Consider the following 60,948-nt stretch of genomic DNA (forward strand, 5'->3'; position numbering starts at 1 on the left):
GCTGTGGAGATGTTGAAAGGTCCCAGGGGAGGAGAGGGTGTGATGACAGGGTCTAAGCTGGTTTTGCTGCAGACTTCTTCTGTCACCAAGAGAGCCCCAAAGGCAGGAGCTGTGCCGTCCACTCATAGAGGGCAGGGCCCTCCGCCTCCTACAATTCATGACCTGCCAGGGCTGCTCCTGCCCTTGCCAACCCCAACTGACAGAGGGGCTTCCAGGGCACCTTGGGGGCCAAACTGGTCCAGCCTGTCGCCAAGTGGTGAGCCCTCTGACTGGGCCCGGGCGTTGCCTGCATCACCTCACTTGCTCCTCTGAAGCATCTGCCTCGCAGGCCCAATACCAAGAAAAGCAGCCCGGGCGGGGTGGGGGCGGGCAGTCAGTGCGTGGAGGGGAGGGGAGCCATTAGGGAGCTGAGCTGCTGCAGGACTAGCGGATCCTAATCGATGGGCTCATGTTATATTTATCAGCTATAGTGCTTAGGCGCTGCCCTGAGCAGGACTAATGGCCTCCCCGTTGGAGACGCCATTACAGGAAGTGTGGGGGGAGGGGCGGGGTGCTGGGAGGAGGTGGGGACCTGGAAAGGCCTACTGCCCCTGCCACCGCCCCCCAGCCCCTGCCACGGGCCGCTGTCCCGCAAGCCGCAGTCCCGGGACGTGCTCCAGACGCCTCCTGTCTTCTCACTGAATGGGAGGACTCACCCCGAATCCTCATCAGATGTCACCCTCTGCCTCCCCTCCTGGGCAGTCTAGTCTTGCACCTTCTCCGCTCTCCTTGGGTGAAGCCACACCCTTTCCACCCGCCACTGTCTGAATGACAACCGTGTGAGCCAACCAAGTGGCTCGGCCTTTCCTGGGGCAGACCCCCAGTGGTTGCCATGGTGATCTTTCAGGGTGGTGGGTGGAGGGGGGGGTCTGAATACTTCCTGTAACAGCCTTAATTGCTCATTTATTTAGGGCAATTAGTCCCCGGCGACCTTCCATTCCTTGACCCCAGCAATGACTATTCTCAGCTTACACAACATTCCACCAAATGGGGTGGGGCCTGGTCCAGAATTAATGGGGAGGGAGGCAGGCCGCCCCCGAAGTCTGTGAAGCTCCCAAAGTCTGAGGATCCATATTTAGAGGTTGACCTGGTCAGGCTGTTGGGTGTCCTGTCACTGGCCCCTGCTCCCAGCATGCTCTGGGCGCTCTCTGGCTGTCCATTCAGCCCTGCGGTGGACACACCCCTCCACTCTCCCAACGTTGGTGGCCTCCGGATAGCTGACTGCCCACCAATGGCACCACTGTCTTCCTCGTCAGCCGCATCATGGTTGGCTCCTGCAGAGCTCTGCCCCCACCCTACTCCCCACAGACCCTGCCCCCATAGCTGAAGCTCTCAGGGGGCCCTTCCTGTCCTGCCATGTCCCACCATGTCTCATCAGGGGACCACAAGGCCCCCTCACCCTGTGCCTCAGATCTGCGCTCCTACACCTTGCTGCTTAGAACTGCTTAGTCCAGACAACTAGAATTTTGGCTCCAGAAGAATCTCATTGTTCAGATGGAGGAAACTGAGGCCCAGAGAGAGGAAAACAAGGTTCCTGGGTGAGTTAGAGGCAAAGCCAGGAGCAAGTACCTTGATTCCCAGCCTAGGACTCAGTGACACCACAATGACACCTCCTCCAAACTCTATGTAGGCCACCCCTCTGGTCTGCCCCTCCTGTCCCTCTTACCCACCTTCAGTCCATTCTGCCTATAATGCCTCCTGAAAGGCCTCCCGTCTCAGCTCTTTCAAAACTCTGGTTTAAACTCTGGCTTGTTGCTCTTCCAGGCCATAGACACTTTCCTTGCCTTCTCCATCCCCAGTTTTTCCTGTTCTTTGTGCCCCAGATTCTCCTTCTATGGTGGGGTTGTTGGGGCTGGGTGAGTCCCTACGACTGTACCTGTGGGGACTTTCAGTTCCACCCCCCTTTCCCAAGGCCCCTTGGTCGAAAGTGGAAGCAAGCTTCTGGGACCTCTGGGATCAGACCCCTTAGTTTTTCCTTTTGGGTTTGGAGCCGTCTTTTTAGGCCAAGCTGCATAGAGCCTGGAGATCCTTGTAAGGAAGGGATGCCCTCTAAGCTGGGGACTTTGTCTCAGCCCCCTTCCCTGAGTGTACCCATCTCAAACCTTCCTCACCTCCCTCCGTGTCACACTCCTTCCTGGGCCCCAGGAGAAGCCCTTCGGGGGTGTGTGTGCCTGGACTCAGCCTTGGTGTCTCCCTGGCTCTGGGACAAAGAGAGCCATGTTGGGGGTGACCTCACCCTTTGGGCATTCTCCTTCCTGATGGACAAAGGTCCTAATTGTTCTCCAGCTTGGAAGCAGGAGGTGGGAGGATGACACTCCAGTTCTCAGACCCTCTTTAGAGACCCTGCGCTTCTGGCCAGGCAGCCTCAGTGTGAGGGTGGGTGGGCCGGCCCAGGGAGGCAGGCCCCACCGAGGGAGGCTGACCCAGTGTGGACGCAGAGGAAAAGCTTGGAAGATCCGTTAAGTCCTTCCTAGGGTCTAACCTCAGTCTTGGGACGCTGAAACCCTGCTCTGAGGTTAGAAGCAGATGCTCTCTGCTTTCCTTTTCTCTAGCCGCAACATCTGTTTGGAGGGAGGGTGGGGGAGAGGAGTACTTGTCTTCTCTGCCCTAGGAAAGCGGTGGTTTTCAAGTTTTGTTGCCAATAGTATTGGGAGCTTTCAGTGAAATCTTCTTAGAAGTCTGATCAGTACAGTAGATGAAAGGCGGAAGCTGCTTTGGTGGAGGTGGTGGGAATGGTGGGGTGGGAGCAGAGACTTCCTCAAGCCCCTTTCCCCATCCCTCACCCCCCCCCCACGGCATCACCTAAAGGGGGGGTTCCACAAAGCATAGTTTGAAAATCACTGCTTTAGACTGTTTTGCTTCTTGGTGTCCCCCAAGCATCCAGGGACCAGTCCCCTGTAGGTGCTTAAAATCTTGTTGATAAATGAATGAATGTCTCTGTCCCCTCATTTATGTGCTATGAAGCTTTGTGCTCTGTTCTCTTAAGGGCTGGGGCTTGGCCTTCTCCTACTTCCCCTCTGCTCTAGACAATCAGGATCCTGGGTTGCTCATCCCCAGTTCAGGGGCTCCCTCTCAATTATGCCAGATCCATCCAATGTCCCCTGGTGGGAAGGGCCACAGCAAAGGACATCAGTGGTGTGTGCTGAAGAACAAGCAGAGCGGAGGGATGTGTATAGGGATGGGCTGGACGTTGGTTATTTCATGTACTCTGCCAACAGCCCAGGCACAGACTGAGTCCCCAAGGCAGAGCCTGGAGCGGCACAGAGCAATGAGGACTCCTCCACCCACTCCCACTTTCTCCTACCTGAGTCAGGGACCTCTGAGTCTAGCCCTAGTTCTACCAGCTAGTGCCACCCATGGACCCGTGGGTAGGTCACTTCCCTTCTCTGGGCCTTTGCTTCCTCTCCTGGAGCCTGATGGAATGAGACTCAGGAGACACCCAGGCTCCCACATTCTGCGCTGTGCTCCCAGGGTTGGCAGGGGCTGAAGGGGGAAGCTACAGAGGAAGGAAGAGACATGACCCCTGCCCAGGAAAAGGTTCATTAGGAAGTTTTGGAAGAGGAGGATTGGCTCTTGGTTTAGGTTTTCTCCCGGGGTTAGGCAAAGCTTCGGTCCTCTCTGGCCCCCTGCTCCTTCGTTCTTTGTTACCTTGCCCATCAATGTTCCACACTCCTACTTCTCCCTGAAAAGGAGCCTTCACTACAACTCACTCATTTTTTTCTCATCCATTTCTCCCTGTGCTTTCATGATCCCCCTCTTCCAGGAAGCCCTCCCTGATCTTCACTTTGGGTCACTCCCCTCTGGCCTGGGTGTGGAGCTCCCTGAGCTGACTTCTGCCAAGGTCCTCCTCAAGTGCTGTCATTGTGCTTTCACTTAGAAGCTCCTTGAGGACAGGGGCACAGTCTTTTCATCCCAGAATGACCACTGTCTGGCTCATGGCAGGGCCTTGTGCAAGGGAGCCACTCAGAGGAAAGCACTCAGTTTGGGACTAGGGGAGGCTGACCTTGTGTGCACTTGGCCAAGCAACCACCCCAGGCCATCAAATTCATCCCCAGGCACATGTGCATCTAGACAGCTGGGTGCAGACACACACGCCCGCCAGCCAGCACCCTCTCTCATACTGAGCCCCTACATGGGGTGGGATGGAATGTGGGGGAGGCGGGGGAGGGGACTGCCCTCCAGATGTTGTTGGAAATCCAACACGTCCCCTCTTCCCCTCCTTCTCCCACTTCCTGCTCCATTTCCCCTAAATATTTACTGATTTTTATTTACATTCTTTGCCCAAGGTGCCCAGCCCCTGTCAGGTCCCATTTGCTTGCCCCTGTTCCCTCCTGCCAGCTCCCCTCCTCCTCCCTCACATCTGGAGCCAGGAGTTGTGTGTGGTTGGCAACAACCTCCTGGAGGCCCATAGGGTGCTGGGAGCAGTGAAGCCAGTAGGCTGGTAGTTCTGGGCAGGGCTGAGGGGGCGGGGGGGGGCGCCTCCGGGGCAAGGCAGCTCACCCACACACTCCTGCCTGCCCCCAATCTGGGAACACTTTAGCCACCCCCCTTGTTTCACAGGGACTTCTGGAAGGGACTGATGGATGCCAGATGCCAGGAGCACCATCACCCAGAGAGGACTCGAGAGGGAAGGAGGAGGGCAAGCTGGGACACACTTGACAGCAAGTGGGACAGTCCTGTTCCTGGCACGCTGGGTGTCTACTCATGAGCTGGCTACCGCTCCCCCTAATTCTCTTTACTCCACCCCTCAATCTTCTTTCAGATGGCCAAGAAGCCTGAAAAAATGATTTTCCACTCCATTCCCAGCCCCACTTACATCCTCTACTTCTCTCGGTCAGTTATTCGGCCAATATTTATTGAGCACCTACTATGTGCCAGGCACTGTCCCTGGTGCTGGTGATATATCAGTAAACCAAGACAAATTATCCTTGCCCTGTGGAGCTTGCTTTCTTATGAGAGACAATAAGTACATTTTGGAGTATGTTAGAAGAGTGTAAGAACTATGGTGAGGGGGGGAAGCAAGGTAAAGGAAATGGGGAGTGCCAAGGGTGGGGCTGCGATTTTAAATAATATCATCAGGGGAGGTTCCATGGAGAAAGTGACACTTCAGTAAGTCCTTGCAGGAGGTGTGGGGATGAGCTGTGGGACTGTGTAAGGAAAATAGTTCCAGGAGGAGGGACCAGCCTAAGGAACATGTGCTTGAGGACCGGGGAGGAGGCCAGTGTGGCTGAACAGGATGGGTGGAGAGCAGGAGGTGAGGGCAGGGAGGAGGGTCTTTGGTTTTTCTCTGAGTGAGCTGGGGAACCTCTGAGTGAGCTGGGGAACCTCTGGAAAATTTTGAGCAGAGTGATGTGACCAAAGATATTAATGCAACAGGGTGATTCCTGCCTCCCTCCACCTTGGTCACACCACCTTTCTTTGCCTGCTGCCTCCTGCTTCTCAGCTACCCTCCCAGCTGCTTGTGCCTTCTGTGAAGCTCCTCTACTCCAGGAAGTCCTCCAGGATTGCTCAGAGGAGCCTGCCTGGTTCTGTCTGGACAGTATATACCCTTTGCTTTCTTTCTTCCCTTCCCCTGGGAGAGATGCTATAAAGAGGGAGATTGTATGCCCTGTGGGGCAACCGAAGGACCAGAGAGGATGAATCACTTTCCCAGGGTGTCTCCCAAATGGCCAACACCCTGCCTTCCACAAGCCTTTCTCCTGTCACCTGAGTTTTTCCTGGGTGCTCGGTTTCCCTTCCTCTGAGTCTTCCTCCTTCCCACCAGGTCTCCCATTTCAAGTAATGACTGAAGCCTCCCCCTTCTCTGTTTTGAGGTGGGCCTGGGGAGGTCCATTTCAAAGGTAAAGATGTACAAGCACAGGGCCCTCAAGACCAAGAATTAGACCACCGAGTGGGAGCAGGAGTCGCGGGGACTGTGCTGGGAGTCAGTACTCTAATTGGTACCCTTCTCCACACCCAGTCCCCGGAGGACTGCTCTGTTGTAGCTGACTCTGTTTTCAAACAGCGACTAATTGCTGGCCAAGCAGAGAGAGGGAGATGTCCTCATGCAGTAGGGCATGGCATGGTGGCTTCCCCATTAGTCCCTAGGAGTTAACCCAAGGACTCTGAGGTCCTGGTCCTGGCTTGGTTAAGGCCTCACAGGGTGACTTTCCCCCATGTGCATCACTCATTTAAGCTTCATTCATTCAAGCAGCAAGTATTTATTGAGAGTCTACTATGTGCCAGGCACTGTGCTAGCCATGGGGATACAGAGAGAGCAAAGCCAACTTGGACCCTGCCCTCATGGAGCCTGTAATCTAGTGGTGGGTAAACATCGATTAAATAGTCACACAAATTAATGCCCTAGTCAGTTTGGCTCAGTGGTTAGAGCGTCAGCCCAGGAATTGAAGGGTCCCGGGTTTGACTGTGGCCAAGGGCACGTACGTTGGTCTCAGGCTTGATCCCTGGCCCCAGTCCGGGCACATGGGGAAGCAACCAAACCTATGTGTCTCTCTCACATCGATGTTTCTCCCTCTCTCCCTCTCTCTCTCTCCCACTTTCTCTGAAAAGCAATGGAAAAAATATCCTCAGGTGAAAATTAAAAAAAAAAAAAAGTCACACAAATGCAGTCAGAATGGCAACCATCGTCAGTGCAAAGGAAAGGTAGAACATGATGCTCTGAGAGTATATATTCAGCACCTCACCAGCCAGGGAAGCCAAGGGGCTTCCTTAAGGAGGTGGTGCTCAAGCTGAAACCTGAGGAGATGGAAGAACAGTCTTGGCAGAGAAAATAACACATGCAAAGGCCCTGTGGCAGGAGGGAGCATGTACAAGGGGCTACGAGAAGGCGGATGTAGCTGGAGTGCAAAGACAAGGGGAATGAGTAGAGCGAGAGGTGGGCAGAGATTTTTAGGGTCTTCTAGGTCATTTTTAAAACCTTGATCTAAGAGCAGAGGCGGCCACTTAAGCATTTCGGGGTTGTGTTGGGGGTGTGACGTGATCATCTCAGGTTGGCTGTGGATTGGGGGGGTGGGTAACAAGAGAGGAGGTGGGAAACCTGTTAGGAGGTGATGGCAGTGGTCCAGGTGAAAGCTGATGCTGGCTTGAACTAGGACTTGGCACGGGATTAGTAAGGGGAGGAGGGTGGTGTCAAGGATGACTCCTGCATTCCTGCCTGTAGGGTTTCCCACCTGTAAAGAAGAAAAAAGCGGCTCTACTTGCTCCTGGCAATAAGTTCATGGAGACAAAAGTTCTCCTCCTGGAGAGGGCACTGGGGTGAACTGTGAGGATAGCGTAAGTATGCTCCCCAACCAGGTAGCTGCGCCTTGGATCTACCCCAAAGCCTCAGGCTAGCAGTACCCCCACAGATCTCGGGAAGTATGAATAGGCCCCTAAAACTGCAGAGAGTGTGGCTTAGATCAGACTGCGTGCTGCCAACAGAGCTAGAGGAGTGACGGTAAGAAGCAGAGGCAGGGGATGAGGAGGACGGGATCCAGGTGGAGGGCCATGTGCCGCGAGCCCGGGAGAGAGGCTGTAAACGCTGTGGAAGCCAGATCTGGTGGAGGTGAGGGGTGGGCTCTGAAGCTGGTGCTGGCCTGGCAGGCAGGAGAGCCCAGGTGGAGGGAGCTTCAAAGGAGGATCCATACCCTGTACCTGCAGAGGGGATGCTTTCCAGAAACCTCTGCAGTCTCATGGGCATTGGCCCACATTCTGGAGCCCCCGTGTGATAAAGGAGAGTGAGCATGCCCAGGACACAGAGGGTGTAGGTATAGCAGCTGGGCAGACACGCAGGGAATATTCTGGGGAGGTGGAGATGATCTGAGAAGTGTTTCTGGAGAAGGAGGAGGGGGAGGGAGCATTCAGAAGGGGTTAGGGAACTGCTGGATTTGTCAGTCTGCTGGCCCAGCTGGGATGTGCTCATTTAAGCTGACAGCGAGTTGGGTGTTGGGTGATATTTCCCACCCCTGCCACCCCCATGCAGCACCTCCCGCCAGAATCCCATCTTGCCATAAGTTTCTAGGCTCTCAGTAAACTGATGGTGGTTCACCACGCTGCCCCTCATTACTCTTTCCTCTCCTCCCACTCCAGTTGTGAGCCCCATTGGCTTTGGAAGATCTACATGCTTGGCTCCTGCTCCCCCCCCCCCCAACCCCAGGCTGACCCCACAGTGAGCACCTGCTTGGCCGGTGGTGCAGGGTCTGCTGGGCCTTTGGCTCACTCACTGGCATTTGGGAAAGAACTGAATCATCCTGGTCTTCCCTGAGCATGGCTCCACTCAAAGGAGGCCCCTGGGAGAGACCACTCTTGGTCTGCAAGGTGTGGAAGTTCAAGAGCAGGAAGGATTTCCTGAGCTGCAAAGGGGGACAGCTGAGAGGCTGGAGTTGGAGGAGGCAGCTCATGTGCATCCTGTCCTGTGGAAGGGCCATGGATGAGAGATGGGCAGGGGGAGGATCAGGGCCTCAGGGAGGCCTAGGGACCACAATGACCTACAGGCAAACAAAGGCTGTGAGCTCTGTGCAGCCAGAGTGAACATCTGCACCACACTGTGCACACAGCACCTGGCCCAGGGCAGGCCTTCAGCGAATTCCTGCGGAGAGGAGAGAGATTTTGGTTTCCAGCTCAGTTTTCCACTTGGTTTTCCTGAACTTCTAGTTTCCTGTCTACAAAATGGAGTAGTAACCTCTGTAATTCCTATCTTTTCAGACTGTCCTGGAGAACAAATGAGAGAATGACGGTAGAAGTGCTTTGTAAACACAATACACAGGGCCCAAGCCCGGTGCAGTACCTGGCCCACAGTGGGGGCTCAGTATTGAATAAATGAGTGAATGATTCAATCCCTGCCAGACTGTGATCTCCATGCAGGCAGAGACCGGGCTTGTTTTGTGTGTATGCATGTTTTTTGTCTTCGGTATTGTTTCTCCAGTGCCTGGCATATTGTAGATGCCTGATAAATATTTGGATTGAATAAAATAAATGAATGGTGAGACTTAATCATTCCCTTGGGAACTTCTAGAACTTTGGAGACGATGAGACTTAAACTATAGGGAAATGAACCCATTTGGCTTTGGAGGCATCAAGATCTCGCTTTGAATCCTGACTCCACCAACAAGCCTGAAAGCAGCTGCTATTTCCCCAATTTACAAAGAGATTGAGTGAATTAACCAAAGCCTCACAGCTCCTAGTAAGCGATGGGATCAGGATGGGAACACAGGATTCCACCCTCGAGACCTATGCTTTCCTACCATAGAAAGCTCCTGCTGTCATTGATCCATTGGGACAGGGCCTCCTACTTGACCATCTACTTGAAAAGCTGGAATAATTTGGGGGGGGGAGAAGATCTCATAATTGCATTTCATGGCAATAACTCTCTAGTTGTTGAGGGTTGCTGGGTCCAATGAGAGGTCAAGATTTATTCAGGATATGCGAGGTCCAGAAACACACACACTTGCCCAGGACATTCATGTTCAAGAAGAGAGCTGTTGATAGAATCTCCTGACCCGCAGTCTATCTTATCCACCCACGGCCACACCTCCCCTTTGGTACCCTGGGCCAGTGCTGCTCCCTGAGTGTTCCCACAGACCCACAACATCTCAGGCAGGACTTGTCATGACACAGCTGTCCTTCCTCTCCCCAAATGGACTCCAGGCTTCACAGTTCAGTCCACTTCTCCCCAAAATATGTCCCATGGGGCTGTTTATGGGTATTTTTTGCAAAAATGATTGTGTGTGATGGAATAAGTTTAGAAAAGCTGTGTCAAACATGCTAACCTGGCTCTTCGCTAACCTTGTAGGACTTCTCAGAGCCTTTATTATGCTCAAGTAGAATGTGAATCTCCAAGCGGTGGAAAACTCCAGTAAAGGGCATTTTCCAAACTTATTTGGCCCCCAAACCATTTCTTCAAGGAACATCTCTTGGGACTGATATGCCCCAGGGCACACTTTGGGCGTTATTGTTGTAGCTATGGAGAGTCCCTGAGGCATTTAAGCCAAGCGAGAGGATCTAATCGGTGTTTAAGAAGACTGGTGGGTGGACTGGAGAAGCCAAGACAGAGGCAGAGGAAGCACTTAGGAGGCTGAATGGACAGTTGCGAAAGGGGAGCAGAGCCCCCTGCTAGCCAGGCACCGTGCCAACCCCGATCTCTGTCCTCAGTGAGCTTGCAGTCAGGAGGGAGGCGGAGGCCCCACCAGGAACTCTCCTCCGAGGCAGGAGATGCTAAGTGATGTAAATTCAACCCATCTCCGATCCAAGAAGACTCCTGATGACTTACTCAACTGGCAGCCTGTGGCTTTGGTTGGCTTCCTCTCCTTTCTCTTTTCAAGAATCAATAAATTATTTGAGATTAAGTCAGGTGGCGCTTTGTTGTTCTTTCACCCTCGTTGATGGGGTTGACCCCCAAAAGTAACATGGGGTCAGCCTGCCACCTCACTGGGGCATTGCAACTCACATCACGAGACACGGTTCTAAGTGGCCATGCCTAGTTGAATTTTAATCTACTGTGCTGTCACAGGTTCAGTCTCTTGTCACCGAGGACAGCTTAGATTCGACCAGCCTGGGGGACAGGAAGCAGTAGTACCAGCACCCTCCCCTCTGCCGGCCTCGGCCCTGCCCCACACCCACCCTGTGGCTCTAGGTCATGTCTTTGCCTCTTCTCTTGGGCAGAACAGAGGGCTCTGGGGGTTCTCTGTCCCCACACAGACCTGAGTCCTTGTCAGATGCCTTCAGCTGGCAAAGCCAAAGGGTAAAAGAGGGCACTGCTTCCTACTCAAAGATATTTCAGGGAAAAGTTTGCTAATTTAACTGGGAGGTAAAGTATTTTCCTATAGAACAACATGGACACATTGCACAGAAAATACAAAATTGGCTACAAGTTCAGAAACAAAAGCGGAGAATCCATTGTGGGGCAGCCACTGAAGGAAGAGCTGAGGGCGCAAAGCCGAGGCCTCTACTGAGGGCCTGGAGGGGCCGCACCGAGGAGTTGAGAGGGAAAGCAGGTGTGTGTTGGGGGCAGCCAGGAGTGTGGGGACATGGAGAGATTAAGGACAAAACTGTATTGAATGAGGCCTGTGGGAGGTGGGGGCGAGGAAGATGCACCTCCCGCTCCTTCCGTCTGCACCCCCACCTCAGCCCTGGCCCCAACCAGCTCTTCTTTCAGAGCGTTGACTGAGGCTTGGAGCAGGAGAGGCAGATGTTTCCAGATGAGGCCAGATGCTGAGACGTGGGGAGGGGGCTGGCCCTTCGGGCTTGGAGGGATGGGAGATAATGGGAGGACAGGAAATGAGTGAGGAAGGAGTGTGATCTCTAGCCAGGGCCTTTATAGACAGGTTCTTGGCTAATTCTCACAGCAACTGGGGAGGCAGGCGTGGGGCCCATTTTCACAGATGAGTCGACTGAGACTCGGCACTGCCATCTCAGCTTCTGAAATCGCCCACCTTCCTGCCTCACCTCCCTACCGCCTCTTCCACACTCCAGATGGACAAACCACCCATACCTTCCCTGTGGGCCCCTCTTCCCTCACCTCGTTGCACCATAGACCCTTCCTCCTTTTCCTTGGCCTTGCTCCTCTGGCCTTTCCTCGCCTCCTCCTCCAGGAAGCCTGCCCAAGTCTCTCACTCAGCTGTCTTGCTGTCTTCAATCTGTCTTCAAGCGGCCCCCATCAGACTGGGAGCCCCCTGTGAGCTCAGACTGCTCCTCCCATGAGATCACCTAACTACTGCTCACTTACAGCCCTGTGGAGGAGGGCCAGGTTGGTCCCCATGACAGGCGCCTGGCATGGGAAAAAGTACAAAGGCAGCCGCCCAGGGCCCAGATGAGGTGTGAGTCTTGGCTGCATCCCCAGCCCTGTAAAGAAAGATGTTAACAACCTCTTAGGGAGCTGGCGAGGGGCGATCAAAGGGGTGGGCTGGGGGCTCACTGCCGAGAGCATGGCTCCTTCCAGGTTCAGGGTCAACACTAGCACCTCCTCTCTGGCCCACCAAATGGAGTACTGTTTCATCCTGGGAGGCTGCTGATTAAAGGAGAGTGGTTTATTGCAGCTCCCTACTCCTCCTTCATTCCCTATCCCCACCAGAGGTCTCCCCTTGGTCTCCACCATCGCCACCAGGGCTCTCCTGTTCCCCTCCCCCAGGACACCCAGTGGCTGTTCTTTTCCTGCTGTGGAGTGAGAGAGGATTGGGGGGGTATCAGCTGGGAAATGAGGAGTGGGGAAGGGTGAGAGGTCCGGACTGTCCTACAACAAGCTGTGCTCCCTTTGCCTAATTGCAAAAATCAAAATCAATCAGCTCTGCCAACTGACTGATTCAGAACCAGGATCTTGGAGAGGCTGGAGGGCCTGCCTGGAATTGGAGGCAGGGAAGTAGAGGGGCGCTTTGAAGAGGAACCCAGGAAAGCGGGCCCGGGAGAACGTAGGGCCTGCGGGAGATACCTGGGTGGGTCAGAGAGTAAACATGTGGGGGCAGGGGCTGAGGCTGGCAGGACCGCTGGTGGGACCACATACTGTGCCAGGTCCATGGCCCTCAGAGATGGTCAAGAACTACCATTATTTTACAGATGAGGAAACAGAGACAAATAGGGACTTGCTCAAGGTCACACAACCACAAGTCAGTGGCAGAGTCAGGATTAGAACCCAGATCTAGATTCAGGGTGGGTGGGAAGGGAGTGCAACAATGAGGTCCTCTTAGTTTGCATACAATTACTATTTTTGTTGCATCCCAAATTCTCTTTGCCCACCTCCCCCCCCAAAAAAATTCTAATAGCAGGCTGCTTCCTTTGCCCTGCTCCTTCCCTGAGCTCCAGCCCTCCAGGACCTTGTTCTGTCTATAGATCCCCGGGACTAGCCCTGGGAGAGGATCAGAAAGGATGCCAAACCCCATCCCATTCATTCCCTGGCAGTCTCCAGCCCTAGACTTTCCTCTGGCTCCTGCCTCCGGCCAGACCATTGATTTTCACAATTAACTGAATCGCTAGAGCTAGAGCCATCAGGGTGTGCCCGCCCTGGTCCCTCATTCCCCTAGGAGCCATCTCCCAGACAGCTGCTTGTCTGCCCTGAACAGCTTACCCCCAAGATATAACTCTTGCTTCTCATTTACATAAAATGCCAATTGTCCAGGGCCCTCCACAGGCTGTGGAATCATAAATCAATAGATTCATACATCAGAACTAGAAGGACTTTAAAAGTGTCATCTGCCCTCCAGCCTCACCCCCAATTAACATGAGGACACCGAGGCCAGAGAAGAGAAGTGACTTGTTCAAGATCTCGCACTTCAGTTCAGAACGTGAAGTCCCTGACTCCAGTCTGTGTTTTCTGGTCCATGTGGTTGGGCAGACCAGGCACTTGCAGCTCCAGGGATCACACAGACCATGGCCAACTCCCAGGATTGCCTTCCAGCACGACTCCTTTAACTGAATGGTTTCAACTTGGGAGCAAGGCCAAAGAAAGGAAGTTGGAGAAAAGAGAAAAGAGGAGAGAGAGGGCAGTCCACCCATCTATCAAACCCTTATTGAACATCTCTGACGTGCCAGCCTCTGTCAGGGAAGCCGAGTTCAGTAAGCCGTGGCCCCTGCCTCTCAGCAAGGGGGGTGGGCAGTCACTCACCAACTGCACTACTGTGGAAGTGCTGGGCCAGCAGTTCGAGCAGAGTGCTGTGGGAGCACAGAAGAGGGGGCAGTGCATCCTTCCTGGGCAGGGCTGGGGAAGTTTCGCTGAGGAGGTGACATTTAACTGATCTTAGAAGGAGGAGTACAAGTTGACCAGGCAGAGATGGGAAAAGGCACATTTCTGGCCGAGGTACAGCAGGATTGGTGGCTAAGAGGATTGAATGCACACCTTGGTACCTGCTGGGCAAGGTGAGCAATCCCATGTGGCCAATAGCTTTCTGGGTGTTAAGAGGAAGGTGGCTGGAGGTGGGTTGAGAAAGACATGCTGGGACCATCTGTGAAGGCCCTTTGATGCTTTATCTTGAACGTGATGGGAAGCCAAGTGGAAGTGAAGAATTAGATTGTATTTGAGGAAGCAAGCTCTGGCAGCAACATGGAAGAAGGAATTGAGCCCGGCCGGGCGTGGCTCAGCGGTTGAGCTTCGACCTGGGATCCAGGAGATCAGGGTTTGATTCCCAGTCAGGGCACATGCCCGGTTGCGGGCTTGATCAATGACTCTCTCATCATTGATGTTTCTATCTCTCTCTCCCTCTCCTTTCCTCTTTCTGAAATCAATAAAGATATATTTAAAAAAAGAAAAAAAAAGAAAAAAAAAAAGAAGGAATTGAGTGGGGGGGATCCTGGAGACCCACTGGGAGAGTCCTGGAATCATCCAGGTGAAAGGTCGCGGGGCCTGAGCAGGACCACTGCCACACAGCTGGGGAAGGAGGGGTCCAATGAGCGGCCCATTTCACAGATGAACTGCACCAGATTCCACACTCGAGTATCTGGTTGGATGTGGAGGAAGAAAGGCAAGAGGGGGACTATCCCCATGTTGCTGGCTTGGGCAGCCAGCTGCTAAAGGTACCTTTTGCAGGAAAGAGGAATGAGCTGGGCTGGAGGGAGGGTGAGCTCAGATTTCAGCACATTGAGTTAGCCGCCCCTATAGGACAACTAGGCATTTGGATAAACGAGGCTAAGTTCAGGACAGACTCAGTCATGGACTCAGAGATTACCTGCTCAGGCACTGAAGTCAGCCAGACCTGGGCTCAAATTTCATTCCCCTGTTCTTGCTCCGGGACCTTGGACGAGGCCCTTACCCTCTCCAAACCTAATAATCTCACCTATAAAATGGATAAAGTAAGAGTGAGGATCAACTGCTAAAGGATAATGCTCACCCTGGCCAGTGTGGTTCAATGGTTAGACCGTCAGTTCAAGGACCGAAGGGCTCAGGGAGGTGGCTCTAGGCACCAGTGAGGATGACAGGTGTGGCCGCCTGTTACCTGGCTGAGCTGGGTCTCTGACAAGCCCCTTGTGGGCTTGGTCTTCCTTCCTGTTGGAGGAGGGCCAGGTTTGGATGGTAGGAGCTGACTTGGGTTATTCCTGAAGCTGGGTCCAGGGCCCTCCGTCCCTGGAAGATGGAGGAAAGGGCCAGGCCAAGAGGTCACCTATGAGGTCTTTTCTCAGGTTAAACCGGTCGGGCAGGGTAGGGTGGGGAGGCTGCCTCAGGGGCCTCCAAGTCCCTCAACCATGCAAATGCAAGCAAATGACTTGACTGTCATCCTGTCCACTCTAGACCCTGCGGCGGGAGGGTCTTCTTAGCAGTTCTGAGGTGGGGGGCTCTGGGGAAGAGAACACCTTCAGTCCGGAGGGAGGAAGGACCCCCCCCACCCTACCTCCATCCCTGGCCAGGACCCCCCTTGGGTAGGGGGAGGTGCAAGCCCGCGGACTAATGGGCTCATGATTCATCTCTGGGCTCTTGTCTGCGCTAATTGGCTCTGCCGGCTGCTTGATTCATGGCAGGGAGCCGGGCTCTGGGGGACCCCCATGTCCTTCCCCCGCCTCCCACCCAGGATCGCTTCATGAGGCTTTTAGATCTAGGATCCGTTCCAAGGGACTACTGCTCAGCATCCATCACTACTGACAGACTGGGGCTCCAGGGAGGGGGCAGGGACGCTGCACCGAGCTGCCATCTGATGCTTCCAACCCCAGCCTAGCCACGGAGGGGCAGCCGAAGGCAGTGGGAGCCTTAGGTCTTAGGGAGCAACACAGGGGGCATCTAAGTATGTGTGAGCGGTGAGGGGTGTTTTCTAGAAGAAAGGGAACAGGATGCAGTTGGAAATGGAAAGAGCACTGGGGACAGGAGGAAAGGCTCGGGCAAAAGCTTGGGAGCAAATGAGGGTCTGGCTCTAAGGGAACAGGGACTTGTGAGAGATGAGGCTGGCGAGTGACTCAGAGCAGAGATCTGTAGCATAGTACTCTGAAGTTTTGTCTTAAGTTGCGCAGAACAAGCCAAAAGAGACCTGAGGCTTTGTTTGAGAAATTGCTGTGTAACCTTTGGTAAGATACTTAACTGGTCTGAGCTTCCACTTCTCAGGACCTTTAGAAGACAATCACCCCCTCGGCATAGACACTCTTGGGGACCTTCTTCTTCCACTGTCTTAGTCCAGACATCCAAGATTCCTAGGAGTCTGTCATTCATTACACTCCACAATGTCAAAAGTGTTCATCGTTAGCTATATGCTCAGGTACCAGGATTGATGAGGGCTCCCTTTCCTGGGCAGGGACACTCCCCACCTCTTCCTGCTCTAGAGCATCTCACGACACAGAGAGATTTTCAAACTCTCCAAGGCCCTAAGAGTCTGGACACCACATCTGGGCTGAGGCAGTGTATGAGACACCCCCCCAAGCTGGATGGAGGGCAGCTGTCCACCCTGCCTCTCAGAAACAGGGCAGAGGCTGGTCAGGGCAGGACTGGGGGCTGGAAAGGGCCTGGCTGGAGCTCCAGAAATGCCTCCTATGGGAACCCATGAATGAGCAACTGTCCTGCAGCCTCTGCCGAGGAAAGCCTGGGCTTGTGGCAGGGGATGAATGGAGGATGGTTCTCTGGGAGGCACCGCCAGCTGCGCCTGCTCCGGCCAAGAGCCCCGGCGCCGTCTCCGCTCCTCCCTTTGACCCTCAGCCACATCCAGTTGTCAGCAGGGCTTTCATTCTAAACCAAACCTACGTTGGGCTCTTCTCTCTGTTTCCACTGCCTCCAGTGGCTGTCGGTCGGATACTCTGAGAGCCTGGGTCTTGCCTCCCTTCCCGGCCTGCACTCTGGCACCTATAATTCATTCTCCAGACGGCGGCCGGCTCTTTTAAAAATATAAATCAGAACTTGTCACTCCCCTATCAAAACCTTCTCAGGGCTTTCCATCACATTTAGCAGAAAACTCAACCTCCTTGCCTTACCTTTCAAGACCCCTGACTACCTCTCTGACCCCACCTCCAGCCAGTCTTGCCCCACTCACTCTGGCCTTACTCTGGCTCAAAGATCTACCAAGCCTCAGGGCCTTTGCACCAGCTGCTTCAGGGCTTTGCACCTGCTGTTCCTTCTGTCCAGAATGCTCCCCCCCGCCCCCCGCAGTTCTACATATGGCTGGCTCCTTCTTGGCCTTCAGGTGTCAGCTCAAATGTCACCTCCTCAAAGAGGCCCTCCCTGACCACTCCATCTGTTGCAGCCCCCAGGGCACTCTCTAAGTATAATACCAATCTATTTTATTGTCTTCAAACAATAAACTACCTGGTAAATTCTCATTTATTTGTTTAAAAATTGGCCCTCCCCCTTGAGCCTTGCCTGCACTGGCTGTTTTCAGGGGTGTCTGGGCCTCTCCCAGAATTCTGGAGGTTGAATAAAGGACTCAAAAGGCAAGCCTGGCTCCCAGCTTTTCTTAATGGAACGTTTTTCTTCTTTTTGTGTGAAATGTTTGTTTCTCCATGTCCTTCCCCACAGTTGGATGCTGACCCAGTCCAGCCTCTTCACAGCCACCTTCTTTGTCCCTATGACCACCTCCCCAAAGCAGGAAGCTTAGGGTCTGAGCTGTGGCAGTGGGAAGGGGTCACTAAAGTGTGGTTTTCCACACCTCCCTACCTCCAGGTCTCCGTGGCTTTGTAATGAAACAGGTGGCCTCTGGGTTCATGCACCTGATGGGAGGGACATCCCAGCAGGGTCCAGGGGTCTGGCACCCTCCACACCACCATACCCTCCCCTGCCCCCAGGGAGGAGGAGTGAAGGGAGGCTGTGTCAGGGGAGAGGATCTCCCTCCCGGCTGGGGGGGGGTGGCCACACGCCGCAGGGCCACTGTCCACTAGGCCAGGAATCCTTCTAATCTAGTATCCGTCCACACTGCCACAATTTGAGTTCTCAAGTGATCTCAGTGACCCTAATCTTCCCATAGGATTTATTTCCCTCTCCCGACTCCTCTAGAGAGGAAACTGGGGGTCGGGTCAGGAGAGAGGAGGCCAAGTTCATGTTCTCTGTGCTTAGGGGCCAGGACCAACAGGGAGAGTCTCTGATCTGCAACTAACAATTAGCCAAACTGGAGAAAAAATCCCCATTTTCCAGATGGAAAAACGGAGGCCTGGAGGGTTGGTTCCACCTGTCTAAAGCCAGGTTGCACCTGCTGTTCCTTCCTGTCTCCTCCCCCAGGGCACCCTACACAGCCTCTCCCCAGCCCCAAGAGGATTCCCTGAGATTTCTGAGCATCCTCTGCTGCTTCTCTTCTCCTTCCTCCCCTCAGGAAGGTTGGGCTTCCAGAAGGAATGTGGTGACCTTTGACCCTGATGGTGGCCACTGTCAGCTCTGCCCAATGCCCATATCTGAGGGAGGCTGCTTGCCTTCTGTAGCCTACTCAGTGGGCACCTTGTTCCTTCTCTGAACCTCAGTTTCTTCATTTGCACAGGGAAGGGTCCTTTCCAGCTCTGCAGCTTTTTGTTCTGTGAGGTCCATCTAGCTGGGGATCTGGGGGAGGGGGTCAACACGCAGCCAAGGGGATGAAGAGTGTCCATAAAGGGGAGCAGGTGGAGACTTGAGTGCGGTTCTGAGACCTGTCACCTTGGCCTCTCTCTCACCTTCTTCATTGTATTTCTTCACGAACCTTCTTCTTCCCTGGGCCAAAGCTGCTAATCGGGAAAAAGGAAACTGGGGAGAGGGCAATGGAGGGAAACAGCAGAAGGAATGGGAGGATCTCCCTCCTGGGACCTCCCCATCCCTCTCTAGCCATCTCTCCTCACCCATGATCAGCTGAGGAAGGAGGGCTTCCCACTCTGGGGGCTACCACTTATTGGGAGACACAGGCCCTTAGCGTTTAATGGGGGAGGCACAGCCCCTGCACTCAGGCCCTTTTGAAAGCAGAGGACTCCCTGGCCTAAGGCAGCTTTTCCCCAAAGTCTGTGACATCAAGATATGAAGAACTGATGTTGCTCCACCACCAGGAGAGACTTGGCAGCCGCCCCAGCTCCTGGGGGCTCAGAGAGGGTGAGACAGGGGTCTGAGACCACCCTGTGAGTGAGCCACTAAGACTGTGGGAGGTGGGATAAGCCCACTCTTGGGGGAACTGACAAAGGGGCAAGAACCCCAACAGGTTGAATTTCTGAAAAATGCGCCTGGATCAGGCATATTTTCCCAGCCATCCTGAGTGTGGTTTTAAATGGAAAACACAGCCCATGAGGGCAGAAGCATGTTTAGATGAAGAGAGCCCCTCCCTCCCCCACCCGCCTAGAAGCTTGCTTTCTGCTGAGGCAAACATGTGATTATATTTATTTCTCAGGCCTGGGAGGCCTGAATGTCACCCCTCCCCTCAGCTGGGGGCACACAGACCTAGCCTTCGCCACCAGCGCGTTCATCTCCCAGGAGCTTTGTGGGGGTACTGGGAGGTAGGGAGGGGTGGAAAGTGACTGGGCTCAGACGGGGGAAATCAGGGTTCAAGCCTCTGCTTTGGGTGACTGGAGTAACACTAGGTGAGCCTCAGTTTTCTCAATCCATGAAATGAAAGTGATCACACCTTGTGTGGTAGATGGTTTCCAATGTGGTGTCCCTGAACCTCACCTCCTGGTTTTCATGTTCTGAGTCCCCTCCCACTTGAACAGGGCCGAGGTATGTATACGATAGAATATTGCAGAAATGACAGAGTGTGACTTTTAAGGTTAGGTCATAAAAGACAAGTGGCTTCCTCCTTGTTCTCTCCTAGATCACTTGCTTGAGGGGAAACCAGCTGCCATGTTGTAAGGACACTCAAGCAGCCCTATGGAGAGGCCCACGTGCTGAGGCCTCCAGCCAATAGCCAGCACAGCATCAGGTGAGTGCACCATCATGGAAACAGCTCCTGCACCTCCAGTAAACCCTTCAGATGACTGCAGCCCCAAGTTGACATCTGACTGTGACCTCTCAAGAGACCTCTAGCCAGCTAAGCTGTTCTCAAATTCCTAACCCACAGAAACTACATGAGATAACAAATGGTTGAAACTGTTTCAGACCTCTACAATTTAGAATAATTTATGTGCAGCAATCAATATATGATAAATATATCCCAGCAGTCCTTTATCCTCTGGCTTGGGCCACACCAGCAGCTGCTCTCCTCATCTATCAGCCTTGAGTCCCTCTATCCCACTTTTGCCACCCCTTCAATGCTGGACCCAGCCTTCTTCAGTGTTAGTGTTTCCCAAACTTGCCTGAGCTTAACCACCTGGGACTCTTGTTAAAAAACACTTAGTCCCCCTGGCCTAGAGGATCTAAGTTATCTCAGCAAGCCTTATGACCCAGAAAATCTCAAAAACTCTTACCTATGTAGAAACTTTTTATTTAGCTCCTAGCACAGAGTAGTTTTTAGTCTATTCAATCCCTACTCCTCTGAGGTGGTCAGTGCTAGAAAGCTGGGAAGCTGGGATTTGAACCCAGCTCCCTCCCACTCTGAAGCCCATTTTAAAGCCCATTCTTAACCACTTCCCCATGCTGTCTTCCATGTGGAGCCACCACTGCCCACTGCAGTCTGGGGTCCCTCAGGACTGCCTTCAGACCCTTCTCTCACTGTTATTCCAGCTCATCCCACTTTTCTGCAATTCGATCCAATACTCAGTTCTGGTACCTCCCTGCCTTGTGCCGGGTGAGTTCTCTCTGTCTCCCAACCCCTGCCTTCACTGAATTTCATACCAGCTTTCCCCTCCTTTGTATCCCAACCAAATTCTCTGGCCCCCTCTGCCAGGAAGCCTGCCTGAGCTGCCTCCTTCATTCTCCCCCGTTTCTCTGTTCCTGGGTCTAAGCTGGGTGCATCTATCTGGACACCCCACTCACCTCCACCTGCCCGGTCTAAAGGCCTCACAAGGGTCAGAGACTCTGCACAGTGCTTACTCTGTTCAGATGCAGTATCTTGATTTCTCTGAGCTCCAGGTTCCTCATTCCTACACTGGGCACCTAAAACCTGCCTCCATGGGTTGTGATGAAGGTTAGATGAGAGCGTGACTTAGAAAAGCACCTTCGTAAAGTGCTGTGTAAATGTGAGGGGTTAGCAGGTATGAGCTTTTCCAATGCTGCCTCTGCCCACCCCACACACTCTCACTCCCTTGCTGCAGTCCAGGGGTGTCATTCATTCTCCCCAAACTTTATTAGTGCTGCTTCACGCCCTGGCAGGCTCTTCCCTTTCCTCTATGGCTGGCTGGCTTCTATCCACCCTTCTCAGCCCAGCTCAAGTCACCGCCTCATGAAGCCCTTCCCTGGCAGATTCGCCGCCTTCCATTCATCTGTGGGTGCCTTTACCATCCTTGTCACTGTGCTTGTGTCTGCTTATATATCTATCCCCCCTTGTGGACCAGCTTACTCACCTCTGTATACATGCATGTAGCAGGCACTCAATAAATGCACAACAGCTTTGCGTTCCCTGCTACACATTCCAGTCCTACTTAATAGCATTTGCTGATTTTCCTTGCTATCCGCAAACACTTTCTCTCCCAAATAAGCCTTTAGGACTCACTCCTCCTCTCCCCCCCAAAAAAAAAAAAAAAAAAAAAAAAATCTCGATTAATTACCTGCCCTCTGCAAAAAGAACCAAAATGAGGCGTGACTGTGGTCTGGCGCTCAGCCTCTCCCTAGGGCCCGAGAGAGACACAAAGGCATGAGGAGGGGTGCAGGCGGGGAGGGGACTCTAGCACCCCACCCCCAACCAAGAGGAATTGGCTTTGGCTCCACTGTTGTGGGGATGGGTAGGGGGGGTCAAGGTTTGGTTTCCTGGCATTTCATTTATGCCTTGGAAGTTGACTTGGACTGTCAGGGGATCAGGGAAGGGGAGCCAGGCTGGTGGCAGGGGGTGTCTCCATGAGCAGGCCCTGCCATCCCATTGGCTTCCTCCCTGCGTTGAGGGCAAGATCAAACATCAAATACGGCCCAGCTGGTGCCTGGGCTAATGGAGCTGGGCAAGCATCTTCCAGATGTGTGCAGCTGTTTTCTCCCAGAGCCTTGGGCTAGGAGACCCATGTCAGCTGCTCTGCGGGTCCCAGATCCCCAGGTTTCAGGGCTGAGGCTGGTCTCCCCTTCTCCCACCCGTGACCACAGTTCTCTGCTGATGGAGGCTCCTCTTCCTTCCCCCATCTCCCCTATAAGGATTCTTCTAATATACTACCTACTGGGAAGTCCTTCTTGCTGTACAGCCCGCATCCTTCCTACTCTAAGGAGTATCTCCTGGGACTGGAGGAAGGTAGAGGAGAAACTCAGGCAGAGAGGCAGGAAAGAGAAAAGCTCGGGATGATTCGACAGGGGGAAATGTGGGGAGATAATGAAATACGTGAAGCTCAAGTTAATTTGAAAATGGGAGCGCTCCACTTCCAGGCACTCAGCCGTCAGAGAGGATATCAGCCTCTTAGCCGCCCGAGTCCCTCTTCCCAAATGCTATAAGCTTCTAATCAGGATGCAATACAATTGAATTTATTACAAACTTAATTGTTTACAGAAATTTACCCAGCTGCAGACATGGACTGGAAGGAATGACCTAGTGGGAAAGCTGGAGAAAGAGATGGGAAGGGAAACAACAGAGAGATGGGGAGAAAAGAAGGAGGGAAACCAGGGAAAGACAGAGGAGGGGGCGCAGCAAAGAAGAGAGCGAGGAGGGCGGAGTCTGGAGGAGCAAGTTAGTCATGGGAGAGGGGAGAGAGCGACTCGTGGGTGTCTCCATCGGCTCCTGGAGACACCCAGCCTCAGAGGGAGGGGCTGCGAAGACACCTCACCCAGGTCCAGGTGGCAGCCAGGTGCAACAGGTGGGCAGGGCTCAGGAAGGGCGGAATTTCAGGACAGGTGCAGAGACAGAGATGCTTGTGGTGCAAATGTGTGGGATGCTTCTGCAGGATGGCTCTTTGGATTGATCAGAGCAGTGGGCTGGCTCCTTTGGCAGAGCCCTAGCTGGATCTAGAACCCTGCAGGCCCCCTCTGCTCCACGTCACACTGTCCTCCCTGGCTGTCCACTGCCTCCCCCCAGCGCACATAAACATACAGAGACATGCACTCTTTCACATTCACTCAACAAACATGAGCAAGTAGCAGGCGTCAGGCACTGGGGAGTCACCAATACAGTGCCATCTTCGAAGCCATAATCTATGACAATAGGAGGAACTGCGGAGCCTGGTGTGTTGTAGGCAGCTAATGACTATTTTTTGGATGAATCATCTGAACATATTGCTGGGGAGCAGAGTGGAGAACAGGGCTCACTGTGGGAGCTGGCCAGGTAGGACAGAGGGGCAGCTTTTGGGTAGAGCTCAGGCGACTCTGAGCTCCTCGAAGGCAGGGGCTGTGTCCTACTCATCCTTGGATTCCACCACCCAGCTCCTGGCACAGAGAGGGAGTGCAGAAAGTGCAGTAAGTGTTTGGTAAAGGAATGATGCATTTGCCAGGAGCATTTGGATTGTCAGTCTGGAACACCATCTCAACTGGCTCAAGCAAAAAAGAGTTTATGGTTCAACACGACTGAAATTTCCTGGAGTAGGGTTAGAGTCAAGGTCCAGTCAAATCTAGGTGCAGGTGTTAAATGTTGCCACTGAGCACCTCATGATTCTGTTTTCTTCTTGTGTTGGTTTTAATCTCAGCCAGACTCTTCCCAAGGGATGGTAAGGAGGCCTCAATATTCTAGCTCAGCACCCCAGCATGAAGAAAGCACTTCCCTCCCGGTACACTCAAAGAAAGCCCAAAGCTGACTCTCATTGGGTGGATTTAGTGATAGGCCCATCCTCGAACCAATCACATGGCTAAGAGTATTGTATACACTAATTCGCTAGGCTTTGGTCACATGACCATTCCTGGAGCGGGCAGAGGGGTAAATGAAGGTAGAGTGAAAGTAAGCTTCTCCCGGTGAAAGAGTTGGGAAGAGGAAGCTTCACATGAGCTAAAAAGGACAAGTGATGCTGGGCAATAGATATCTATGACAAATGAATGTATGGATGATTGGACAGATGAACTGGGCCTTGAAGGGTGAATAGGAGTTCACCAGGTAGAGGAAAAGAGATGGTCACCTTATATGTATTTGTACACACACAGAGCCTGATTTCACATTCTGTTTTATATTTGTTCCTGGCTGCCCATCCATGTCTGTCCCCATCTGTGTGTCTGGATCCTCCCGAAAACCCCAGAGGGCAGGGACAATGTCTGCCACACTTCATCTGGGCACAGCACAGGCTTATCCATTTAGACACTTAATCAAGGCCGTTTAGGCCCTTCAGCCGCCTTTCCCTGCAAGCAGGGTGCTCTCTCCCTCTTCTAGCAGATCTGTGCTAGGCCAGGCCACTGGCCAGTCCTGGAGGAGGGGGTGGGAGCAGTGAGGAGCCAGAGACATGAGAAGGAGGTGACCGGAGCCCCCTGCCTACATTCCCTTCTGTTCATCTGGGAATTCCTCCCTAACTTACCTTTTATTTTTTATTTTTTGGCTAGTAGTTACTGTTTTAGATTTTTGTATTTTTTAAAATTTATCTTTATTGTTGAAAGTATTACAGATGTCCTCTTTTTCCCCCATTGACTCCTTCTGCCCCACCCTCCTTCCCTGCCTTTTTTTAAGGCATCAGAAAGTTCTTAAAAAGTCATTTGTGAATTGTAAACATAATAATCCAACATTAAAGGAGGGTTTTTAAAGAGGAAAAAATATACAGTTGCTCCCTTCTGGTCCTTGAGCACATGGCATACTGAATTTAGATAGTTTCAATTCTGCTTCTTTCTACTTACTACTCTCCCTGTGCTGCCCCTTGCTTCCTAAGTATGGATTTTAAAGCCTGCATGCAGTTCAGAGGGGCACTCCTGCTTTACATCCTAATCCTCTACAGGTGGTGTTGGGGCTGCTGTTGGCTCCTCTGCTCCTTCATTCTTTTCCTCCTCTATCCATGCATTTATTCACCCATGGGCCCGCTCAGCAGGAGGGCACCCAGATAGATAACAGACACAATCACCCCCCTCCCCAAGGGGCTGAGCACACCTACGGAGAGAGAAGGCAAACGCTGACCATGCCACAGTGTCCTGGGGGTGGGGTGGTAACAGTGTGCCTGAGGTTCAAAAGGGTCAAAATGGAGGGCTTCCTGGAGGAGGTGATTCCTGTGCCAAGTTGTGAATGATAAGTAGGAGGGAGAGAGTTCCAAAAGGGAACGTAGTGGGAGGTGAGGCTGGAGATACAGACTGGGATGATGAGCGTCACTGGCTTAAGTTTTCCCTTTGGCGGAGTTCTTGACTCTCCCCCACTACCATGTCTGCATTTGTTTGTCTGAGCACTCCTGCAGCTCATTCATTCTTGCCTGCCTCCCTCAGTGCAGGCACAGGACTGGGTGCCATGGATCCTACGGGGACCTTCTGTGGGGCAGTCAGCAGCCCTCTCTCTCACACTCCGGGGCTATATGCTACACGCAGGGAAGGGGAGAGATAGGGCACCCAGGGAAGGAGTGGTGAGAGGGGAGTGATTTTTGATTTAGGAAGAAAGACAGCACCCTGCCCCCTGAGATCCAGAGTTGGGCTGAGATTGGGGGGGTCACAGAATAAGCCTCCCCCAAAGTTTGGGTGACTCTGTACCCCCATTGCTGGTCCACTGGAGGTGGGGCGTCTAGGGAGGACTGTGACGGGAGAGAGACCTCAAAAGGCAGAGGAAGGAGAAAAGCCATGGGGAAATTACACGTTTCCGAAGCCGCCTGGGCCTTGGTAATGAGAACCAGAGAAGGGGCTAATGGAGATCAGATTGCCTGGGGGCTGGCTCCCAGCAGCCCCCTCCCCAACTCAATGAAAGCAGAGGCCCAGGGACAGGATGTAGGTGCAAAAGGGCCACCCTCCCCACCTAGTCTGTCCCTTAATCTCAGCTGGAGGAGGAGAACCAGGTGCACGGTAACAGGAGGCTGGGAGGCTGCCAGAGGTGGTGAGAGAATGAATCAGCCCCTAGGCCGTGAGTTCCACAGGCAGCCACTCAGTCAGTCAGTCAACAACCGGCCCCATGCATGGGACCCTCCGCCCATGACAGGCCAGGGGGGTTGCTCAGAGGAAGAAGAACCTGGGCTGCCCCCCAACCCCAGCTTCAGGGAACTCCCAGCCTGATGGGAGAGACGCAGTTCAGGAAGCTCCCAGTACAGGGCTGAGGCCACAGCCCCGGCCTAGGGGACCCCAGTCTGGTAAGCAGGGTGGTTCCCCTTCCTGGGAGAGAAGGTGTGTCCACCTGGGGGTGCTCACAACAAGGGGTTAGATAAGGAAGATAAAACTAGCATTACTACCAGGACTAGTACTTCTACTAGTACTGCTAGCAATAATAACAGCCTCAAACTGAGCACTCATTCTGTTCCAGACCCCGAGGTGAGGTTTTCATATGCACTTAACCTCATTTAATCTTCATGACAACCTTAGGAGTGTGAAAGGGCTGAGACAACCATCCAGAGTTCAGAGCAAGAATCACCTGCCGAAGGTCATGGCACTCGAGGGATCCCACCCAGCACCGGCCTCCCAGGCCTCCGCTCCAGCTGGCCCTGTGATCAGGACTCCAAGGGGCCAAGGCCCACTGAGTTAGAGCCACATCTCTCCCCTCTTCTGTCCATCTCTAGGTCTGTCTCTAAGTCTCTGCTTTCCTCTCCCCCCTCATTCCTTCCCTCGAGCTCAGCCAGTCTTTCTCCTCTCTGTGCCTCTGTTTCTGTCTTTCTTCCCTTCCTGTATCTCCCTTCCCTGTTCTCCTCTGACTCAATCTCTGTCCCCCCCTCCCCTGTCCTCCACCCACGTCCAGCAGGGCACTTGGTCCACAAAGACAATGAGCAGATCCCATGGGAGGCCTGCTCCCTCTTGGCCTGGGTCCCTTCCCCTAAGGGCAGGGAGCCAGGAGCAGGGCCTGCCTGCCTGCTGGGGGCTGCTGGGGCACTTGGGTGGGGCACACAGGCCACATGATTTCTCAAAGGATGTCAACAGCTCTGGGAGAGGAGACACAGGGGGATCTCGACCTGAGGCAGCTGGACACGAGGCAGGATGGCCCTGGGGCAGCTGCCTGGGTCTCTGGCAAGGGTCACGGTACAAAGTGGGGATGCAAATTGCCCTCCCACTCCTTCTCCCTGCCACGCTTTTCCCTCCCGGCCCTTTTCCTTTCTTACCTATCTTCCTCCTCCCCCCTCTTTCTCACCGCTGGCCTCTTCCTTCCCCCTTCCCTCCCCCCCCCCACACTCATCCACGGCTTGCCTCTTCCCTTTCTCTCTCTCCTCCCCCCTTCCCATCCCTCCTCCCTCACTATCGATCAACCTCCCCAGCTCTAGCCAACACAGAGGCCTTGGATGGTGCTCACAGTCTTGCTTTAAATTTATTGCCCAGTAAAGGGGGAGGCAGATGGACGTCTCCACCCCCCACCCCCACCCTCTACGTCTCCTCATTCCAACAAAAGCCAATGGAGACCCGAATGTCGTCCATCAAATGCACCCATATGGGGTTATTTATAGGCTGCCTTCTTCCAAGAAAGCTGAGTGGTTTTTCCTCCTCGCTCTCTCCTCCCAGCTCGTGAGCGAGGGGGACAGTCAGATTCAGTATTTGAAAAGCCGCACAATGAGGTTCCCATCCCTCCAATTCTAGGGTAGGGGGCATAAAGCTGTCTTGATTGGAAATGAATTAATTAGAAGTGAGCCTCTTCAAGTCTCCAAGTTGGGTTATTTATAGTGTTCGGTTAATTTCGATAATTAACACTGGGGAGGAAAATCGAGTTCCGGGCAAGGCAGTGCCCGCCAACAGAGACACGCTTCCCGCCCTGTCGGCTACCCCTCCCCACGCTGCTCCATTTGGACTGTCAAAATAGGCTACTTACTCCCTGCCACGGAGTCCCTGGTTTTTCTAAAAGTAGAACGAAGGACGGAAGGCCAAAGGCATGGGGGCTGCTTGGGGATAGGTGTTTCAGAGAAGGGGGGCTGTGGGAATCAGGTGTCAGGTCTGCCATCCATCTAGTGTCTAGCATCCATCTAGCACACCACCCCTCTCCTGCAAATTTCCTCCCTGGAGAAGCAGATGCCAGGCTGCTAGTCTGGGTGGTATTTGCCGCGTAGCCCGTGAACTGGGAGAGCGGGAGCGGCTACCCCAAGGTCTGGGCATCCATGTCCATTCTGCTAAAGCAGCCAGGGAGAGAGAGGCCAGCAGACCTGGCTGATGGGAACCAGAGGCCGCCAGACTCGAGTCGCTAAATTTGGAAGGAGAGAGGGTGGGCAGGGAGCCATTCTTAGAGAAGTAGGAGGTTTTGACTTGGAGCCTGCTGCGTGTCCCTAGGGGCAGGATGAGCATTTCAACTAGAGAGAGAGACCCATCACCAATAGGAAAAGGGGGCCTTCAGAGTACCCCAACATGCATGGCCAGCTCCATCTCAATCCATGTGCTTCCCACACCTCTAATGGCCCCACGTGGATCGCTCAGCACTTCCATGCACACTGCTCCCTCCCAGTTCCTGTGCTCAGACTTTCCTCCCCTCCTTGTCCTGGTGAGGTCCTGCCCTGGGTCAAGGCCCAGGGCACATGTGACCTTCCCTGGGAGCCTTTCTGAGTAGGTGCTTTCCCCTCCTCCTGTTCCCCTAACCTTATCTTGTGGAACTCATAGTGGTGGTAGGGGACCGGGTGGTAAAGGTGGGACTGGAAAGACACGGGGCAGAGGAGGCTCTAAAGTGTCCTAATGCCTCTCTATAGAGTATGACCCCTTCCCAAAGCTGATGGGAGCTGCTTGCTTCCTGGCCTGGGAGCTGGGTGGTGGGTTGGGCTCTGGGCTACCCCCCAGGACCAGGATGATTCACTAGGAAGGGTTCTCTTTTCTTCCCAGGGTTAGGGAGCAACTCCTTGCTCCTGAGTGGAGGACAGATGGGACAACCCAGCACAGATACAGGACGTGGTGGGAGGCCTTTCTCTCTGGGCCCAGGTGGCCGCCTCTGCAGCTTGCTCTCCCAGGGGCCGGGCTCGAAGAGAAACTTCAGATGCAACCGTCCTCTCTCACGCTCTGGAGGGAAGCCCTGCTCCAGGGCTTGCCAAGGGCTGGGCCACACCGGAAATGGGATCGGTGACCAAGGGCCATGGGCTCCTGTTGTTCCTGCAGCCCGTGCCAGCTCCCCCGCCCTTCCCTCCTCCCCTCCTCCCCTGCGGATGTTCTCAGGTGTCTCAACCAAATCCCTTCCCCTGCCACTCCTCCTCTCGAACTCCTGATCTCTGATAGAAGAGGGGGAGAGAGAGAAGGGGAGAGTCCTCCTGTTGGCTTCTTCCTGCTCCCCACCTTACCATCAACATAACAAAACGTGCAGTGTCCCCGTCTCACCCCCTTCCCAGAGCCTTCCCACCCCTGCCCTGCACGCAGCACCCCCAGCCATTTCCTAGATCTGTGGTCCTCCTGCAAGGTACCCTGGGCCACTCCTGTGCTTGCTTCTAAGTTGCTTTGGATGTTACATATCCATTTCTCATTTTCTATCCAGAATCCTCGGTCAGACTCCAGCCCTTCTTGAGGACACTTACCTGTTCCCACCTCAGGCTGGGGGCTCCCCAGTAGTGAGGGTCTATGGAATGGAACTCTTTCTGCTCTCCCCTCCACTCCCACCCCAGATCCAGGGTGCAGACCTGCTCGCCTACCCCCCTGCTCCTGTTCTGGCTCTGTCTCCAGTACCCAGAGGCATGGGGCTCCCACTGCCCTCTGTGGACAGGGCCTGTAGGCCTGGCAGCTCCAGGCAGGCCCCTGACCCCAGGCCACCAAGGGCCAACCCTCAGACATCTCTGAGTATTTCCTCCCCACTTTTCAGCCCAGGGGCCTTCGGGGAGCCGCTATTCGGTCTCCAGCTTCCTCTGAACGAAGAGCACATTTTTAATTAAAGTGGAAAAAGAGCTGAAAATCTGTTCGCATTTAATCATCTTGACGACCTTTTTGCTTAAGAGTTTCCAGCTGAGAGGGGTGTTGGGGGGAGAGGCAAAGGCATTTCTCTGAGACTGGGCCTGGGTCGGGCAGAGGAGAGAGCCTCTTAGGGGATGAATAATGGAACAGGAGCGAGGCGGCTGGGGCTCTGAGTGCCGACTCAGCGCTTTCCTCCTCCGCTGGCTCCTTCAGGAGGTGACCCCACCCGCCTGCACCTGCTCCCCTCCCGGGCACCCTGTGTCTGGGCCCAGCTGGGGCTGGACAAGAACCTGGCTGGCCTCAGATTCTCAGGAAGCAGGAGAAGGGGCAGTCTGGGAAAGACACTTTCCCTCATGTCACAGGTGGGAAACAGCCCTGAGAGGCACAGTGAGCAGCCCCAGGTTATACAGGGAGCTGGAGCGAAGCAGAAGGGAGAACCCCCAGCCCCAGCCCCCCAGCCCAGGGTCTCCTTCACCACACCCTGCCGCAACCAATCTAAAACCTTCTTTGCACCAGACCCACTGAGTGACTTAGAACATGTCATACACTTCTCTGGGCCTCAGTTTCCTCAACTGGACTCTGGGGGCAGCTTCCACTTCTAAAATCCAAGTCCTGGCCTTCCTGCCTGGAGTGTGAAACCCCTTAGACTAGGAGATCCCCAAGGTCATGGCCTGTCTTCCCCCTCTCCATCCCTTTGAGAGTGTGGGAAAGGACAGTGACATTGAAGTTCCTCTCCATGTCCCAGGCCCATCTCTGTGCTCTCCTTGGAGAAGTGATTGCAGCCTAGAGACCTCGTGAGCCCCTCTTCAGAGTAGGGGACTTCCAGGCAAGGGCTGTCTCCCCCTTGGACTGCAGCTTCCCCCAGGGCAGGGCTGTGTCTTCTCTCTCCTTGGACGGGGGCACTCAGTCAGCAAGCGGAGTGGGTGTGACTGAGAGAGCTGGTGCAGGAAGGGCTGACCACCCAGGCCTCTGTTCTTAAATGTTCAGCTCTGTCTCAGGGTCCTCACCGGACAGATCCAGCCTTGGGATGGGTGGGACTAGGAAGGGGGCCTCCTCCTCCTGCTCCTCCCCCTTTCTGAGTCCTCTGGGGTCTTCCCTTGACTGGGAGACTTAGCAGACTGTACACCCATGCCCTTTACCCTCCCCCGCTGGCAACCAACCCAGACAATTGCACTTGACCTCACTTCCCAGACGAGCGGAGTAAAGATAAGCTTGGGCCTGGGATGCCTCCTCCCCCAGCGATTCCCATGGGAATTGTGCTGAACCCGAGGACTGTCACAGCTCTGGCTCTTATCTGCAGCAGGAAGGCCCGAAGCCAGGGTCTCCAGTGCTGAAATGTCATCTCACCCCTCATCCGGTCCCCAGACTGCAGGCCAGAAGCCACCATCAGCAGCACCAAACAGAACAAGACTAATTGACATCTTTCCAGCTCCCCTGACTTACTTGCAAAGCACACTCAGTGCCTCTCTGGCTCCTTGAACTACATGAGACTGGCATCTTATGCCCATTTCACAAAGGAAAAACTGAGGCTCAGAGCAGCGGAAGGGACTGACCTGAGGACACAGCAGATAAACAGTAGCCAGTCCCGGGCTCTTCTGATGTCCCATCCTCTTGTCTTCTGTCTGCTGACTTCACAGGACTCCAGTCTTGGTGTAGCCCTACTCAGTTTTTCTTTAATATGTCTTGGCATCCTTGGATGCAGGATAAAAAGTGAGAGAGAAGACAATCCTTCAGAACTGCAGGGCTGGGAAGAGTCAAAGTTGAGAGTCAGGAGGAATTTCCAAGAGAAAGGCTACTTAAGGGGATGTGTGCTACTTAAGTGATGAGGGCAGAGGCTGGATCCAAAGCCTTGGGGGGGGGGTGACTCCTTGAGTCAGCAAGGAAGAGGGCTACCCTGAGATATGGGGTACCCTTAATCTCTCCCCTTGTGCCCTTACCACAAGGCCTAGAACTCTCTCTCCATTCCAGCATGTGGGTATAGCATTGCCCTCTCTGGATGCCACTTCTGCAAGACACAAAATCTGGGGAAATTAAGTCCCTCCAGCCTACATGAATGAATTGATCGGATCTTGTGATTCCTTGGCAAGAGATATGGGTACAGAATGGGGCACAGGTGGGAGGGAGGCTGGCCTTCGAAGGGAGAGAAAGGACTGCAAGTGAGATGGAAGACTGACCAAGTCTGCTATTATGTCAAAGGGAGAGAGAAGACAGCTCTCATGGGAGTATAACCCCCAGAAGGGCTGGGAGGTGGGAAGGCTGACGAATGTGGTTCAGACAGGCCCCTGGCAGGACAGGGTGGAGGCCGAAAGGGAGCACTGGCCTCAGGCTGGAGCAGACAGTGGGGGAGGGCACAGTGCAACTGGCCCACTTTGATGCTCCAGTTAATCTAACTGGACTCCAAAATTGACTAATCCCTCCCACCCCTCTCACTACTAATGCAGCTCCAGAATCAAACCGCACTGACCCCAAACCAGTCCCTAGGCCCCACCCTGCCCCCTCATTGGTCAAGCCCCCCCTGCGGCCCAGAAGGAGTCAGCTCCGATGTAATCACTGCATCACGCTTCAAAGCCACCGAGCCAGCTCCTAATAGGGGGCAGCAGGTTTCACTTACCTTGCCTGGCGGCCTGCCCAGGGCAGATGGGATGCAGCTGGGGGAGGCCCAGCCCCTCCACTTCCCCTCCCCCCCCTCAGAAATTGTTGTCTCCTAGCTCATCTCCCTTCTCCCTTTCTCTGGTTGGACATTGGAACTGGTGGTAGGGGAGGTGATTCCCCCAAAGCAGGAAAAGTGAGCACTGGCTAAGAGAGCTTAGAAATGCCACCTTCGATCAAAAGGCAGAGATCGTTCCCTGGCTTGTCTCTGCCCATCTCATCCTACCTAGGCCCCCCAAGCGCAGATTCTGTGATGCATGTCAGGAGGGACACCTGAGTGGTAGCATCGAAGGGCAGAGTGCAGCCCCTCTGTCTCCCCAACTCATTGGGATGAAGGCTGGAGGGGCTGGAGTGGAGGAGTGACCAGGACATGGGGGTTAACGCCAAGAAGTGTAACCATGGCCAGTTATGGTACCACTGCTTCCTTCTAGGGGTCTTTGGGCAAGTGGCTTAACCTCTTCAAGCCTCAGTCTTTTCATCTGTAAAATGGTGATCCCAGAACCTTCTTCACAGAATTGGGGATTAAAGGAGATAATTGTGCGCATCTCTGGCTCAGAAGTGAGTTGGGGCTGCAGGCTGGTTCCCTAGGGGTGGACACAGGGAGCTGTGAGCAGTGCTCTGCAGAGGGCCTGAAGTGAGGGGTCCCAATGGAATGGGAGAACAGGGAGTGTGTGTTAGGAGCTTGCCTTCCTGGAGGGTCAGGGTGACAGAGGGGTGGGGAGATGAACAGGGGAGGGGAAAACCCATTTCAACTCCGGACAATGCAACGTGACTCACCACTCCCACTCCCAGCTCCACGTAGAGCTGCAATGATTTTCTCCACCCTTTCACCTTAGGGTCCCTATTAGGTCCAGGAAGCCTTGAGGTATGTGTGGTGGGGGGAGGGACCCTCAATATGTGCAGCTCTGTTATAGGAGATGGTTCTGGGGGACCCTCGAGGAAAATGGCTGCCTCCTTGACATTGCCTGTCTGCTCCCACTTGCCGGTCAGCTCCTGAGCCACTTCCATGCCCATCCTACAGCGGTAGCTGCAAGTGCTGAGGGTTAGGGGAACGGGGGCTGGGTCAGGGAGAAGTTGGTGCAGGACACTCATGTTTGAGGCCAGGAGTCACAACCCTTAGGGAATTAGGATCAGGCAGTGGCTCCATAGGGCCTCTGATATTGTTCCAAGGAAAAGGGTGGACCCAAGTCCAGCACAGATTAGGAGCAGAGATCCCTGCTGCTTGTCATGGTGCAGACGAGGGAAGGCGGGTGGTGGTGGCTGTGACCCTGCAGTTGTGGAGATGATGGGGATGGTGGTGACAGTGGTGTGGCAGTCATGGTAGTGATGGAGAGGATTGTGGCAGTGAGAGTGATGGCAGTGGTAGCTGTGGTGGTTCTGCTACTGATGCTGGTGTATGATGCTGGTGGTCATAGTGGCGCTGGTTTTGGTGTAGGTGGCTGCAATGGTGACAGTGGTGTTGATTGTGGTCATGGTGGTGGTCCCAGCAAAGGAACATCCTGATCACAGCTGTGCTATCTACAGTATGGTCAAGCCAAGGTGTCACATGAGAAGATAGTCCTTCACACCAAATACCTAACACACTAGAATATCAGCTCCTTGAAGGCAGCTGCTGTCGTTCACTGCTGTATCCCCAGTGCCTAGAGCAGTGCGTGGCACATAGTACATGCTCAATAAATATGTGTTGAATGAGTAAAAGGGGATGGAGTCTCTCTCTGTGATGAACACTGTCACCTCATTTGTTATTCACTATGCCTTTTTAAGATAGGATCTTTTTTAAAATTCCCATTTTATAGATGAAGAAACTGAGGCAGAGATCCTTAACTTGACTAAGACCACACAGGAATAAGCCATGTGGGGGCGGGCTGGGCTGTGTAGGCTTTTATAGCCAGATCTTCTGACTCGCAGCTCAGTGTTCTTTCCTCTATGGACTTCGCAGATCAACTCTCCAGCCAGCACTCAGCATTTCACCACGGTCTTGTGTGTGAGCTTAACCATAGAAATACCGCTAATAATAGTAACAATTGCTGTTTGTAATTGCTCGAGTAAGGCTTAAATGCTCATGACCATGGAAATTATTAATAACCCAGGCCCAGCCATGGTAGTGTGGGTCATATTAAATTGTGTTGAGATGGATGACCTTGGCAATAATAGCAACTGGGATCATAAATTAATAACAGGAGTATTTAAATTAATGCCACACTGTGGATACCCTTGGTAGTAAGCAGCTCAGTGCTGCTGTTAGTACTAATGTTGCCCCTTCCTGCCTTCCATGAATTCAGCTGAAAGGAAAGGCAGGGCCGTAAAAGCAGTGGGAGAAGGCAACAGCTCAGAGGCAGGTCCCTGTCCCAGAGGAGGGGATCCTCTGGGCTAGCTGCCTGGCCTCTTATGCCCAGCCATCAAGGTGGTGGCTCATCCACATTCATGCACAATGATGTCTACCTGTCCTTTCTGGGGCTGTCCCCTGGACTTTGTTGGTTGCACAGGAAAGAAATTCACAGGGCAAAAATTTCCCCCCATGAATGAATGAATTAGTTCCAGCTGATCTGGGCAATCACCTACCAACTGCCAGCATGAGTGCACTGATCTCTCCTTCCTGTAATGTGGGAGATTAGTACTATTGTTTCCAAAGTAAAAACTGAGGTCCACAGATGGCCAGGGTGCTGGGATGGACTTTGTAGACACGTCTCCCACAGCTCTGCACTCCAGGGTCTTCATATCTGGGGTCCAGGGAAGGTGGGGACAGGCAAGGGTGAGCATCGAGGTGGTGGTGGGGTGCTTCCCAAGAAAGGACTGCTGGCACACTCCCTGGGTAGCTGGGCCTATGATTTAGACCTGTCAAGGTTTCTGGGGCATGGTGAGTGTGGGATGATTACATAGCACATGGATGAGTGCTTGGATGTGAGTTTATCCAACAGCTTTTCCATTTATTCCCTTCTACAGACCTTTATTGAACACTTACTATGTACCAGGCATTCAGATAAGAAACCATAGTCACTGCCTGCAGGGAGCTCATAAGCTAATGGATACACACAGTCTAGTAAAAGTACATTGTTAAGGATACATCTGTGTGTTTGTGTACGGGTGTAAGTATGTGTGTCTTCATGAATGGGTGTGTGCACTTGTGCAAGAGACTATGCACGTGGGGCTTGTGTGGAGGTGACTGTACATGTACACGTGCATGTGTGACTGTATACGTGAGCATGCATGTTTGTTACGACCACATGTGCAATGAGGGCGCGTGTGCTTGAGTGTGGAGGCGCACATGCATATGTAGAACGTGCAGGTCTATATGAGTGCATGAGGTGTGGGGCATGTGGTACATAAGTACATATATGTGAGCTTGAGAGTGTGTGTCTTCCTGTGTTTTGTGTGCACACTTGTGATTCCTTCAAACCTATTATTTGAGAATTCAAATGATGTCAGGATGGACTCCACCTTGAGTGTCCCCAGGGTGAGGCCACCTGCTCCCCCTCCCTGCCCTCCCCCTAGGCCTGTGCACTGGGAAGGGGCAGAGAGGTAGGGGTAGGGTAGGGACCAGAAGATGAAGGGCGGGCAGCTTGCTGATAAAGGCTGGGCAGGGAGCAGCGCACCAGGGAAGAAGCTGAAGCGAGAGGCTGGGGATGGATGGCAGCGGAAGATGGGTTGGAGAGTGAATCCTGCGAGTGGGTGCAGCCGGAGGGGAATGGGAGTCTCCCTGGTCAGGGCCTACAGCACCCGGGACGGATGCGCCCTAGCGCGGGCCGGGTGCTCTGGGTACCGGGGCGAAGTCGGGGAGAGGCTCCGAAGGCCAGGGCGCGGAGGAGCAGCAGCAGGACGCGCAGCCACAGCTACCCGCACACCCTCCCTTCCGCGCCTCTCTCCTGCTGGCGGCAGCGGGGCGGGCGGGCGCGGTTCCGGGGGTGGGCGGGCGGGGCGGGGAGGAGGCGGGGCCGCCGCACTGGCTTCTCCCAGCCCCTCCCGCCCGCAGCCAGAGGGAGCGGAGCCTCGGCCAGCTCGGGGGGCGGGTGCCGGAGCGCAGCGCAGCACTATCTGTCCGCAGCGCGGACTGACTGGAAGCGGGCGCTGCCGCGGGAGGCGGACGATGGGGGCAGGTGCCGCCGGCTGCGCCATGGACCGGCCGCGCCTGCTGCTGCTGCTGCTCCTGGGGGTGAGTGCCAGCCTGAGGGGAGCCCGCTCCCTTTCCCTGGACCGGAACCCTGTGGGTTCAGGTTTCCCCGAGGGAAAACAGAACAGAGCGTTTGGGTCCCAGATGCTGGGGATGGATGGCGGGAGAGGAGCTCCGATGCCAGAATCCACGGAGGAGCGTCTAGGGTTCCCGGGGCGCAGAGGAGACCCTGAGATCCAGGGTAGAGATGCGGTCCAGAGGTGCGCGCGGATGCGGCTACTCCGGTACCTGGGGGTGTGTGTGCAGGAGCTGGGAGGGTCTCTGAGGAGGGGGTCCTGGGGCTCTTGGATGCCTGGGCTCTTTGGAAGAGGGCGCTTGAATGCCAGGCTCTCAAGGCGACTTTCCCCCTGAGCATCTTGATATCTGGAGGGTCGTGGGACAGGACCCAGGCTAGCGAAGGAAGAGGAACGAGACGGGGACTAGAGATGTGAGGGGCGAGCGGGGCTGGAGACAAGGGGCTGGAACAATGGGGGAGGAGGCTGGAACGACAGAGGGGACCGGGCATCGGACAATGAGGACTGGCCAGACAATGGGGGGAGGGGCGTGGGAGGGAGAGCTTCGGGGAGCAGGGGTCGTCGGCTGAAGAGAGAAAAGTGGGTCGGGGAGGCAAAAAAAGGGACGGCGGCGAGGGAGGTAGGGAGAGGGAAGCAAAATGAGAGGACGGAGAAGAGCGGCCCCTAAGGTGGTCGGGACCCCGTGGGTCGGCCGAAGGACAGTGGGTCGAGAAGAGAGCAGAGGGACGGACGTTTCCCGCTCCTGTCGTGCGCTCTTTCTCGAGGCCTCGCCAAGTCGGGGAATTGCGCTGAGGATCCGAGTGTGGGGAGGGAGCGCCCACTTCGCGGGGGCGAACCCGTCCCCCTGATTCCCGCACGACCCACGAGCGGCTCCGAAGCGCTGTTTGAAGCAGCGCGGCGGACGAGAAGGGATGGAGTGGGCGTCGTCCGACCGGGTCTGGCGGCCGCCACGTCTCTGGAAGCAGAGCGCTGGGACGCGCCAGGAGGGGTATGTCCCGGTAGCGCACAGCCCAGGGTCGCGCAGGCGGAGGCGGCCCGCAGGGGGCGCTGCGGCACGAGGGTTGTGCCCTCGGCAGCTGCGGGCGCCACTGGGGCTGCGCGCCCGCCCCCATTAAGTGAAGTGACCCAAGCACCGCGCCCTCGGTTCGCTCGGCCTCAGCGCTCAGGCGCGTAGGGATTCCGCCCGCGCCTCGCTCAACTTTCAGATGAAGACGCTGAGCACTGAATGAGAGAGAGGCGCTGCGACGCCTCGGATTCTGTTTGGGCAAAGGACTGCGGGTCCTCTTAAGCATCTAGGTCCCCCTGGTAGTTCTGACCAGATATTCAGGACATGTGACCTGGTGTGTGGCCATGAACGGAGTGCCCTGGAAGATTTGGCAATGGAAGAGGTGTTCTCACTCTCCCTGACACCCTCGCGTCTCTGAGCATCGCGCCCCCAGCTCCCCGTTTTACAGATACGGAGACTGAGGCTCTGAGAGTTTGAACAGCTTGACTAGGATCCCACCCGCAAGTCGAGCCAGAGCCCCAGCTTGCCTGCCGCTCACCTGACTCCCAGCCCCGTACTGCCCGTACCTTTAAGGGGGCAGCGCGGCGTCCCCACGCGGGATAAGAGCTGCATTTCTCGGCGGGCGGGCGGGCTTGACACCAGCGGCGGCATGTGGAGGCTGGGCGGGCAGAGACCTCCGGGCGCTGGCCCCCTTTCCGAAGCTTAGCCCAGGTCCCCTGTAGCTGTCGATACCTGTGGCTTCTTCCGGGGATTTGGGAGCGACTGCGCGCACCTCGGCCGACTGACGCGCGAGTTAGAGGCGCTCGTCCGTCCGGAAGGGGGCGGGGGGGTGGGACGGGGGCGGACAGAAGCGTGGATCCCCGAGGGGCAGGAGGGAGTGTCCCCCGAGGGGAGAGGAGGCGAGGAAGGAGGAGAGCTGGGCGTGGAGGGCCTGGGGGCTGGGAAAGGTGGACCCGCGCGGAATCCGCGGCCCCAGCCCCTGCGGCTCTCGCCTCCGCTCGCCGCGGCTCCCTGCGGGTCGGGCTCCGCGGCGCTCCGAGTCCTCCCAGGGCCGCGACGAGAGTGCTGAAACCAGAGCGCGTCCCGGCGGGTCCGCTGGCGGGCCGCGCCGGTAATGGAGGCTCTTTGTCATTCAGACGTCTGTAACCCGAGCAGCGGGCCGGCTAATGCGCCTGATCGGGATGCGGCGAGGCGGCCACTAGACGGACGCGAGCGGCCGGGCGGGGGCGGCGGCTCCCGGGGCGAAGGGCTTCCCGCCCGCGCACCAGCCCGACCCGCTCGCGCGCATAGATTCTTCCCTGGGGGTGAGGGGTGGGGAGGCGGGAATAAGAAAATTGGTTGAGTGGCTACTATGTGACACGCACTGCCCTGGGTTATTTCACTTGCGTTATTTTAATCCTCATAATGTCCCATCAGAGTAAATCTAGTTATTCCCGTTTTACAATTGGAGCTGAGCCTCCCAGGCTTTCAGGCATGAAACCAGGCTCCCCCAGTTAGTAAGTGGTGGAGCCCTTGGAACCCAGGATGCTTGGCTTGGAGCTTGTTCTTTCCTCCGTATGCCAGACCGCTCTCCCTTCTAGATCCCGGAGGGATGAGGGCCCTGAATCACTACTAGCCCCGGAGATTACATCCGTGTCCTATGCCCTTGATACCACAAGTTTGGAACTGAGTCCTTTAGCCCCACGCAGAATCCCCGTCCCCCTCAAAGTCTTCATGAGGCAGCATCCTCAGTAATTAGCTCTTGTCTCCTACCCTATCCAAACTCAACCCTTATCTAAAGGGGTTGGGGGGCATGTGCCACTGCCTCCCCTGGGTTTGCAGTGACCTCAAAAGACCCTCCACATAGCTGAAAACTCTCCAATCCCATGGCGATGGCTAATAGCTCCATTCACCTAAGGGTAAATGGTTAGGATTCGTCCGTCACACTGAAGCATTCATATTCAAGTTCTTTCAACTGTTTTGGTGTGTTTTCTATTTCGTATAATTAAAAACATTTTTTAACAGTCTTAAGTCACTTTATCTAAGAGTACTTCCACCTTAGTTTCTTGAAAACCTTGAAATGGCAAAAATAAAAAGACTGCAAACATTTTCAAAGATGGGATGAAATCATTCAATAAAACTGGAAATGAAGAAGTGTAATAATGTAAATTGCAGGCAATTGCACCTATCATTGTGGTAAACTGGTCATTTTGGAGCAATTAGCCTGGACCCTAGTCATCCCTCCTGGCTTCCCAAGATTGCCCTGGCTTGAACCAACAGAAGGTGTGGCAGGGGCCAAGCATTAGGCCATTTAGTAGAAGGACCTCTGTGGGCCTTAGTTTCCCCCCCTGTCAGAGAGGGGATGAAGGCAATCCCTCACATCTTTTCCCCTCAGCATCTTGGCTTCTGGAGTAGCTGTTTGGGTGACATTTCCTCTCCCTCATGGGACTGTGGTTCCCCACAGAAACCAGGGACCATGTCTCATTGGAAACTCTTGTTTCAATGCTCAGTAAATAGTTGTTGCATGACTTAACTTTAAGGAGAGCAATTACCCATCCTCCTTTGGTCCCCATGCCATCCTCAGACTCCTTGGTGGCTGAGATTTTCTTCATATCTATTCTGCCCCCTATTCTTAGATGGCTTCCTATTTTAGGGGATGGCTAAACTGCCCCCTCCAACTACCTCCCACCCAGGTTCAGCAGCTCATTCTCCTAAGACACACCTTCCTACCAAGGCTAGTTACATAGTTCCTAAAGATGCCCTAAAGATGCCATTAAACTGAACAGATTAGAACGGTGGGGGAGGAGCCACTCAGGTCACACTCTGGTAGCATCAAGAATTGACAACTGATATCTTGATAGGAAGGGAGAAGAGAGAAAAAGTATTTTAAAAAACTGACAGGAGAACTCAAAGAGACGAAAGTGTGGTAGTAATTTGGGATAAAGAACACAAGGGCTTCAGTGCACAGCAGCCCAGGATAATCGCTGGTGTAAATGCTGAGTCCCTGAGTCATGGGGAAACTGTGAAGATATGTTCCGGAGTCAGAGAAAGGTGCAGCCACCCTGGTTGAAATGGAAAACAGTAGGTGATTAGAGCAGCAACTCCCTGACTTTTGGGAAGCTCAGCTATCCAGAAGTCATTCACCAGAGTTCTAGTTAAGCGAGATCCCTATTTTGTGCCAGATACCATGTCAGGTTCTGGGACAACCACGGCCTGGCCCTCAGGGAGTTGACAGTGCAGTGGGGGATCCTGAGAAGTGTCAAAACAGACAAGAATAGCCAACAGAGAGAACGCGTCACAGGGCAGCCCTGCCTGATGGGGGGGCACAGGCCCACTTCCTTGAGGAAGTGATAGTTAGGCGGAGCCCTAAAAGATGAAAAGGAATCCTACCAGGCCCTTCTGTAATCTCACTGGCCTCCCGGGGGAAGGCCTGGATCGGGGACTCCCCCAGCCCCAAGACTTCTGGCCTGCAGATGTTCCCAGCCCTGTGTTCCTGCCACCTGGGAGAAGATGGTGGCAGCACCCAAGGTCCCCCTCTTACACTGCCTGCACCCTCCCTGCTGGTCTCTTGAGGACCACAGGCTGCCTCCCACACTCATCCAATCCGTCCACCCCCTGCCTCCACCTAACCCTGGTGAGATCTCAGTATATCTTAAAGGACTGGGGGAAGGGAATGTTCTTGGCCATGACCTGGTCAGTGCGGAGGCAGAGGGATATCTAAAATGACCTTTAAAGCTCCTTTCTGCTCGCACGACCTGAGAGCCCATACTTCCTCTCAGTATCAAATGGGAGCTGCGTGGTCTGGGGCCAGGGAAACAGGCTTGGGAGTTTTATTAGACATGAAGATTTTTTTTTTTAAGGAACAGAAATATAAAGCAAGCTGCCAGCAGCCCCTCCCTCTAGGGAATCTGGTGCTAAATCGTTCCATCCATGAGCAAAGATGCCTTGGCGGCAGGAATCCGACTCCCTTTCCCCTGGTTCCAGAGCTGTTCCCACTGGCTGCATGGGGGGCAGGGAGTGGGGAGGGCTGGTGACTGGAAATCAAACCCTGGTGGAGCAGGGCTGCCGGGTGATGAGAGCCTCCACTTTCTCATCATTGATAACAGGCGACCCTTTCTTACATCTTGGCGCCACACTCTTGCCGATTGGTCTGCTCTGGCGCTGAGCTGTAGCCATCTCTAGCTAGATGGAGAGATGGAGACTCAGAGAGAGCGAGCAGGGCAGGTCAGAGCTCCCAATGCAGAGTCAGGATTTGAACCCAAGACCCCACCCCTCTGCCTTCTGTTCTTGGGTACAGATACATCCTGTTGGATATATATGTGGAATGTAAGGGTTGGCCTAGAATTAAGGACCTGGAGTAGGGACGGCCCTGCTAGCCTTTGTTACAAAAAAGGCCCCCTTCTGGGCAGATGCAGCCCTGCGGTCGTGCAGCTTAGTAAGTGGCATTTGGACTAAATTTCAGAGGCCAGTTGCCCCCTTGGCTGGAAACCCTGTGCGAGCTGTTATCTGAAGGCCCTCAACTGGGCCTCAAGCCTCTTTCCCTATGCAATGTATCCTTGAGATCCAAGAGTTGCTGTAACCCCAAAATGAACTTTACAGAGGGTCAGCCTGGGAGGCCCTGACCTCATACCCCCAGCAGCTTGCAGGGGTGCACTGTCCCCCACTGCCTTTCTTCCAGCTTTGATGTGCCTGATGCCTCCCTGGTGAGCTCATCCAGGCCCAGGTGGTTCCAATAGAAGGCTTTTGGAGGGGGTGTTTGATCCCTCAGAAGATACCCCCTCTCCTTTCTCTTACCAGTCTGACCTTCTGATCTCCCCCCACCCAGGTGTCCTTCGGAGGTGCCCAGGAGGCATGCTTCACAGGCATGTACACCCACAGCGGCGAGTGCTGCAAAGCCTGCAACCTAGGAGAGGGTGTGGCCCAACCTTGTGGAGCCAACCAGACTGTGTGTGAGCCCTGCCTGGACAGTGAGTAAAGGGTGGCAGGTGGGGAGAAGGGAGAGGAATGGAAGGGAGGGACCAGAGGCTCAGGAGATGTATGCTCAAAAGAGAGGCCTTACAGTCCTCTGCCTCCTGGCAGTGTCTCCTGCCCACCACTCTATGGGCACCAGAAGTGAGTGTGATGCAGGATAGGAGGCAGAGAGGGGAAGCTGAGAATGGATGAGAGAGGTCTGCAGAGGAAGGAGGGGACCTGATAGGGGATCCCAAGGGGACCCCCCTTCCCAGCCCCCAAGCAAAGAAACCTAGTAGAAGAGTGTGGCCAGGTGGGAGGAGTAGCTGATACTAAGATGAGCTAAAAATATCACCTACACTGCAAAATCAATGGTTGCCACTTACCCGCAGTGTTTTTAGGGGGAGGGGCGGAGAATCAAATACTGGCTGCCCTGGAGTCTGACCTTGGGGGATCCTGGGAGGGTGTGGCTACCCCTCCCCCCAGGCCAACTGTCCTCCAGCTCTGAGGAAGCAGAGCTTTCCCAGGCAGCAGGGACGGGGGTTAGAGTACTATAAAGATGTCCTTCTTGCAGGTGTTATCAGGTGGGGGAGGGAGAGGACACTGTGGCCATCCCTACCTGAGATGTCCTTGGGGAGGGGAGAGAATCCTGTCTTCCAGATCTGCTTGATGAGGGAGGCCTCAGGATGGTGGGTCTGGGGTCTGAAATCCGTGCACTGTGGAGTCAGGAGTCTCAGCTCTGCTGGATGCCCCAGCGTCAGTTGCTGCCTTCAGGCTATGGGCTCAGTACTCTTTTCCTGCCCCTGCCCAGAAACCTTTCCTCACTGTCAAGTCAGATCCTGCCTTCTACCTGGCACAGCCCATCCGGAGGGCCTGTGGTAACCATACTCAGATTATTCTATAATCACACTGGGAACAAGGGAGCAGGAACTGGGAACTCTGAACCCACCTGCCAGCCTAGTCTTACCTCTGGATGCCTCTTCCACCATCAACACTTGCCCACCTCTCCATGCTCCAGGCAACCCCAGCTCCTAGGTGTCCTCAAACATACTGTTTTCCTATTTCTGTGCTTATGGATCCTATAACCCCACACCCCAGCAGAGGGATGCCTGGGACTGGGTGGGGAGACTGGACATTCTGTAATACCCTTGCCATCTGGGCACTTGCCCTGGCCCTGGCCTAACAGGGTTTCCACCCCAGGGAAGGGCTGGCCAACTACTGCCTACCCTGGAACCTCGTAAGATTGCCTTTCGCATTTCCTAGGCTCCAGCCCAGGGCCTCTCCTCCCTGAACCCTAAGTCTCACAGGATAGGACCCCACTCACCCTCTGTCCAAGCAAGAGATGGGGTAGAGGAGCCTGGGGGAGGGAGGTTCTGCATCTCTGGGGATGGGGAGAGGGGAGGCAAGCTCAGAGGTGATGGCAGGAACCCTCCCTCCCATTTCCTCGGTCTGTTCCCCTCCTTTTCCCTCCGCCCCTTGCTCTCCATCAGCTGCGTTAACAGGCAGTCTTTACAAGCCCACTTTATGGAATGGAGACCCCAGTGGACTTTCCCTCTATCCTCAAAACGTTTCCACAAGGAAACCCATTAAGCTCCTGCCTTCATTCTCTGCCAAAAAAGACCACATTTTCCCCACCCCCTAAAACCCTCTCCCAGGAGTTTCCTGCTAATTTTCTGTATTTTCCCATAAGCAGGGAGGGCCCTCCCTTCCCTTCCCTTCCCTTCCAGGGTGCCACATGCCAACCAGATAAGAGCCTCTTGTTTGTTTAAATTGGAAATCCTGCCTCGGCTGATTATGTTTGGAAGTCCTTTCTGCTGTCTGACTATATCCCACGGGGTAGGCCCAACCTTTTTAGGATCCCTGCTGTGTGTCAAGTGCTTTACAGTGAATTTCATTTATTCCTCATCACAACCCTGTGAGTGGAGATATTATTCCCTATTTTACAGAGAAAGTAAAAAGCTCAGAGAGGTTAAATAAAGCGCCCAGAGTCACACAGCTAATAAGTGATGGAAGCAGTTTTGAATCCAGATCTGCCTGAGTTCTAGGAAGAGAAATATAGGGGTCCCTCTGCCAGAACTGATTGTGTTCTTCCCTTCTCCCCTGATATCTTTTCCCTTTCCACTTCTGTCTGGTTTTTTTCTTCTTTGCTTTTCTACACACTCCCGCCACCCCAAGATAATGACCCAGTGCTCCATCTTGTCTCTTGGTGCCTTTAGAGAAGGTTGAGATCAGACCCACAACAGGCCTTGATTTCCCTTCCATGGGATGCTGCTACTTCCTCTATGGCTTCCACATTCTGAGCAGACCTTCCCTGGTTCTCAGGTTGCTAAATCCCTGCTTTTCCTCCCCTTGGAGCAAGAATGCACCCTCTTGGATGCAGATTGGCACGAGTTCTCCATGCTGGGCTGAAAGGAGTGAAGATCTGCTCTGTGCCTTCTCTTCTCTGCACAAGAAGGAGAGGACCCTGGCGCCCCTGGCGTCCCTCCCCTTGTTCTGGAGCTCACATCCATTAATTAAGAAAGCATAAGTTAACAGTGAGCTCGGTCCTGGCCAGTGTGGCTCCGTGGTTAGAGTGTTGGCCCAGGGCACCGAAGCTGATTCCTGGTCAAGGGCACTTCCTTTGGTTGCAGGTTGGCTGAGGTGGGAGCAATCAGGAGGCAACCAGTTGATGTGAGAGAGACATCTCTCTCTCTCTCTCTCTTCCTCCCTCCCTCCCTTCCATTGTCTCTGAAAAGCAATGGAAAAAAATATCCTCAGGTAAGGATTAACAAAAACTATTAAAAAAATAAAGTGATTTTGAAAATCTTCCCTTTATGCCCTTTCAAAGCGCAGAGGATGATATATTCAAATCCTTCTTGCTTTCTAGCGTCAGTCCCTCCTGCTGTACCTGAACTTGCTAGCCAGGATTCTTATCCCCACCCTCAGGAGCCAAGCCTTTCGGCAGCGTTGGGGAGCGCCCTGGGTGGGAAATTATGTTGTCTAACCCTAGTTACTCTCATACAGGCCACACCTGAGCCCCGACCTGTGCAAGGGCAGCTGTTGAAGGCCCCATGCCTGGGCTGGGCTCCCAGCTCAGCTCTGGCCTGTGGGGAGAGCTGGGTGGGAACCACCTCCAGATTATCCCTTAATCTTGCTGGGAACTCTCTAAGAGAATCTGCCAAGAAATTTACCTGCACCACCTGGGCTACCTTGAGACGTCTCAGGGTCATTGCTTCCCGGGCTTGGGCTTGGAGCATGGGACTCCCGGACCCCTTCCTCCCTCCCAGTGGGCTGCCACAAGCTTTCACGGACCTGGATCAGGGGAGAGGGTGAGGCCCGCCGAGGGGGTGATTCTGACCGAGGGAGGCAGCGCCCTTGCGGGCGTGGGGAGGGAGAGAGGCCCTGCAGCCCCTGCGTCCCAAGTGCCCGAAATGCAGGCGACCAAATTCTGGGCCCGCAGCTCCCCCACCTCCGTTTGCCCGCAGGCGTGACGTTCTCCGACGTGGTGAGCGCCACGGAGCCGTGTAAGCCGTGTACCGAGTGCGTGGGCCTGCAGAGCATGTCGGCGCCCTGCGTGGAGGCCGACGACGCCGTGTGCCGCTGCGCTTACGGCTACTACCAGGACGAGGCGACGGGGCGCTGCGAGGCGTGCCGCGTGTGCGAGGCGGGCTCGGGGCTCGTGTTCTCGTGCCAGGACAAGCAGAACACCGTGTGCGAGGAGTGTCCCGACGGCACGTACTCCGACGAGGCCAACCACGTGGACCCGTGCCTGCCCTGCACCGTGTGCGAGGACACAGAGCGCCAGCTGCGCGAGTGCACGCGCTGGGCCGACGCCGAGTGCGAGGGTGAGCGCGCCGCGGGCCCGGCTGCAGGCGGGGGGAGGGCGCCCCCTGGGGGTCGGGAGGGGCAGGACCGGCCCGGAACTGCGGCCGCTTTTCCTGAAACCCGACGGAGGAGGTAGCTTCGGATCCTTCTCGCCAAAGGCCCCCTTTCACTCTTTCCTCCTTTGGGCTGTTTGGAAAGCCACCCTCCTCCTCTCAGGCCGCAGCTACTACATTCGTACCCATTTTCCAGGGCTGTATTGGTGGCGGGTCTACTGTGGCTGCCAGCTGGACGTTGGACCGGTTGCAGATAAACAGTTGGAAGGTGGCCACTGCAACCAGAGCAGAGCAGGACACGTATGATCCTTAAGGCAGGCTTTCTGAACTGGAAAAGAGGCTTGAGGACCCTCAGGAGTTGAGACCCTTAGGCACTGAGGCCTGATCTAGGTCCATGGTGGTTTATGACCCAAGATAGAATCCACTTGCTGAGTGATGTTAGTTAGAGAGGTCACTGCTGTGTCTTGGACCTCAGTTTCCTCACTGGTCAGTTGGTGACCAGTGTTGTGGGTTAGAGAAGGTGGCGGGTCTATTTCAACTTGTGTTATCAGGGGGCAGGGTCAACAGTCATCTTTAGTTTAGTCAAGGATGGAGTTGGACCCAAGGAACACTAAGGAGGTCATGGGCAAGGGGCTTTGGGGTGGAGGAAGGGGAGTGGAAGGGTCCAAGGATGAGAGGCAGGGTGCAGGTGGAGGCCGCAGCACCCTCCCCAGGGGTGGATGGGAGTTGGGTGTGCCCACCTTAGCCAGGCACAGACCCCAAGGAGATGGGGTGATTCCTGGGGTGGGAGGAGGAAGCACCTTGGCCGTCAGAGCAGAACAGTTTTGGCCTCTGGTTGGTGACGTCTGTCTCAGGGAGATGGGTAGCTTTTCCACTGCAGGGAGTGGTTGACAGTGCCCTTACGTTCTCTCCATCACCCTGTGGCTGGGTGTCCACTTAGCTATTTCCCTAACCCTTAGGATATTCTCACTCCGAGAAAGCAACACAGCCCCTCCTTTTGGGAACCATAAGTTTGATGGGAGAGATACAGCCTTGGCCTCAGTCTCATGAGAGAGACAGGGTCCCAGCACTCATTTCCTGAGAGATCCCTCATTCTGCTGGAGGAAGCACAGCCTCTGCCTTCAGTCAGTCCCAGTCAGATGGGGGAGATAGGTCCCCTTTGTGGGGAGCCTCCAGTCTAACACTGGCTCCCATGCGACCATGCCTTCCTTCCACCTCCGGTGATCTCTGGCGGAGGGGGCTGTTAAGTTGCGCTGATGCCAGGTGTGTGTGTGTGTGTGTGTGTGTGTGTGTGTGTGTGTGTGTGTGTGTGTGTGTGAAGCTTCCTGTATTGGGATGGGGGGCTGGGAGGAGGATTGGGGTACAAAACGTGATGGTTCTGGTGGCAATTGCCCTGGGCTAGGAGGCAGGCAAGTGGCATCAGGCACAGGCAGGGAGGGAGTTTCAGCCGCTGGCAACAGGCAGGCACGCAGTACAGTTCCGTGGGCAAGTCCAGACCAGCTGGTGGGGGGGCTCAGTCAGGGGCATGGTTAAAGCAAAGAAAGGTGGTGGCTGGGGGAGGGGTGGGCTCTGCCTTTTGGGGGCATTCACAGATTCCTCCCAGATAGCACCCCACTTTTCCAGCTACCCTGAGGAGGAGAGTACCCCTGAGGGCCGTGTTTACCCTTGTCCCTCTGCCCCTCTTTACCCCTGCCTCCGAAGGGTTAAATGTCAGCTCTGGGGTAGAGGGAGCATTTCAGGAAATGGAATGTGATTCACAGTTTGGTTGCCCCCTTCCCCTCCAGTGCATTGTACTTTCTTGCATATACATTTCAGGTGTCAACACGGTGACTCACCCACCCTTGGGGCAGAAGCCCACCCCCCCCATTGCCCCAGTGAAAGTTGGATTTAGAGGAAAGGCTTGGTCCCTCTTTCACCCCCAAGTCTGGCAGCCCCATTCCGGAAACTGCTGTCAGGACCTGCCAAGGGCTTAGCGGGTTGGAATGCTAGTGGACATGGCCACATCTGGATCTCATCCCCCCACCCCCATCAGAGGGTAGTGGAGAAATGTGGGGAAAGTGCCCTGGACAGCTCCATCTTCAGCCTGGTCTGTCCCTGACCACCAGCTCTCAGCCTTTCTCGCTGCTCTAGCATCTCTGTGATGATCTGATTCACCACCATGCCTTCAGCCTATGGGTTGGGGTCAGCCTCAGGGCTCAGGTTGCCCCGCTAGCTGGCCCAGCTCCCTAGCAGGGCAAGAGGAGACTGCCCCTCCTCCACCCCCTAGTCAATGCCTTATCTGGGGCTGCCAAAGACAGAGCTATGTCTCCTCCCCTTCCAGCCCCACTCCCTCCCAGGACTGAGATGGGGGAGACAGCAGATGGCAGCCCCCTCCTCAGTGCCAGCCAAATGGATTCCAGATTCACATCTGGGGGCCTACCCCTCAGAAGGTGCTGAAAACAGGGCTCTTTGAAGCATCTTAGTCTTGAGCTGAGGAGGCCCAGAGACCAGTGGGCAGCTTTGACGCCAACTTGGGTGGGCAAACTGGGAGCTGAGTGGGGCTGAGCTGAGGAGCAAAGGGCCTTCCCCATCACCCCATTGGCATGTCCCATCTGCTTTACCTCCCTGCCCTAGGAGTGGGAAGTGAGGACGGGTGGGGTAAGCAGCTTTGCCCAGGCAGGCACCCTCAGGCGGTCCAGAGCCCACAACCCCAGGAACTGCCCCCAGCTGGGTGACAGAATGGAAAATCCCACCCACTGGTGCCAGGAGGTAGCTGGGTCCCCTGTCAGAGAGGCTGGCAATACCCAGCTGGCATGAGAGGGTCTAGGTGGGTGGCAAGGCGCAGTCTCCTTCCCTGAGGTACTGGGCAGTACCTGCTTCTCAGGCCCTCTCTCTGCCAACAGCCTGCTTCCTGCCCAGGGAGGGTGTGGGCTCCTTGACACTCTCTTCTCTGGGTGTCAAGATCAGATGGTGTGAGGGCCACACAGGGCAGGAAACGGGCTAGCCACTGTCCAAGGACTGGCTGGAGGGAAGCAAGCCTGCCTGGCACCCCCACCCTGCCCAAGCCTAGAGCCAGGACAACAGACTGGAAAGGAGGCTGCGTGCCAGCTCTGGGGAGGTGGAGTGGGGCACGGTACCTAAGTACCCTCATCCTTCCTTGGGACCGGTGACTGGAGCCATTGGGCGAACCTAGGGCCAAAGGGGTTACATTTCCCAGAGTGCTTCCAGCTGGAGCCTTCCCGGGCTTACTCTCTCTCTCCTTTCTGTGTATACCTGCATGCCAGGTCTGGGCCCCCCAGGGGAGGCAGAATAGATTTATAGGGCCACAGCTACCCCCCGAAATGGAAGGGAGCTTAGAGACCATCTCTCTTCATATCCCCATTCTCTGGACAGGGAAATGCAGGGACCTAGGTCTCGTGACTCCCAGGCTCTCGCTTGTCACCCATGTGTGTAACTGCTGGGCACACGAGAACCTGGAGCGGGTTGGGGACTCAGGAAGAAGCGCTGGGTGGGTCAGATCATAAAGGGAAGGGCTGAGGGGAGTGGGCGCTCAATCCTGTCACCCTTTCTCCCAGAGATCCCTGGCCGCTGGATTACACGGTCCACACCCCCAGAGGGCTCAGACAGTACCGCCCCCGGCACCCAGGAGCCCGAGGTACCTCCAGAGCAAGACCTTGTGGCCAGCACAGTAGCAGATGTGGTGACTACAGTGATGGGCAGCTCCCAGCCCGTGGTGACCCGAGGCTCCACTGACAACCTCATCCCCGTCTACTGCTCCATCCTGGCTGCTGTAGTTGTGGGCCTCGTGGCCTACATTGCCTTCAAGAGGTGAGAGGGAGGGGTGGGGGACAGGGAAAAGGACCTTTGTTCTCAAGGTGGGCTTTACTGTGACCTTGACCTGAAAATGCACACACTCTTTTAACTCAACCCCAAGCCAAGCTTATCCTCACTTACCATCAGCTGCTCCACTCCAGGGCATGGCAGCTCAGCAGGAAGGGAAGGTGATTGTCCCTGTCCTGTCCTCATGTCAGCACCACCCCACTCCCATGTGCTCCCCTCTCTGATTCCCCAGCCCCTGCTGCACACAGAAAGGGTGCTTTACCAAGTGCCTCTGACCTCGTTCCCCGAACCCCATTTAGCAACACAGTTACCTACATGTGTATGTGTCTCTTCCTTCCCATGTGACACTTGGGAAACTGTGGCATCCACATCCAGAAATCCAGGATGTGCCAGAACTCTCCGAAAGTATTTTAAATGTCTAAGTGCATTTTTGATTCTTAAAAAATCCCATCAAAGTAATATATGCTTGCTTGGGGAAATGCAAACAAGCACAGTGTCTTGTAAAGCAAGAAGCAAAAGCTCCCTTTTATCTTCCCAAATCCTACCCCTCATCATTGGTATCTGTTTCGATCCTTTCCAACCATTTTCTGTGCATTTATAAACACATATACATGAAACTTTTAAATTATATGTAAACACACAGGTATATGTATATATTTTTAGCATCAGTGGAGTCACACTATACATATTCTACAGCTTACTTTTTCACTAATCTCCCCCAAGAGAGCTTTCCTTGGGACATATAGATTATCTGATCATTTGTAACCACTCATTCAATAATATGGATGGATCATAATTTAACCAGTTTCTTACTGATGGACATTTGATTTGTTTTTAGTTTTTCTTAGTTCTTATAATAGCAGAGGAAGTCCTTGGACTATATGTGTCCTGCACACATGTGCGAGTATTTTACAAGGGTAGACTGGGAAAAGTGGAATTCTGGGAAGTTATTTATTTATGCGTCATTCATTCCATGGACATTTATTGAACACTTGCAGTGTGCACCAAGCCCTGAGTGCCCCTCTGACCTTAGTCACTGTGGCAGGGGATCACAGCTGGGTACCTACCATGCCCCTGGCCCACACATCAGAGCACAGATGCCCTAGCCACAGGGCCACTGCGGCCCCTCTTCCCTGAGGCTGGGCCTGTCCTCTGGCTCCAGGTGGAACAGCTGCAAGCAGAACAAGCAAGGAGCCAACAGCCGGCCTGTGAACCAGACACCCCCACCCGAGGGAGAAAAACTCCACAGCGACAGCGGCATCTCTGTGGACAGCCAGAGCCTGCATGACCAGCAGCCCCACACACAGACAGCCTCAGGCCAGGGTGAGCAGCAGGCCGGGCAGGGGACTGAGGCAGGGCAATCAGGACTGATTAAGGTCAGGCTGTAGGAAGCACTGCCAGAGGGGCTGGCTGCCTGGTGCCTCTGGGTGGAAGGATGGGACAGTGGGATCAGGGAAGGGGTGGGGGAGGTCCTTTCCTGTGGAGTGACTTGGGAAATGGAGGCTTTGACAAATTGGAGCATCCAGACTCATCAAGCTAATTGTCCCCCCTAGGGCTAATTACTCCCCCAAGTGGCTGCAATTAGCCTCCTGCCCTGGACTTCTGGGGAACAAGCAGTTAATTATGTCCCCTAATTAGTGGCCCAAAGCCTAGCTCCAGGACACTTGCCACAGTTGAGTCTGGGACTGAGAAGTCCTGTCTCCTCCTCTGCCTTGATTAATTGCTGGGGGGGGGGGGGACAGTAGGGAGGGGTTAGGTGGTGGGGATAGTGCTGGAGCTATGGGTGGGGAAGGCACATGACTCAGCATCTGCCCCTAGGCCCCCTCCACAGCCTGGCCCCTCTATCCAGGACCTCATCTTGGCCATCCCTCTGCCTGTAGGCCCTGGGGGCTTCCCCAGATTGGGAGGAGAAATGCCTCAGTCCTTCTCTGGTCTTATCCCAGGTGCCAGGCCTACTGTGGGGGGAAGGGGACCTGGTGGGTTGTGTCTGACTTCTCCTGGGTTCTTGGCAGCCCTCAAGGGGGACGGAGGCCTCTACAGCAACCTGCCACCGGCCAAGCGGGAGGAGGTGGAGAAGCTGCTCAATGGCTCCGCGGGGGACACCTGGCGGCACCTGGCGGACGAGCTGGGCTACCAGCCTGAGCACATAGACTCCTTCACCCATGAGGCCTGCCCCGTCCGCGCCCTGCTCGCCAGCTGGGCGGCCCAGGACAGCGCTACGCTCGATGCCCTCCTGGCTGCCCTGCGCCGCATCCAGCGAGCCGACATTGTTGAGAGCCTGTGCAGCGAGTCCACTGCCACGTCCCCCGTGTGAGCTGACCCGGAGCCCCTGCCCTGCCCCCACATTCCGGTGACTGATGCTCCAGCCAGCCCCCCATGGGCCAGCATCAGAGCTGAGCTCCTCTGGGCAGGGCTGTGGAGCCTGGGCCCCTAAACCACAGCCCTGTCATTGACCCCTTGTGGCCCCGTCGCTTCTGACCACACTCCCCCTCCAGCACCAGAGGTACCCTTGCTGCCTCTCCACCCTGTCCCTCCCCCTCACCATCTCCAGCCTTCTGCTCCCTCTCCCACACTTCCAGGTGGGCCAGCTCCTCCCACCATAGCAGGTGTCATACCTGGGGGGCTGACACCAGGGATAGTGTTGGAGTGACAACGAGGCCCCAGAGACTCAGAGAGAGACTGAGGAACCAGAGCCATGGACTCTACACTGTGAACTTGGGGACTGAGGGCGCATCCGTGGCCTAAACCCTCCCTCAGCCCCCATCACGCCTCCCCTCTGGCCTAAGACGAAGAGGGTTGGAGCTTGTCAGAGCTGGAAGAGGGTATTGAAATCTAGTCCACCCTCCTTGTTTCACATACAGGACAGTGAGGCCCAGAGAGAGGCAGTGACTGGCCCAAAGCCACCCAGCAATGGGGTAGCCAAATGTGGGCTGGCCTCCTCCTCTCTGAATGAAGGGCACAAGCCTCACCTTTGCTTAAAGGCTGGGAGAAGGGGGGACGGGTGACAACCCCTGGGAAATGTCTTACAGCCAAATCCGCTCCACCCTCCACCATCCCCAGGCCTGTTCAACCCTGGTGGAGATGGATGCTTTACCCAAGGCTTGGTCCGTTGACCCATCATGACCCGAGTCAGGTTTGGGGTTTGTGGAAAGGGGTGCTGCTTCCCCTTTCCTGTCACCCTAAGGCGTGTCAGTGTGGCACCTGTGGCGTGGCCCAGTCTGTAGGTGCCCTCCATCCAGGCATAGACCAAGAGCCAACACAGACAGTACCCCTACCTGCAACACACACACACACACACACACACACACACACACACACACACACGATGAGAAATCTTTTCTCCACAAGTTCTTTCTCTTGGGCTGGGACCGGATCCTGCCCGGGGCAGCTGCCAGAGAAGCATCCCAGGGAATTGAACTCTGCGCATTGTCTTCTCTCGCCCCCGGGTTTGGCGGGCCAAGGACGGCTGAGGCTCGAGCTGGCGCCTGTCTTCCAAGGGCCTGCACGGGAGGAATGCTCCCCCTCCTCTGAAGCCGTGGGTTTGGCTGGGCCCTGAAGGCTGCAAAGAAGAAAAGTGGACCAGTGTGGGAATGCAGGAAGAAGGAATTGAGTTCAACTGTAGCCCCTAGACTCTGGTCTGTCCAAGTTTAGAGGACTGTACAAAGGACAGTTTTTTCCCTAGCTTGGTGCCAGGAAGGGGCCTGGAGGTCCCTCCTGGCCTGTTCTGTTTTGCTTGATGTTGGAATGATTGGCTCCCCCATCTATTTAGCATGAACGAGCCCCGAGCAGGGTGTGCACTAACAGCCACCCCCTCCCCCGCCCAGGGTTCTCCCAGCCCCCTGTAAGGGATGGGGAACATTGTATGTAGATGGCATTTCTTTGACCTCAATCTGTGATGGGAGGAGGAAACTCACCTGCTGGCCCCTCGCCTGTGCACCTGGGAGTGGGGCAGAGTCTGAGTGTATTTATTTTCCTCCCCAGCAGTTGGGGAGGGGGTTGGGGGTGGCAAGTATGTTTTAGCATGTGTTTGGTTCTGGGGCCCCTCCTGCCTCCCTTTGGTCGGAGATGGAACCCTTTTGGCCCCCTAGCTGGGGACTCTGAGCTCCAGAGTCCCTGACACCTTTCCCTTGCATCTTGTGTAATCATTTCTTGGGCCCTCCCGAAACATACACATAAAACATAAATGATGAACATTAAATAGCAAAGAAAGAAAATTAGTGCAGTGATTTTCTGGAAACGCATGTGTTTTGAATTGGCGGAGGCTGTATTTGCCACAAGGACACAGGTATAATTTCCATCTCTGTTCCTGTCCTGTTTTCTGCCTGCACACACATCAAATAGGGAAGTTTTAACAGAAATCCAGCAAATTCACAAGTGTAGTAGCCATGGAATTAATTCACGTGGGATAGGAAGGAGTGGGGGCCCTTTTCCCCCAGATCTTGGAGAAGGAAAGTGAGAATAGCCATGCAGGAAGCTGGCCAGCTGTGAACTTGACCAGATGTCAGAAGTGAAAGTGACCACAGGGGAGCCAGAGGCTGGCTGGCTAGAAGGGCCGGGTCACAACCCTGCAGCTCCCAGCCACCCACATGGCCTGGGAGACACTCCCCCCGCCCCCTCCAAACACATGCATGTGCACGGGGTCTGGCTCCAGATGGCCTGGAGGAAGCCTGGCTGGCCTGACCTGGAGTTAGGCCCCTCCCTTGTGGCTCTCCCAGGCAGGTCCCAACCCTGGCTCCTGCCAGCCTGGCTTTGAGCCCTGCTTGGCCTGGGCCTGGGAGCTCCCTGAGCTGCAGGGTTTCGGGCCCCAGGCCTGTTCCACTCTCTGAGGCTGGCCAGGCAGCTGGTCAGAGCTGCTCAGCCCCTGCTGATCCCTTGGCCAGGTCCTCCGATGGGGCTGGGCTGGCTCGTGGTTGTTGGGAAAAGCACAGGAGACTTGCTCTTCCTGGAAAGAAGCAAATAAGCCTTCCTGATCTCAAAATCCTGGGAGGGGCCAGCCAGGCCCCAGCCAAGAATGAAGTATGAGTTGGAGGGGCAGCTGTCTTTCATCTTCCACCCCCAGACTGCGAGGGTTATGAGGAAGGTGTGTGTGGGGTGCAGGTAGATAGGAGAAATGACCCTGGCACTTGGGTAGCACCCAAGGTGCAGTGTGATGGGGAGATGGTCTCTGTCTTGAGTGAACTTCCCATCTGATGGGGAGACACAGTCCCAGGCTTAAGGATACTTCGAATCTGATGAAGGAGGCACCATTCTTGTCCTAAGGGAGCCTCCATTCTGATGGGGGAAGCACCTCTCATCTGGTAGAGAGCCAGACGCTACCTGTGAGAATAGGCAAATCCCTACCTTCAGTGATCTTACATTCTGGAGGGGGAGATAGCAGACAAGGCCCCTCTGGTGCGCAATACCATGCTAGGGGTGAGTGGGAGGTCCCAGCCCAGACCCACCCCTACCAGGGGTTAGGGAAGGTTTGTTAGAAAAGGGACCTTGAAGCTGAGTCCTTAGGGATGAGTGGAATCAACGAGCTGGGGGAGGACTGTTCCTGGCAGAGGAACCAGCTCAGCAAAGGCCCTAAAGAGAGAAGAGAGCACACAGGGCCTGGGGAGGCGCCTGTGCCTGGGACCCAGGGAGGGGGAGGTCAGTGGGGCCAGACAGAAAAGGGGCTTAAAGAGATGCTAAGATGTCTGGATTGCACTCTTAGAACACTGGGAAGCCACCGAGGGGTTTTAAGCAGGGGCTCCATAGACAGATTTGCAGTTTAGAAAGCACTAGCTCTGGCTGCTGGGTGCAGGGTAAGAGTGCAGCAGGGCGGGCAGGGAGGTGAAGTCACTGGTTGGGGGACAGAGAGCCTTAAAGACATCATACCAGAGATTTGCACTCCCCCTATACTGTGGAGAAACCCTGTTTGCCCTCCTTCAGCCTAACCTCCACTCCTTTTTCCCAATTCTCCCATGAGGGCAAATGAAAATGCTCCATGAGCTTCCCATCTTTAATGTGGCCTCCAAGGGCTGTGAGGCCCCTGCTAATCCTCTAGCCACCCTCTTGCTCACACTCTGTGCTCCCCCAAACCAGCCATCTTGCAGTTCTTTAAGCTTCGGTGATCCCTCCGGCCGCAGGCTTTGGCTCATGCCGTCCTTTCTGTCTGGAACACTCTTTCCCTCTATTTTCCAAGTTGCCTCCCAGTTCAGTGCTTCCTTGGGGAAGCTCTTACCATACTCTGGACTCAAATCAGGCTTCCTGATTCCAGGTCAGAGAACACCACGTTCCACTCCTTTTCTTTCTTTTTTTATTTTTAACCCTCACCAGAGGATATTTTTTTCATTGCTTTTCAGAGAGAGTGGAAGGGAGAGGAGAGAAACATCGATGTAAGAGAAACACATTGATTGGTTGCCTCCTACACATGCCCCAACCAGGGCCAGGGTTCGAGCCTGCCAACTGAAGTACATGCCCTTGGCTGGAATCAAACCCAGGACCCTTCAGTTGGAGGGCCGACCCTCTAACTACTGAGCCAAACCAGCTAGGGCTCCACTCTTTTTCTTTAGACCACTTATCTCTTCGCAATTAGGCACCCGTCTGAGTGATTATTTGATTACTGTAAACTCCAGGAAACCAGAGACAGGGTCTGGTTTTGCTCACTTTCTAATCCTCAGCACCTTGCCTGGCATACAGCTAGCACCCAATAAAACGTTGTTGACCGAATGAATGGAGTGCTCTAAAGCAGCCCTGTCCAATAGAAACAGAATGCCATTGACATATGTGATTTTCAACTTTTTAGTAGCCACATTATGAAAGTAAAATAAGCGGATGAGATGAACTTAATAATATATTTTATTTAGCCCAATATGTCCAAAGTATTATTTCAACATGTAATCATTATTTTAAAATTATTAATGAAATATGTTACTTTCCCCCCATTAATTTTTCAAAATCCAGGATGTATTTTACTCTTACAGGACACCTCAGTTTGGATTAGCCCCATCACGAGTGCTCAGCAGCCATAGGAGGCTGTGGCTATCCCATCGGGCAGCTCCAGAGCTTTGTCCACCCAGAGGAGGGACTGGTTTTGAGCCCCCAGTGGGCTCAGAGGACAGATAGGTGCCCCTTGGCTGCTTCTTGTGTCATCAGTCCCCTTGGGCCTGAGGCCTATAGTTCTTCCTTGCCACCCCACCTGCCACCCCCAAGGCCTCGCTCCTCTCTGCTCAGGTCGGGGGAACCTCTCTTTGTCTCCTTCATTCTCTAGGCTAGAAGGTGAGACCTTTTATCTCCTCTGGCCCATCAGAGCCCCTTCTCTTCCCCTAGTGTTTCCTTCCCCTCTTTCATGCAGTTCACTGAAGCTGAGATGAGACTTGGAACAATGTAAAAAGCCTTTTTATCCAGTGGGGAGGGGTGTGGTGGGGCCCACTGAGCTTGTAACCCCATGTTCCAGGGGAAGAAGGGGCTGAGCCAGAGCTGGGGTCAGGGGAAGACATTTCCCATGATGCTCCTGGCTGGGGGGGTCTGCTGCCCATATGGCTGGGGGACGCAGCTCCTCTGATAATGCAAAGCAGATTCTTCTCTAGCTTTGTGGCAGCTGGTGGGCAGAAGGCCAGGCGACGAGACTGAGTTCTAAGGAATCTGGGTACAGAAGAGCTGAGGCAAGGAGGGCTCCTTCAGTCTCATGCCCTTCATCTCTGACTCCTCCCAACACCCTTGCCCTCACGTTGACCCCTCCCAGCTACACCAGGCTCCTCTTCAGCAATCTGTCTGCCCTGGGCCCTGCCCCAGACTCCGGGTCACTCTCCACCTCCATCAGAGACCCCCAGTTCTCAGCACAAATCCTTGGGGAGGGTCTCTGATGCAACACCTTCATTCAGGTGAGCACCCAGTTTCTTCCCAATTCAGACCCTGAGTGGCCCTATCATCCCCACATACAGGGTCATTCTTTCCACATTCAATTGAAAGTTGGGCTTCCCATTTCCACACCTCAAGTCTACCTATTCCAGTCCCCCAATCATTTCAGAGGAGAGGAAAGGAACATTTCCCTAAGGCACCATCATGGAAGAACATTCAGAAACATTCCAACCCTCACCCCCCATCCCTCCCAGGGTGCTCAGTCCTGCCCTCTTCCCACAGCATCCGGGCACTTCCCAATCCCTGTGCTCCCTTCCCGGTAATCCCTGCTCCAGATGTTTCCAGCTACATTCCCAAAGGGATCCTGGAAAAGGTGGGATTGGGTCTCCTCCCTGGGTTGACTGTTCTCTTTGGAAAAGTCTGGGAATGTTCCCCTCCCCCTCCCATATTCTATATTCTAATGACTCAGAACCTGGGGCTCCTTTTGCATCATGCAGTGGGAGCCTGATGCCTCCTGAGAAGCCCTCGACACTCTCTGACCTGGGCGTGGACCTCAGTGTCCACATTCTGTGGACCCCACCCTACCTCAGGGCCTAAGGCTTCAATCAGAGGTTCAGATGGTTCTCATCTGCTCCTATAGACCTTGGGATGCCAGTGGGCCACACCGGATATGTGGGCCAGGGGCACAGAGCAGCCAGGCTTCCATTCCGAAACCTTGGAACCAAGGGAGGTCACACCATGACCTCCTGGAAGATAAAGCCAAGATCCAGAAGCCAGCCACCTGGGAGTTCCCCTCTTCTCACCCTGTGCACCAGTTCAGATTCTTTGTAATGCAAGAAGGGGAAAATCCAACCCAGCGTGGTTCAAGGGAATTTACTGTCCAGAAGGTAGGGCTGGCTCTAGGCCCAGCTCAATTCAGAGGCTCAAACAACATCCCAGGACCCAGTTTCTCCCTCTCCATCTCTTGCCTCCATTTCTTCCCATAGACAATTCCTTTCTGGTGGCCCGATGACTGTACAGTTTCAGGTTCAAGCTCGTGGGAAAGAGCCTCAAGTCCTAGAATTCCAGCCAAAGCCTGCAGGCATCCTTGGTTCTGATTGGCCCGTCCCAGGAATGTCGATCACTGATTGGCTACTGTGGAGGTCCTTTTCCGAGGATCCCTTTCTGGGGCAGGGGTATGCCCCTGTCTGAAGCATGGGGACTGAGAGTGGGAGAACTCGAGGTACAGTTACAAAAAGGGGGTCCCCTCCAACAACAAATGTAGCCCCATCCTAGATCAACACTTGGGCTCCTTCCTCCTCACCAGGCAATCTGAGCAACACTCCACCCCCAGACCCGGGTGTGTCTTTCTAGTAAGAATTGCCATGAAACAGCCCAGCACAGGAGTACAAGAGCGTCCAGGAGGCCCTGGGGACCTGAGGAGGAAGTCCTTGTGGCTGCAGGGACCTGGGAAGGGGCCTGGAAGGAGAGGCCTTGATCTGAGTTTTGAAGTTTTGAAGAAGGATTTGGATTGTGGGGGTGGAAAATAGGTGGGGAGAATATTAACAGCAAAGGAAACAGCTGGAGCAAAGGCACAAGAATAGAGAGCGAGGAGTAGTTAACTTTGACCATAAATAATAATGGGAACAAGGTGAAAATCGGGCCAGATCTAGCAGGGACCAGAATGCCAGGCTGAGGAATTTGGACTGAGGAGGTTGGCAATGAGGTTGTTTGAGCGGCAGAATGTTCTGGAAGGAGGAAGGGAGCAAAGGCAGGAAGACTGCTGGGAGGTTGGTGCTTCAGGCACAGAAACTAGCAGGGGGGAGGAAAAGAGGGAAGCAATTCAGGAAACATCAAGAAGGGAGAATGAACTCGCCTTGGCACCGGGTCAAATGGGAAATAGCAAGGCCCAGAGGAGTCTCCATGACTCCCAGTCTTCAGCTGTGGCAGCTGAGGGGAGACAGAGCCCTGGAGGGGGAGCAGGCTTTTGCGGAGGATCTAGAATTCCCTGTGGAGTCTGAGAAGTCTGTGGGACACTGAGGGAGAATGGCAAGGGGTGGGGGGGGCATGGTTGTACAGATCAGGAGCTCAGGGAAATTCCAGGGCTGCAGGAAATTCCAGGGAGTGTTCTATTATCATCTGCCAGGCACTGGGTGAGGTCCCCATGGGACAGAGGGAGAGAGAGCCCTTGGGCTTGGCCTGCTTCAGGGACCAAGGAGAATGAAGAGGCAGAGGTGCTCAAGCAGGGCCAGTCAGTGAGTTGGGGGGCCCGGATCTTGCAGCATCGAGGAAGCCTAAGAAAGGAGCAAGTTTCCAGGAGAAGGCAGCAGGTGATCCCCAGTGCAGGTGCCGCAGGGAGGCCTGGGAGGCAGAAGGCTGGGACGATCCCCTGGATTGGACCATGGGGGGTGCAGGAGACAGATGGCAGTGGTTGGAGGAGAGGGTAGCAGGTGAGACAATGGAGATGCCCCCGTGTATAAAGTTTCTCCTTGAAGCTTCGCTGAGAGGGGAAGGAGATGCCCTAGGACAAGGAGGGGCTTCACTGGGGGAAAGAGGAAGGAGGATGTGATCTCCATGGCCAGGGAGCTTTAAGGTCTCAAGTGGATGGTTTGAGCCATCCCTCTCAACATGGACTCCACAGCCTAGTTCCACCAGCCCAGCCCCTCTGTGTGAAATTCCACGGCCTTGAGGCTCCAAACCAGCTTAAAGGGGGTCAACTTTAGTCTTCAGGGTCCTATCTCTCTTGCTGTTTCAACCGTCTTGCCCTCTACCCCCGACCTATTCTTCAGCCCCGCCCCCCCCATCCATCTCAGTGCCAATGGTGCAGGATTAATTAGCAAAAATCGGTGCCTTGTCCTCTAGGAGCTCAAAGTTCAGCTAAAATGAAGAGAGGAATGTCTGAAAATCTAAGTGGGATTGGATTCTGC

The 60,948-nt window shown here is 54.6% G+C and overlaps 1 protein-coding gene across 1 annotated transcript; it reads left to right on the top strand.

Moving 5' to 3' along the window:
• The first annotated feature begins 36,437 nt into the window (after window positions 1-36,437).
• Window positions 36,438-54,432, top strand: NGFR (nerve growth factor receptor). The gene is made up of 6 exons (XM_016215613.2): window positions 36,438-36,575; window positions 42,418-42,559; window positions 46,007-46,366; window positions 49,954-50,206; window positions 51,381-51,541; window positions 52,231-54,432. Exons 1-6 carry the CDS (start codon window positions 36,510-36,512, stop codon window positions 52,530-52,532), a joined length of 1,284 nt encoding a protein of 427 aa, XP_016071099.2. The 5' UTR covers window positions 36,438-36,509; the 3' UTR covers window positions 52,533-54,432.
• The last annotated feature ends 6,516 nt before the right edge of the window (window positions 54,433-60,948 follow it).

Source organism: Miniopterus natalensis, chromosome 17 (assembly GCF_054644295.1).
Source record: "Miniopterus natalensis isolate mMinNat1 chromosome 17, mMinNat1.hap1, whole genome shotgun sequence".
Taxonomy (NCBI): Eukaryota; Metazoa; Chordata; class Mammalia; order Chiroptera; family Miniopteridae; genus Miniopterus; species Miniopterus natalensis.

Coding starts and splice junctions, on each gene's coding strand:
- NGFR (XM_016215613.2), top strand. CDS start 36,510: ATGGGGGCAGGTGCCGCCGGCTGCGCCATGGACCGGCCGCGCCTGCTG. Junction 50,207..51,380: donor GCCTACATTGCCTTCAAGAG/GTGAGAGGGAGG, acceptor CTCTGGCTCCAG/GTGGAACAGCTGCAAGCAGA. Junction 51,542..52,230: donor ACAGACAGCCTCAGGCCAGG/GTGAGCAGCAGG, acceptor GGTTCTTGGCAG/CCCTCAAGGGGGACGGAGGC.